This window comes from Varanus komodoensis, unplaced genomic scaffold (assembly GCF_004798865.1).
Source record: "Varanus komodoensis strain SLA01 unplaced genomic scaffold, ASM479886v1 scaffold24, whole genome shotgun sequence".
NCBI classification, from domain to species: Eukaryota; Metazoa; Chordata; class Lepidosauria; order Squamata; family Varanidae; genus Varanus; species Varanus komodoensis.
Window position 1 is genome coordinate 17,385,097 of NW_025335641.1, and position 71,614 is coordinate 17,456,710.

The window sequence follows — 71,614 nt, forward strand, 5'->3', positions numbered from 1 at the left end:
GGTTGCTCCAACAAGACTTTCCAACCAGGTCATCCACTGCATCTGGCTTGTCATGTGGAAAGAATCACAGAAAGGGGAGGCAGACAGGCAGATAAATAACATCACCCTTAGCCCCTCCCCCAGTTATAAATAAATATGTAAATTTAGCTATTTATTAAATTTCTATCCTGCCTATTTAATTAAACATATATAGTAAAACAATAAAATAACAGCAATAAAGCACATGAAAACCCAACAATGAACCAGAGAATTACCACTATCAATCAATACCAAGGCACAGAAACTATTCTGGAATATTTAAATATAGTTTATTGTGATCTTTATTCAGGGTTGTTGATATTTCTAGACTGCCTTGAAAAGTTTTGTATCATGAAAGTCAGGATACAAAGAATTGCAATAAAAATAATGGTAGATCAAGATGAAATTCTTGTGTGTAGTCTCCACTCACTCACAGAGGAGACTGCCTGTTGGTTCATATGTTACAACAACCTATCATGGCTTCTTTAAGCCAGTGGGTTGCAGCCTGTGAAGGCAGCCATTTTGAATATTTTACCCTCTGAAGAAAAGTTGTCATTGTTTCTTGTATCATCCAAACCTAGGAAGCAGAGAACTGACAATTAAATAATGCTGCAACAGACCATGGGTTATTTGAGGGTTGTTTCCCCCCCAAACAACCTTCATTATCTGGATCTGAACAATCTGGCTTGAACAGACAAATTGGCATTTGTGGGCGCCATCTGGCTCATCGTCAGTTAAAAACTCCTTGATGGACTGTTGTGATCATGCAGTTCAGGTCTGTTTCTCCATATAATTCAGTGTTCCAGCCCCATCTCTTTCCACTTAGTCCATGTTGGGAGCCAGATAAGTCATTCTGCTGCATCTCTGACTTATATCCTTAGTTATACCCAATGCTAATATACAACAGAAGCATCTGCCCTTAAAGGAAACACACCCAAGTTCATGCAAAGGGCAGACCCTTTGAGGGTGGATAGTTCTTAATCTGATGCATGCTAAAAATAAAATGTTGGGGGCATAAGAAATTGTGCTTTCAATTTCAGTTCAGAAATCCAGCTGTCAGCTCTTGGAGAAAACAAGAGCTAATACAATGTTCCACACTGCTGTACAGTATTATGCTTTCTCCTCGGCTTCCTATTCATCTCCGTCTCATTCTCACAGCCTAATCTAGGAAATGAGCATCTCTCTACTGTGAGATCACCAGGACAAAGGGCCGTGACATCTCAGTTGCATCTCACTGTGGCATGCCATTTTGCCACTTCCCAAAAATCAAAACCCCAGGAACAAGGCGGTATTGAGAAGGGCACTGTTTATGTAGTAAGTCATTCTAAACATCACAGCAAGGAGGGGGAAGGGCTTGCCAGAATGAGAACCTTCTTGGTAGCATCCCTGGGGTCACTACAACCTGTGCTCTCGCTCTGTCAGATGGATGTCATGGTTGCAGGAGGAGTTCAGTTTCATGCAAACATTTAACTACATGCATCTCAGCACTTCCTCTATTTCTTATATGTAGGTCTAGGTGTATGTGAAGGCATCTGCCCATGAGGTTTGTTCCCAAGTTCCACACCTGTTCAGAAGCCTGATAACATCTACATGTGATGCTGTCAGGACTAGCTACATGTCTCAAAGCATGTCTCCATACCTGGACCTCTGGAGGAGCAACTCTGCAAGCGGAAGCAGCAACAGAAACAGAGAAACATTTTTATATAGTAAGCCTAAAAGGATTTAGCACTGTCACTCCAGGGCCTTGAAGATTTGAAGTTAGGATAGATCTTTTAAAAAAAGAAAAACAAAATCAGCCATTGAGACACTGCTGTTTTTGCTTTGTTTCCATCAACAAGATGAGAAATGAATTAGATGCTTCACATGACCCAGGGCCGTTGCAACTGCAGTGCAAATGGATCATCTTCCATATATTGGAAATCTCTGGCAAATCCCTGAATATTCTATTAGCATTAGTATTTGAAGATGACAATTTGGGGGAGCAACTTGAGGTTTAGCTCTTAGGAAAAGTATAGAATCATTTTTGCAGTTAAATGTGATCATTTTGGTTATTGAGAAATGGTATTTCACCTGGTTTCAGAGTGATTCTGTGAAGAGCAATGTTTTCAAGTTGCTTATGAAGCTAATGGTTCTTCCAGCCAAATCCATGGCATATCCAATGATTTTTCTTTCTCATTCCTTTTAAAAAGGCGCAAATTGGAGTAGAAGCAAGCAAGCTTAAAATTAGATAAAGCAGATGAGGAATGCTGAAGGTACCGGGTCTGTCTGGTCTACAGAACAGAAGATTAAGAGAAAATAAGTTGACAGTTTTTGGATATTTAATAGGATTACAGTAGAAAGAAAGTAACTGTGCTTTTTCTGTAGCAAGGCTTGTTTTACAAATGGTTTTAAATAACTGAAATGTTAGCTTAGCAATGCATCTTTGTGTCCTGGGAATGCTCAAAATAACAAGCACCAAAGTTTTATACTTAAAGAGGCCCACCCAGACTGGAAAGTTTAATGTCTCCAGCACATTGCGTCCATACAGCCAAACTGCTCCGTAATTCTTCATGGAATGGATCCATCCTAAACTTAGTTTAAATGCATATCCAGCCGAATGGTCCTCTCTCTGCTGTGGATGGATGTAAGGCTAGGATCAGTGCCTGGCATCTGGGCAGGGTCTACTGTGAATTCCTGCCCTGGTGGAGTCCTTTACAGACAGAAAAATGAATCGCCTGGAACTCTGATCCATTCTAGCAGCTGGGTCTAGGTGTCTTTTTAGTTTCCACAAAACCCCCAACATAGCAGAATGGGTCAGTTCACACAATCAAAAGAAGCTCCTACAGCTTATTTAAATCACAGTGCATTCCAGGAGCAATTTCCATAATCCCCACCTGGATGTAGTTTATTGTCTTGTCTGAACCCAGGCAGTGTGGTTTGCTTGAGTGGTAAACAACCCTCCAATAACCCATGAAGGGGTTGTTTGCCCTCCAACACACCATGCCACTCAGGTTCATATGACGTGGTAAGTCTTGTGGGCTGGTGATTCTTGTGTGCATTGTACTTTCAATAAGTTTGGAAACTTTAGTGTTGCTCTCGTTTTCATACTGTACTTAGGTTCTTGAGTAGCTGGTCACTCAATGGAGGATAGAGTTGGAAATGAATTACTATTTTTAATTGGCAGGCGCTACTGCAAGCCCCTTGGTTTTGTGTGACACCCCATCTGCTCATGTGGATGCCAAAGAAATAGCTTTTGCTGTGTGTAAGTGGCAGAAAAGATTAAAATAGCATTGAGTGGGGAGCACTTTGGGAAGTTAATGAGGTTTCTGGCTGTGCTAGAGTCAGCCTCTGGGAAGGGAGGACTGCATTGTTCCTTCTGGGGGACTGATCCTGGCTTGTGCTGGCCCTTCTTCCTTTCATGTACTTGAGTTAGTCCTTCTCTGCTCATGGGGCATATTTTTAAGGCACTCCAGGCCTCTGTTATTCTCCCATCAGAAGGAGAATGAACCCTTACGGCTTCCTGTGACAAAATGCAAACTTTTGAGAAAGCTCCAGCCTAAGAAGACAACGTCCTTCACTACTGCAATAATGGGAAATGGCTTTAGTTAAATAAGTGCATACAGTCCTTGCGGTAGGGGCCGCAGCTTCTGCAATGGGTGCTCTGGGCCACATACAAAAGGGATTTATCATTTGTTGGTGGTGCTCTAACAGTGTCTACTAATTGGAGATTGCAAGACCAGGGCTTGCAATTCCAACTAGCACCAAGTCTCCTGTTAACTACTAATCACTCACAGGATGAAAGACGGAATGATGAGTGAAGAGGGGATAATTTGTCACACTGCAGGGTTCCTCAGGTAGGGTGTTTCTTGTTTTTCCTGGCATATTTTTTTACACCAGGCTTACACCAGGCTTGCAACCTGGAATATAGCCCACTCCCCATAAAGTTATTCCTATGCCACTAAACATTTAAAATCCTTAAACAGTTTCCATGTAAATATTGAAATCATAAAAACATTAAAAACACAAATTTTAAAAGAACGTAATGCGACACAATTGTAATAATAATATGGAGCGTTATGGGAATCCATAGTCAATTTAATTATATGCCAGGGAACACCTGAGTGAACAGGTGCATTTTCAGGAGACATTTGAAAGGAATCAAAATTTCTCACTCTTTTCTGAGTGCACTTTTTTCCCACAGGATGGGTGCTACCACCAAGGAGCCTCTGCTCCCCAATCAGCATATTACATGGTGACATAATTTTGGAAAGCCTTTTTCAATTATCTTAATAGTTGATTAGTGTGTCTATAAGGAAAGGAAGTCTGCTAGGAATCCTGGTCCTAAGTTTAGGGCTTTGTATGACAATGCCATAACTCTGAATATGGCTCAGTAACTAATATGCAGCCAGTGCAGGTATTTTGGCACAGGTCTTGTATGGAAGTAGCTGGTTGTCCCAGTGAGACCCAAGTTGCTGCATTCTACATTAGCTGCAGCTTCTGTCCATCTCCCAACAGCAAGTCCTCAAAATCTGCTGGGAACCCTCCAAAGCAGATTTTCAGGTGCCTTGGAGAAAGGAAGAGAAGGGAGAAAGTCTTGCTCTGCTGGGACCATCTACTCCTCAACTCATTATAAATAAATGAACAAATAAAGTCATTATGTGAGATCAACCCATTTTTCCAGAATAGCAGATATTTTCATTATCAAAATACATGCTTTTTTCTCCCCCTCCTTTGGAATGGGATAAAGGAAGCAACTAGGCCACCAGCACTGGTGTTTGGAATGTGTGTCTTTCTTAAACTTTTTGTGGGCTCCTGCCTCCCCCTGCACTGCTCAGTAGCCAGCTTTACCCAACCTGACATCTCTTCCCACAGAAACATGAGTGGGAATGGCAGCTAGCAGGAGACCAGTTAGATCTCCTGCTTTACTTCTGATGTTGCTGGCAGGAGAAAGACGGAAGCGTCATTCATGGCCCCAAACACTGCCCCAGATAATGAGCCCACAAACTACTCACAGCATCAAAAAGTTTCCTTTTACAGAAAAATAACATGGAAACTATCGACATGTTAAGAAGTTGGTAAGATGTTTGTTCCCATTCCAAAAGTCATTTATGGTGTCATCTTGGAGAACAATGTAGACAGCCCTGAAATGAATGACGCACTGCAGAATGGCCAGCCTTCAAAATAAATTATTTGTTTTTAACAATTGTGCATGTCACATAGCACTAACATCTCACCAGAAGCTAAGAAATGTCTAAGAAATCAGAGAAGCCAGCGGAGAAAACAGAAGCTCAAAGACAGCGAAAAAGAGAGAGAAAGACAGGCAAAGCACGTCAACAGCAGAGATTCAATTCTATCAAATTTATTACATTTTGACACACAAACTGCCCACATGAAACTAGTCATGAAGATTGTGCCTTTGTCCTACAGGTTATGGCTATTCTTTTAATAGCATTCTTTCAAGTACAACATCTCCCCATGCCTGGACAAATGTCCAATTCATATTAACGCACACCACGGCTTTATGAAGTGTCCTTCAGGGGTGCTGAATGGGGGCCTCATAAATCCTTCTCAAGTGGGGTTGCAAGCTGGCCTGTCAGGTTTCTGTAGGCCCCCTGCCATAGCCCCATAACCCCTCCCACTACTGCTGACCATTCAGTTATTCCCCCAGTCTCTGCACAGTATTCCCCTCCCCACCGCCCATTCTAAAATGCTGACATCCCTCTTCCAAGACTTAGGAATGGCCATAAAACTTGTAAGCTAAAATATGGTTTGTTCTTTGGCACCAACTGCTTTGCCTTCAGCCCCATCAAGGACTGGGACGTATGCTGAAAGCTGCTCCGAAATTCATTTGGCCCTCGACTGCAACTTCAATATCTCTCTGTTAGCATGTCAAATTAGAGGAGATCTACACCATTTTATTTTATTTTTATTTTATTTTATTAAAAGCTTTTCTATCCTGTCCCCTACAGAATGCCTTGGGATGGCTTACAACAAATAAATAGAATAAAATGACCCCCACAGCATCCAACCATTAATATACTAAAATCCTAGTTAAAATCAATTAAACATTAAAATAACGGGGAAATAAAAAGGGTTTTGCCTGACGCTGAACAGAATATAACTACAGCTCCTTCTGTTCACTGGGGAGTGGAATTGGGTCAAAATGCATTTACCATTTTGAGCTGAGGCTCTGTTTCCACCATGCTGAAAACATGATCTTGTATATCACACGAATGCAATTGTAGGAGTTGAGAAGGGGGTGCATGCAGGGACATGATCCTTTTAAAAAAGTTCCCCACTCCCTTTTAGCATTTGAAAACAACCACCTACATAAAATACCCAGTGCAGGCCATAGCAGCAAAGACGGTTGCTGGCGTGCCTCATCCTGGCCATAGGAGCCTTATGAGCATCAGCTATAAGATGCATAGGATTGCATCCTGAAAGCCATGGAATTACTGTATATCACTATAGTTAGTGCAGCGCAGGGCCACAAGGTTGGTGGCCAGATTGCAGGGAAAGCCGTATGAGGCAAGTCTGAGGGAACTGGGTCTCTTCAGCCTGGAGAAGAGGAGACTCAGAGGGGATCTGTTGGCGGCATATACGTAGGTATGTGAGGGAGTGTTACATGGAGGTGGATAGAGACCTGTTCTCCCCTGCAGAGGAGGGCAGGACACGTTCCAATGGAGCAAAGTTCAGGGAACCAAGGTTCAATTTGGATGCCAGGAGGTACTTCCTGACCCCGAAGGTATGGAATGGGCTTCCACGGGAGCTGGTTGAAGCCTTATCTGTGAAGGTGTTCAAGGATAGTCTGGACATGCACATGGTATGTCGTGAGTGGAGCCAGCTGGAGCCGGGAGTCAGACTAGAAGGTCTGGGAGGCCCCGCCTGACTCACTCTGTTTCTAATGTGGAGGGGAAGGACTCGTAACATCCTCACTCCCACGGCAGGTAATATCCAATCAACAACACTATATGTTGTGGACACACACCAGTTTCTGGGATTTCAGCAGGTAATCTCCCAACATTTTAAGACATCTTTCCAGACCCATGAGCTAGAAACTTGTTAATATCAGAAAGCTGAATTTGGCACCCAAGATCCTGTTCTGCATATCCATGGAATTTCACCAGATATGCTATGCTATAAAGAGGTGCTTTGATACTTATGCAGCCACATTTCATGAGGCACCTGCAAAGATGATCAATGCAGAACTGGAAAGGGCTGGATAGTAAGGCTCTTCACTCCAGGAATGTGACACTTCTAGAAATGAGATCTTGCTGGCAACTATTTGTATCGTGTGCAATGCATGAATCCCAGCTGCATGCATGCATGGGGAGAAGAATCATAGAAAGTCCCTTGAAGTAGGCAAGGAAATAGAATGATGTTACTAAGACATGAGCACTTGGTGAGCAGGGTCAGGGGTGGGCATCTGTTGTGATCATATGGGGAAATGTGACAAAATGCTAATGGGATCTGAAAAGATAAGGTTTCTATAAACACAGCTATTACAGAGTTTGGTTTGGTTTGGTTTTTAACTGCTCCCCCAGGATCCACTGCCTGATTAGCTGGAGACAGAACAGTAGCCATTTCTCTGACATGTGTCAGCACTGAAGTTGAACTGGAAGGCAGTGATGCGGCTTACTAGCATGTGTACCAACTGAGGCATTATTCTAACCACATTTTATATCTGCAGTCAATTGACAGTCACCACACAATAGGTAATTTACACCCTGGACTGGTGCTAACCTGCTGAGGTGGTGTGTATAAAAACTGGGATTGTTTGTTCTGAAAAATGCTACTGTCATTCATTCATTCATTCCTGGGAGTAGATTGTGTCGTGTTGCTTCTCAAGATAGACACTGCTGGTCTCTTCATCTGTAGAAACGGCAGATTTTTACATCCCCACCCACTCACCACCCACATGGACAGATGGATCTAGACTTAAATATTATCTTCACAAAGTTCTCACACACACTCACTCTCACACACACCCATCTGTAGCAATGATGAGCTATTAGCAAAGATGCTTGCCAAGTAGCCATTACTGTAATCCAGGGTTGGGCAAGTTGTAGACCAAAACTCCCAGAATCTCTCACCATTGGCTGTGTTGTCTAGGACTGATAGGACCTCTAGGCCACCCCATGTGGAGGGTCAAAGTCACCCACCCGTGCTTTACCCAGTCTGACTAATAAAACTGCACCCTGATTGGTAAGCAAAGGAGTAAATAGTGTTTGAAGTCCACCCAGCGCAGCTTTTATTATTGCTGTTAACTCAAATGCGACATCCAACAGACTGCGTCCACGAACCAACAGAGCCTGCCAGCCTTTGCTCACAACTTCCACTCTGGTTCTACTCCTGAAGTATGAAGCTCCATCCACATTTCACCCTTCACAAACGTGGTGTCATCCCTCACAAATCCCTACCTTAGGGATGGACCAAAGATTGATGCTGTTTATATGGACCAGGAAAGTTCACATTGCCCCTCACTGCCCCCCCCCCCCACAATTTCAAGGAACAACCACAACAGCAGCAGCATCCAGAACTGGTCCCATTTTGACCCCATTTTTACCTTTCTAGACTTCCATAGCTAAATCAGGCACTTCCCTAAAAAAAAAAAAAAATGGGTACAATGAAGGCGTGGGGAGCAAAAATGGCCGTGGACATCCTACAGGAATGTAGGTCACAGATGCCATTCCTGAAATCTTGCATTTCCTACCTGATTGGGAATCAAATAGTAGGCAATGGGAAAGACCCCTGTATGCCTGACACATACAGAGATGTTGCCAGTCAGAGTACGCAATACTTGGTTTATTGGAAAAACAGTCTGACCTGGTTCTATCTAGAAAGACAATAGGAGCCCTGTCGGCAAATCATGTTGATCCAGGCCTGAGACCATTACAAATTCAATGTAAACAATGTTTATGTGCATTAGAAAGCAAGACTGGGAGACCATCTCTTTCATTGCATTTCCGATCCTAATAAATTATTTCATTAGGATGTATAATAGCGGCATTGTTTTAGAATGTAATATAACATCTCCTTAACAGTGTAGTCCTATACATATCTACTAAGAGGTCCCATTGAGTTCAATGAGGCTAACTCTCAGGTGAGTAGGTACAAAATCATATTATTGTAGCTGAAATGGTTTTTAAATTACTGCAGGAAAAAGAGGCAAAAGCCCATTTGGGATTTCTTTCTATTCTTATGGAAAAGATATTCCCTTTTAAGGTTGTTTCCTGTGTTGTTTTCCCATATAAATGGACAATCCAGAAGTTTTGTTCCTATATACAGTTTACCAGGGTTTATTAACAGCAAATGACACCACAAAGCAAAAAATATAAAAATACCCATGTAATAAACACAAATCAAGAATATTATTGTTTCAATGATTTGAGAAATCCGTCTCCAATGACAAGTTGTAAATCTTAATGTGTTAAGCATATCTTACTTCAGTGGTTTAAATCAACAGTAAGCCTGAATGGAAGAGATTTCTATGAAAGAATCTAGATTAATGACCCATAAGCTATTGCCCTGGTGTTTCTTCCAACTGGATACCCTCCTATGGTTGTCTACAATAGAAAGGAAAATTTGTCCAAATTGGACCAAACAGCCTTCTCCAAACTAGTGTCCTCCAGATGTTCTGGACTACACTCCCATCATCTCCAGCTAGCATAGTCATTTTCTTCTGGAAGTCTAACTCCCAGGGATTTCCCTGGGATAGGCAAGGCAATACTCCAACCACAGAACAATCTCAGCAGCTGAACTTCCAGAAATTCCCCATGGATCAAACTAATAGGAACTTCTCAGTGACAGCTGTTGTCTGCCCCAAGTAATGGAAGTGCATTATCTAGTGCTTAACAAGAGCAATGTAATATTTTCATGGACTTTCCAACATTGGCCTTTGGAAAATAACTGACATTTGGTCTCAAGGATAAAGCAAATTGTCGCCAAGATGGCAGACAATTTATTTCTCAGAAGCCGGTACTGTTATGATGTAATTTCTGATTCCTACCACACAATGTTATAGCTGACTCATGATTACCTGGAGATACCTGGAGTTCTAGTAACAGGATTTCTCTTCTTTCTGTCAATTCTGAGGATGGTCCCTTAAACAAAACTCCATAAAGGGGAAAAACTAGCTCTCCACCACATTCCTTTTATCCATTACAATGCAAGCCCAAACTGTACCATTTCTTTTTAAATGCTTCTTACATATTCTGAGTCTCAGCTATCTTATGGCTGGCTTGACATTTAGAAAACAACATGTCATTCGTCTTTGAGGGAAAACACACTTTGAGCAGCCAACAAAGAAAATGTTAGCATAGCAAAGAATGCTATAAGCAACAAAACACATCAAAGTCCTTTCTGAATGGGGTTGGGTGTGTGGGGTGGGGAGAGAAATAAATTATTCTGGGAAGAGTGAAGCACTTTGGTAACTTTTAAGACAGAACTAAAGCTAGCTATATATGGAACACACCTTCGTGTGATCTTCTTCTTCAGCCTGATGGTTAGAAAGTTTCACTAAGCTCCAGGAGAAGTCTTCAGGCTAGTGTGTTTGATATGGTGATTATACACATTAAGGAAAAAACTTCCTGTGCCAAGGTTGGACTTTTGGCAGGTTAATTTCTTCATGCTGAGAGCACAATCTTGATTTAATTTACTCATGTATTATGATCAGTTATATATGTTGACACTCACAAAGAGCATTCCCAACCTCTTTAGCCACTGAGGTTGAAGAAAAGAGACCATCCACTCCATCTTCCCTCGTGATTAACGTTCTAAGTAATACATCCTAAGTAATCACACATCACACAGCAACAAACCTGTGTGGCTACTGGCTACCCTTGAAAGGAGGGAACAGCCAATTCCAGTTCTTAGATATGATATACATGTTTTAAAACACCTTGTTGTCACACTTTATCTTTGGGCCTGTATGCTTTGAAAATGATAGGTGTATCTTCAAAAATATGATGTCTGAAAAGGCCCTTTGGGCAAGCAGTGATACTCTGGTCTGTCCTTCAGTTTGTACATCGATGGATATTGAGGTCAGATAGTGCTATGAAAGTAATGCGTAATAGTTGGATCCAGACTTAGCTGTACTGAATTCAGACCCATCAAAAACAATAGGACAGATGCAGTCATGGAAAAATTTAAGTCCTTAAATGTTTAATGGATGAGAAGTGCTCTCCTTAAACAATTCTCAACAAATCTTCAAATCCAGCTTCAGAGATCATGGGCTAGCAGACAGAAATTAAGCTTTAGATTTCTCAGGGGCCCAGATACATCCTTGATCCCATATCCAAATAATGTAACACATGATACAAAAGAAAACCATGAACGTACCCCACCAGCTGTGGTAGTGGAACACTTTCAAAATGGTTAAAGTTCATAATTTGACAAGAAAGAGGGAGAGCGGGACTGCATGCACCCTCCCACATCAGCCTTTTCATCCAAATTTCAACTTGTTTGAAAGTGCTTCCTGTTCATAGTCGTCACTCAAAGTCCCACCCTCAAATATGCTTGCCATGGTGTGCAAAAGCATCAGAATGGCAGACAACTGTGTGATATAGAGATACCAAAGCAGAGGCATAGAAATGATACATGTGATTTAGAAAGACCATCTCCTGAAAACATGCTAGTTCTTCGTTCTAGGAGTGCATCTATATAATCTGAGAGCTAAATGACATGCTAGGTTAACTTGATAGCATGTAACGGGTGATGCGGACTTTTTCTTTTGCATAATCTGCTGCCATCAAAGCTCTGATCCTGACAACCACCCCAGATAGGAGACTTGAATCTTTCCACTCCCTTTGCCTTACCTTCTCCATCCCATCCCAAACCCCTAACACAGGGTCTTGGCTGAGGGCGGGGGGAGGGGGGAGTCTATTGATTCTAGACTTTGTGAATGACATGCAGCATTACAAGAGAACATCCGGTTGTGCAATGTGGATTTCTTTCCCCTTCTTCCTCCAGATCTGTGCCAAAGGAACCCTAACCCTCCTGAGCTGCTTTGGGTAGCCTACAGGGGCTGCAGGGAAAATATGTTCTGCTACTGATTTCCATCCCATTGGTGGAAAGACACTGTCGAACAGAACCTACCACCAGCCCACAGTATAGTTGGTCATGGTTATTCTGACATGTATTTCAAGATGCAACAATTTCATTCTGCTGAGTAGGATCCTGGATTCCTGCCCCAAAGTCCTGCCCTGGTAGGACCACTGCCATCTTCCAAGGAGCTTAGTGGTAACATTAACTCATACACCCTTGAAGTTCAAATGACTGCAGTAGGTGTGGTGTGTGAGACATGAAAAAGAGCAGCAGACAAATATTCACAGTGTGAATGCGTTCCATTTTGTTGTCAGGGAAAATGTTAGAATAACTCCTTTACAAATGCAAGTGGTTTGTTGAAAACATCTAAGCTTTTTAGCTGTGAAGCATTGTAAAGCAAAAAGGAAATGTCTAACATTAAAATTACAGCTTCTACGACGTTGCATATGGAGGTTTTATTTTGGTTTGAATGACTTCAATTAGAATGAGTGTGTTCTGAGTATCTGAAGGTAAGGCTGGGAAATATGTATATAAGGTGGTACATTTGGAGAAGTCTGTGTCAGATAAAAAAACCCCATAATTGCTCATCAACGCTCCATAGCCTAGTTGGGTCTCTGGCACGGAAGCTGAGCTGGGAAAGTGCAGCTGTATAACTTCTGCTTTGTATTTGGGAAGGGAGCTTTCTGAAGTCTGCTCCAGGGCTCATGAAATATGCTAGCGCTGTGGTTCTCTGAAGGAGGCCCTCTTGCTCACAGCTTGCCTTTTGCCATGTTCAATGTTCCAGTATGTCCTCCTTTCAGAATCAGGCTGAGGCAGTGGGTAGCTGGATGCATTCATATCCAGCATCGGAATAGGATCTCTTAAATTTGGCTGGTAGGGTATGGGAAAGGAGAAGAGTCCAGGGCTGGATGGTGATCAATACAGAAGATATTGATCATGCAAGGACAAAAGGTGTGTGTGTGTGTGTGTGTGTGTGAGAGAGAGAGAGAGAGAGAGAGCACACATGCTAGCCAATCATAAAGCATCACGCTGCCAACCAATCAAAAGAGTTGATTTTGTACAAGCTTGTTCCCACTTGTGCCCGAAGAAGGTGCTAAGACCGACATTTACGCCATTGGCCCCGTGGCCAGTGACTTGGAATGCAAAGAGTTCTGGCCCAAAACACCAAGACCACAAGAGTGGGGAAGGCTGCCCTGGAAAATTGGACTAATTTAAGCAGTGTTGCTTGTCCTTAAGGGATTGGCCTTGGACTATTTGTTCAGAAGGAATGTTTAGGGGTGTTTAGCAAGCTAGGTTTGTCTAGCCAGACATTCTATCTGACCTTCCTCCCCACTACGGTTCTTTGCAGAATGCCATAACAGTTAAACTGCTACAAAACCAATGACGGGAAAGTACATGGCTCTTTTTCTAAGTGGAAACTGCACTTTTCATTATTCACAGGGTGTAGTCCGATAATCTATTGACTGTTTGATAATTTTGATAGGGTTGTTTTCCCCCCTCTGAACATGCTCCAACTGCATGTATAGAAAATAAGAAAATCCCATCCAAAATAATTTGCAGTATATCACATATACACCAAAAATCAAAATAGATAATTCCAAAATAGATCTATAGATACACTACTGGACATATCATTTGAAAACAAAGAGCTCATGACAGAACTGTCATGACAGCTTAAAATGCTAATGTTTTTTAACACTATAATTTCATTTTTTTAGGAGCTTCAAATTTTCTAGGAGCTTCAAAGACCCTTCTTAGTGTCTCAGAAGTTGTGAACAGCATTCTGGGAACACATCTTTTGGTAATTCAAGAAATAAAATGCATGTCCTCAGGCAACAAACCATCTGCTGGTTATGTCTCTATACCTTAAATACATAAGCATTTAAATGCAATACTGACCACCTAGATTAGCAGCTGGAGTTACCAACAACCTAATCCCTACATAGCTACTCCAAAGTAAGTGCATAGCATTCATTGTAGTTTACTTCCAGGCAAATAGAGCCATGACTGTTGCCTTATTGGACTTGATTCCCAATTGTCACCATGGCTTAACAACTATTTATATCTTATGAATAGGCTTATGGAGAGAATAAGAGTCTATTTTGCTTTGTACTTTTCTGCTCCTGTCATATCTGAAATGCAAAATTTTACACCACCTTTTCCTCTTATTTATCATCCTGCCAGGAATAGCTTCACCTGTTGCATTTCTGTATGTAAGACTACTTTTAAAGAAAGCCAGGGTGAAGGGTAGTTAAAGGGACTCAGGTGATCTGGGTTCTAGTCCCTGCTTGGCCAAGGACCCACCTGGGGACTCTGCACCAGCCTCAGACTCTCAGCCCAACCCACCTCAAGGGGCTGTTGTGAGGATAAGATTGAGAGGAGGAGAATGATGTAAGCTGCCAAGAGGTCCTTGAAAGCAGAAAAGGTGGGATAGCAATAGAACAAAGGGCAGCCATGGCCGGGGAGTAAGGGAGCTAGCCTTCCTAATTGCAATAGAATTACAGTGCTGGTTTCCTTGGCCAGCCCTTTGGTATTGATGGACATACCCACATCAAGTGCAATCCTAAAGTTGGACATGGACACACACACACTGCACTGAGGGATGTGTTTCACAGCTGACTGACCATGCCCAGACATATCAGCAAATTGTCCTAAGACAACACAACTAACAGAACATTTATATCAACTATGCACTGTACTTTTTGATGGAATGAGGAACGGCATCATCCTGGGGGATGACTTATTCTGTGATGCACAACCTTGCATGGACAGGTCCCCAGAGAAACATCAGAATGGAGAAACGGGAAGCAGGAGTTACACTGGACCTGTTCACCCTTGGTCCCCTCACCTCAGTGCAATCTTGCGAGAGCAAGAACAAGACCCTGTTCCCTACGGCTCCTCTCCAACGCATCCCATTCATGCATGGGCTTCCCATGTGACAGGCATCATTTTATGCCTCCAGCAGCTGCATCTTTTCCTCCTTTCTTCATCTGTATTTTGCAGCAGGGTAAAATAGTAAAAGTATTCTGCAGTAGAAGCCCCAGAGCAGGGTCCTGATCTGGATCAAGCATTACACACCTACCCTAGAGCAAACATGAAAAAAAGACATAGTGGCTGGCCACCAAGCCACATGCGTGTCTATTCTGGCACTTTCGAACCCTGAACATGCAGCTTTCCACATCACGCTGGGGCCATCATGTATACATCAGACACCCCTCCTCCATCTCCACCCACCCCACCACAATGATGCGTGATGTGAGCAATGGGAGGCTGGAGAGATGGATTAAGAGGGCAGTTGGAGCCAGGAAGCAGAAGCCCACCATCCCCCACTCACCTGTGATCAAGCTGATGGTGGGGACCCCACAAAAGGGCCCATTTGTGTTTCCTAGTTTTGTCTGTCTGTCTGTCTGTCCACCCACATGAGTTGTTACTTCAACCCTGTCCCATTTTGTCTCTTAAACGAAGGTGTGAAAGTAGCCATCGCATACTTACACTTCCTGTTTCCTCTGCTGATTGAACACCCCATGCTGTTGCTAGAGACCTCTGAAAAGGGACACGGCTGGTCCTACCGTTAGGCAAGGCGGGGCAGCTGCCTTGGCTAACTAGTTGGATTTCTTCCTACTCTATTTATATCACTAGAAAAAGAGAGCTGTACATGGGGAGTGGGTTGCCTCAGGGGCCAAAGTAATTAGCTTTAGGTATGTACCTTAACAAGAGGTGGGAAGGGGATCAGCTGTTCTGTCTCAAGAACCAAAATGTTTTAGTCCCGCTCTGCAGAGAAACACATGTCTACCAATTATCTAGACTGTAACTTACCTGGACAGCTCCTGCCCAAATGTTCTTCTTTTGAACAATTGGAACACATTCACTGATCACGATAAGGTGCTGTGTGTTATTTTAAGGCATTATTTCAAACTCTAGGACCTGGTAAACTGTCAGTCTCTTTTTTCTTCCATTTTGCAAATTGCTATTATGTCACTTCCATCTTTCTGTCATGTTGCACAATCCGATTATCTTTTTTCAGAACTTGCCTTTTCTATATCTCGCTGATGCTAATAGGAGTACTGCCATGTACTTGGCCAGTATTTTCATCCCAAGGATTCAAGTCTTTTTCCACTCCGTATATTAACACATCTTCTTCTTTGCCTGTTGCAAAAGGTGTCCCCATAGCAGCGGTTTTCAAACATGGTGTCCCCTGCAATGTCTTTTTTGAAACATTGAAGCAAACGTGATATTTAGATATCTAGATTACAATTGTAAAAAGTAAAAAGTTGCTTCTTACTGCTGGAAAGAAGGACCAGTTTTGACTGTTTCCATCAGACTAACACACAGGTTGGCAGCCTTCACACACATCCCACCAGTTAGAATCAGCACTGTTTTTATTAAAGTTAGCTGTCTTAGTAATCAACTGCAGCTTGTTGTTTATTAGTCTACCAACAGCGACCATTAATGCCTGCAGTTCAAACATGAAGTCCATCATCATTCACTAAGGCAGGCACAATCTGGTGAAGTCAGGCAATAGCTGAAGAAACCATTTTCAAACCAGAAAGACCACATTCAACTTTACATTGGCAGAAGAGGAATTGCTGGGTACGTGTGTGGATCATTCCTGTTATGCTCTGGACACATCAGAGGATCAAAAGCACATCACAAAAGACCTTCACAAATCAGTGGAAGGGAGGTTTGTCAAGACTAATGGCTGCAAATGCTAACTGGGAGAGGTGAACTGGTGTAGGATTACTTCAACTTAACCCAGGGCCTTGAAGAGCTTTAGCAGTTGCCATGGCATAGAGAACCCTAAGAAAAGGCCATGCTGCATCAGGCTGAGGGTCCACCCAGTCCAGCAGTCCTTTCATGTGATGGCCTACCAGCTGCCCACAGATCACTCAACCACGATGGGTACAAGACTTCCACTAGCCCGGGTTCCTCAGCAACTGTCATGAGCCACCTTTGCTGTGTCACCTTAGCACACAGACAGCAAGGCTAGTATCATTGATAGCCTTCTTCTTCTGCCTGAATTTGTCCAATCCTCTTTTAATGCTATCCAAATTGTCGCCCATTGCTACTTCCTGTGGCTGTGAGTTCCATGGTATAACTATGTAGGCTTGTCAAAGAAGTCCTTGTCATAACATTTGGGTCAGTGAATTAGAGGCTAAAGTTTAAGAAATTCTTGATGAGTCTAACATGCACCAAAGTGAATAACCTCTGAATTTTATTTTGTTTTTTTTCTCATTGCTACACCTTTCAGCCTGCACCACTGACAAAACAATTCTTTGTACATCAATCCCAGAGAATTCCTGATTGTGTGAAGTGGGATATAAGTGTAATAAGACAAAATGCCTTTTCCTGGTTATGTTTTTTAACTGAAGAGAACTATTTATGAAGCATGTTTCCATGGTCTCTGTACATGACTACAAACATTCAACATGTCCTTATTGTGTTTGCCTGATATGCAAAAGTATTGCCCCAGAATGGCTTGTAATGTCCAGCATCACTTCTGAGGAATGGCCAGCAGTGCCTGTAGGGATATAGGCCACGTTATCTGTACATGCAATATTAGACCACCCTTGTTCTTCACCACCTTCAAGTGGAATCCACTGGTAACGAACTCCCGCCTTCCCTTTGCCACCAGCAGTGACTGAGGAGCACATGGCTGACTAATAGCCATGACTGCATGGTTAATGCTTCTAGGAGTGGAGGCCTCTTTCCTCAAAACAGACCCTCTGTGGCAGAGTTGCTACGTTTTATCAGCCATCAAGAGGAGGCATTTGAGTGTAACCCGTCCCTTCCCTAGAACTGCCATAAAGAGTATTGGGCAGAATGGTATGCATTGGGAGTGTATCTGTCTGGGGGACCCATATAGGACAGTCAGATGGTTTGTGCTGTGTCCGATGTCTATACCCTCTTGTTAGTTTTCTTCATAGAAGGGGCTTTTAAACACTTCTAATGTCAATCCCTTTCTGTTGCAGGATATGCTGAGCCATATTCTACAAGACACACTTGAGTTTATAAGGAGAACTGGCCAGCCCAGTGATAGCATCAGTAACTGCCATAGAAACAGAGTGAGTCAGAAGGGGTCTCCTGGGCCATCTAGTCTGACCCCCAGCTCCAGTCAGCTCCGTTCATGACATCACCGTTGGGACTTCAACCACCTCCTGTGGAAGCCCATTCCATACCCTAGGAGTCCTAACTGTCAGGAAGTACTTCCTGGCATCCACTCTAAATCTTGGTTCCCTGAGCTTTGCTCCAGCCATCCAAACTTCTGTTCCCAACAAGATCCATTGTTAACACCTGGCTCCAAAAACACATTTTAAAAAAAATCTAGCTCAGCACTCAGAACAGTGCAAGATGGTTAGGTCTAGCTGCCATACTAATTTCCCACAATCCCCCTGAAATAGCATCCTTGTGGGACATTGCAGTGAATCAAAATGGCAGCCATTTAGTGGCTGGTAGTTTTTTTTTTTTATTTCTGTCCTGCCCATTAGCCAAAGCTCTCTGAGCTGTAGTTGTCCTGCTAAAACTGCTGCTACCACTGGGGAAAGGGGGCTACCAGAGTTAGTTTTGTTTGGCTGCCTCCCACCCCTGCAAATGCATCTGGAACTGGTCCTGGCCCAGCCTATTAGATCTTAGGGTTCTTTACTGTGTGGTGTAAACAGAGAGTACATACTTTAAATCAAACTGGTAATGATTTTTTGTTCCAGGGAGTTTCTGAGACAAAAATAATTGATGTACAGGAAATCATGGGAGCATTTGTGCTGCTTTTTAGGAAAACAAGCAAACAAACAAAATCATGATGAACCCAAGCAAGACTTCCCCTCCCATTGTAGCACTAACTTCCATGTTGCTTTACCCCTCCCCTCATCAGTGTAAATTGAAAAGGATTATACTTCTATTCCAGCACATTAGATTCAAGTAGAAAACAGGAAAGCAACTAGTCTTCTCTTCCCCATGATGTGGAGATGAGATGTGCAATTGGTGCTGGATTCCTTATTATCTGTATGGGGAAAGAAGTACAACCACCAGAGAATAAACAGTATAGTAGCAGAAATATATATGGTGTTTTGCAGAAGAAAATAAGCATGAAGCAATGTTCCCTGCCCCAAGGAGCTTACAAGCTACACATCCAGATAACATCCAGAATTTTATAATTACCCCACTGTACCTCAACTACCTAAACATTGTGTAATCTGTACTTAAGCATTCCCAGTTACTGGTCTGGATTAAGCTCACTGTAGTCATTTTTTCAGCAGGACTTTTAAAACACATTAAAACGTTCTTTAAACAGTTTGTCCTTCGTGACCAGCAGTAACTGAGACATTTTATTGCAAACAGCTTCTATGTCATTTCTGGTGTCCTTAACATTAATGAAGCAATCAATGTATTAATTTGGTGCTATGTTGTTAAGAACAATACAGTTTCCTTTTTTAATTTTTTCCACTACTCAGAAAACTGAAGAAGTTTAAGAAAACATTCAAATGCTCGGCATACACACATAAGAGAAATATTTTAATGTCAGTTCGTATTCATAAAAGTTACATTGTTTACATAGGGTTCATTTGTATATAATAAAATTTCATTTTAAATGAAAAGGGATTTTTCCTTTTTCCTTTTTTCTTTTCTTTTTTTCTTTTTTTGGCAAGCCTGTTAAACAACTTAACATATGCTTTGGATGTACAGCTCAGGAGGAATATCGTTCTTCAAATTTTCTGCAAGAAAGATTGCCTTTTATGCATTACAAGGCCTTCATTTCTGAAGAAGTAATACTATTTAAACCTTGATAGCTGAAATTCAGCTGTGAATTGGATGGTGCACAGATCAGGTCTTATAAGAGATTGTTTTAAAAAAATTGTTAATTGATTTTCCTCATTGCATAGTGAACATGTAAACTTATTAAAGATCATTAAGCTAATACCATTAATGGTATTACATACTGTACTGCTTATGAGTTCCTAAATGAATGGATAAAATATTTTAGCAGGAGTGCAAAAACCAGTAGCCATTGGCACCTAAAAACAATGACAGCTTGTTTGTTTGCTTGTCCTCTCTGCTCCTAAAAGTAAGACACATTCCTAAATTGGGGATGGGGCTTACACCCATGTATTTTAATTTTTAAGCCATCAGGATAATATTCAGCCAAATTAATGATTCTGAAGTCCCAGCTAATGAAAAAACCCCAAAAATGGTCAGCTGAAAATTGAATAGTGCCCTTAATTATTGATGGACCATAATTTTCTATAGCTATTGTGCACGGCAGCACATAAGAAGAGGACAGGAGAAGCAGAAAGAACATTAAAGAAGTAATTTTACACTGTGCAACAGCCTCTTTTCATTTGCTTTATAAAACACTGGGGGAGGAGGGGAATTCATTTGTTCATCATTTTTGTAAAAAAAGTTAAATTAATTTCAACAGTTATGCCTGTGTTAACTAGGTTTGCATCAAGTAAAATGTTTATTAATGAAACTACTATACAAGAAACATCAAAGCGAAATGCATCATACAGAAAAAGTACACTCTAGGTGACAGATGAAAAAGTGCATGCAGATTGCTTTAATTTTTTTAAAGTCAGAAACAAATAATACTAATCTTGATCCCTATCTTGAATGAGTGAGAATTTTCTTCTCTGAATTTACAAAAATGCCATTGAACATATATGACTAATACACAGTTGGCAAGCAGGATGAAGGAATTCAGTTTTTGGATCTTATTTTACAGGTATTTTTGCTTGACAAATGTGAGTTTAAATAAAATAATAAAAAGGAAGAATCTTCTCAAATTGGACTGGGTTGTACTGCCAGGTTGCTCTGATGTCATACACAGCCTTCAGGTTTTTAGTTAGACACCGTCAAATAACATATGTTGTGTTAACATTCAGGAAATGACATTGAGTCTATTTTTTAAAAATTATTTTTGGCTCAATAAATTTTAAATGTATGGTTTATCATAACCTAATATTGTCTTTGTCTTCACTGCAGTGGATTTCCGATCAAACTTTCCCCTTCTTTTAATACTTTAGGGAATTTTCAAACGTCGGGATGTTTGGCTGTAATGCCCCAAGATTTGTTCTCCCTGAAAGAAATCATAGTGACAATTTATTAAACTACAGAGCAACCTGGCTTTTAGGGGTCTGCACTTTTAGATTGTGTTCAATATACCTAGCAACTAAATTGTGATGCATTTCACCATAATTATTTGTTATATTTTTCCATGCAATTACTTCCATTCCTACATCTTCTGGGATTTGGGGTTGGTTATTGCTTTTAAAAGAAACCTGTTCCCTAAACACAAGAGGGCACAATCCAGGAAGAGTTAATTGTGACTACTTTCCACTAAGTGCAATGGACTGAAATGAGGTCATTGATTTCCAACGATACTTAGTTTTGACTAACATTTTGGATTGCACCCCATTTAACTTGGAAGTAGGTCCCACATGTTTTCAGTGAAACACAAACTTCCAGGTAAGTGGCTCCAATCCAACTGTTAGTTGCACTTGCTTTCAATAGGACTTGGCTTAAGTTAGTCACAACTAACTTGTCCATTTCCTGCCCAAGGGACTTAAGTGCAACTAAGGATTAGGACACTGCAATCTAAGGGTGATAATATCAAATTAGTGGGGCATTACTTTTCATCTTTTAAAAACAGAAACCTTAACTTGCATCATGTATATGTACTAGAAAGCAAAATCTAGAAATAAATCCTATTTCATAATTGTGATAAGACTCCCATTACTGTGTCCATCATACACACACACATGCACACGCACACACATGGACACATGAGCAGACACACAGCAAAAGCAACACTGACGTGGATAAGATTCCAATTTTTAAAAAAAGAAAAATTGATGGTAAATAAAACTCCTTCAATTCAAAATTGTTTATTCACACAAATTTAATAGGATATATCACAATTGTTTGGTCCATAAATATTTAGGGGAAATAGTTTCTATACAATGCATTTCTCAATAAAACAAAGAAACATGGACAAGTTTGCTAGACCACTTAACTGTACTAGAAACACGAAGCTCAATATATAAGATTATTGAATTCATCAACTATATCTGAAAGAGTGCACAGCTGCTTTCTATGACATGTTTGCCCCCTCTACCAGGATACACCATAAAAAGTTTCAGAAATAAGAGGTAAAACAGTACAAAACTAGTGAGGTGTCAAAAGGGCTTAAAACAGTTAATTTAACAAACAACACATATATATCCTGATTTTTTTCCACAAGCTTACTCCCAAGTTATAGCATAAGGCACATTGTAGAACTGAGTTATAATTAGTCTACTTAATAAAGTAGATCTATAGTACCATATAGTTGTTCTGTCAAAGAACAATTTTTTAAAAGTATCAATATTTTTGTACCTGTAAAAGTGTATTAATAAAGATCTCAGCCTTTCCAAGGTTGTTTGGTCTGGTTAGTGGTAAATGCCCATAAGGTAATAGAAACAGGAAAAGTCCAAGGTTGGCACCTCAATCCTAAATGTATCAACTTGGAAATAAATTCCACTCATGTCAATCGAACTTACTTCCATCTAATGTAATTCAGGTCAGCAGCCTTAAGCATTCTAGAAGATGATGGCCACACTTGCTAAATATATAACAACAAAGACACGCTTTCCTCTGTTACAGTGTTAACATCTCTTCCATTTTTTTATTTTAAAAATAAGCTACTTTTCTGTGCTAATTTTCTAAAAACCCTGAGCAAAAGTTACAATAATGCACTTTAATGTGGGCAGTGAACTGTCAGTACGTGACTACACATTAGTAGAGACGCCCCGAAAAATCCTTTGGAATACCAAAAATAAAATTTAAAATAAAGAGAGAGCGGGACGTGCTTGAAGGGAAATGAGGCGGAGGGTCTAATATGCAAAATATCTGTGCAAAAGTTATTCTTAACAATCCACCCAAACCAAGACCTTGACGGATTTTTGTTTGTTTGAGAATCTCCCGTATCTAATTAGAATGTTACCAGAATAAAAGATACAAATGAACATTCACCACTGCCCAGACCATTCAGACTTTTAGCTTAAATAATAATTTAAAAAAATTAAACACCTACAAATGTAAACTAGGAAAGGTATATCCAATCAGCAGTGCATCCACAAGGCATCTGAGTTTGGCAACTTCAAAGATTCCCAAGTTTAAACTCCCAGTTTCATACTTTTTTCCTAATCGATTTTAATAGAAGTTAAAATTAGAAAAAGCGGGGGGGGGGATGCATTCAAACATGGAGGCAAAAGCGCTTTTAATGCATTATCATACTCATCTATCGAGACGTAAGTCCCAGTAAGTACAATGGGGCTTACTCACAGATACGGGTATAGGCCTGCAGTCTTATGTTTGATTACGTCAGTTGTGGCCGAGACATCTGTGCGTGTGTTAGTGTGTGTACTATAACTGCACACTCACAAACACAAAATTCACCAAACATTTGTTATAATTCTGATCCCATTAAAAACAATGGAATAGAATTGAAGTCACAACCGGCTGAGGTTCTAGGGCTTTTAAGGGAACTTACAACTTAGTCTGATGATGTGTGTTTACTTGAAAGTAAGTCCCACTGACTTAAATTGGACTGACTTATAGATAAGCACTGGACTGCAGCTTAGCCAGAACTTATATTTGCTGAATTGTGCCTTGTGCAGTTAAATGCATTAAAAAGGCTGACACCACGTTGCGGAGTGCGGTGGGTGGAAGTAGGCTCAAAACAGCAAAAAATAAAAGGACTGGAATCAGCTTTTAAACGTCTTAAGAAATTATATTTTGCTTATTTCCATCTCCCGCTGTAAATGATTTAAAATTCCAAAAGTTACCTTGATAGTGGACATTCATCTTTTAAAGCCAGAATTGTGTTGGTGATTTGTAAAATATTTCTTTTTTATTATTCTGTTCAATCTCACTAAAAAAAAAAAAACATTTCACACATACTGGATTGTGCTGTTAATGGGAGGGGAATGCCCCCCCCCCGCAAAAAATGGTTCCCTTTATCTGCAATTCCGAGGCCTCTTGAGCCATTCTAGAAAGGACCATGGCTAGTGTAATAGGGTGGAGAGGTGGGGCTTGATGGATAGCAATAGTGTCCTCAAACTCCTGAGCCTAGGCAAGTACTGTCCACTGGCACCTGGATTCGGAACCCGTGAAGCATGAGCCTGATGAAATTAAGACTTTAGAGACCCTTTATTTCCATTGAAAGAGTGCATTTAACTCTTCCACTGAAATCAATGGGACGTAAGTGCTTGATTTTATTTAGATCATACCCACTATTTGTTTCACATTCCACAGACAATTGGTGAAGGTTGAATCCTATACTTGTTTACTCAGAAGCAGTTGAATGGTAATTAGTCTGAAGTGAATGTACTAGGATCAGTGTGTTTGGATCTAAATTGGATGTGCTAGAGCAGGGATGGTCAACTTTCATACTCTCTGAGGCTGATCTGTTTCCCAGACAGAAGTCTGCAGGCCACAGGCTGATGCTTTCAAAAGCAGTCAAGCTCAGAAGCAAAGTTTGTATTGTCTAACAATAGGTCTTGCACAATTCTGAAGCTTGAGCACTTTGGCATAGCTGGGATATAACAGATGTAAACAGATATAATTGAAGTATGTCTCTCCTCATACCTCATCCATCTCGCTCGCTCGCTCGCTTGCTCGTTCTCTCTCTCTCTCTCTCTCTCTCTCTCTCTCTCTCTCTCTCTCTCTCTCACACACACACACACACACACACACACAACCAATTCTGAGGGAAGCCATGAGCAAACTTTCTACTGGTTCTTGACTAAAATTGGGTGTAACTATCAAGAGTAGATAATGATCCTTAGGCTGCCAACTAGTCATCCCTGCCCTGGAGCAACGATCCATCTGCTGAAGTCAGTAGGACTTCACACAGAAGACTGCTAATCTGCAAACAATCCTTGGATCTCAAGCCCACCATTTCCAGGGCATGCATCCTCAGTTTGCCCTCTGGCTTCCTATCATAGGACTCATACTAAGTGCAAACCTCTACTCCAATGACAGCAATGTTATATGAACAAAAACCTTCGCAATTTATTGCATGCATAGAAAATAAAAATAAAATTAAAATGTTTAGAGGCTGAAGTAAGGATTTGGGTCTAGTCATTCTTATGTATTCATTCAGCTCTGAAACAATGGTAGTGTCTAAAAATATCCATAGCACATCATCCTAAAAAAACCCAGAACCCTGACTCGGGACTGGCTTCAGGAGACAGCTGAAGCCAGAATCAAGGCATATGACATCAGGGTATTATCCACAGCTTTGGACGTCAACTCCCATCAGCCCCAGTCAGCATGACTAATGGTCCAGAATGATGCAAGTTGTAGTCCAAAACATCTGAAAGGCCCATGATTAGGGAAGGCTAACCTATATGAAAGGTAAAGCTCTACTTCCAAGATTCTTGGTGTTCCATACCTGGATAAAGACAAGTCTTACTGCCCATCTGCACCTGATGTTTAGTAAAAATCATTCTTCCAAGTAGTAAGGGGATGACTTTGGGGTTAGTGTATTCTCCCTGGTTACTCTGGTAATCTGCGTACACTGCATTTCACATTAGATCTGAATTTATGATGGCTGCTATTCTCTTCAGCTTGTGGATTCATCATTCATGTAGCTTGTTCCCGAAAGAGCCACTTGTCAGTTTGCCATGCAAGTTCAAGCTACCATTGGTAGGATTCAAAGCTGGTAGATTCTGTAACTGTCAAATGCATCACAAAAGCTACTTTCCAAGAACAGGGAACCACCATGAGCTAGAAGGAGGAGAAACATTCACACAAGCTCAGCAATCACCCTGACTCGCATGCAGATGTCATTGATATATCCCTAACATCTCCATTGTCTTAGAAGGAGTAACCTGAGGGCACTTCTGTAAATGAAAAGAGTAGAAATTAGGGGCAACTTTTAAGGCAGCATCTCTCACTTAATTTACACTGAAGCACATTCCATGGAACTCAGTGGCAAGGAGAACCCTGCTACGTGGTAGAGGAATTCAAATGCCTCAAATAGCCGATCTTGGGGTGGTAAATATTTATGTACTATTGCCAGCATGGCAACATTTGGATTTTCTGTCTCAGGCACTAAAATGCCTTGACCAGCTCTGCTCAGTGAGACTTGCTTATACGGAAATGTGCTTTAAAGTTAAGGTGCCAATGGTTTGAGGATAACAATTTGTGGCTTTATCTGGAAACACAATTCTCTGACTTCCATGGTAACCATTCCCCACCCTCCACGAACTCTGGAAATAAGAAACATACAATTTTAAGAGGCACTTAATAGAATGATTCAGAACCTTTCCTTTAATTAGGCAGCAATTAAAAAAAGAATCTGGAGACAATTTATAGATAAGAATACGTAGCTTTATAATAGATTTCTGTTACTGCAAACTCATTTGCCAAGTGGTTGCGGATGCTACACACCAAGCGGTTTTTTCCAAAATATTCTGTGGGTTTGTTTAAAAAAAATAGTCTTGCAAATAATATTAATAATAATTATAATAATTATAATATAATGGAGAAAGAAGAAGAGGAAGAAGAGAAGAGGAAGAAGAGTTTGTTTAAGTCAAATGTTAGAAAAGGTTTGTTAAGGTAGTTTGTGAGGGGCTCCCGGAATCGTGGCTGTCCAAGTTAGAGGTCACAGATGACACTACAGTGATTGTGGGATTGGTCAGGTCTGTTAAAGTGGTCGCAGTGCCGGGTGGAGTGAGAGCGCCGCTGTCTGCTGAGGGCGGTGCCGGAAGCGACGTGCCATCAGCTTTATCAACGCCCCCATTCTCCTGCCGCAAAAGATTCCTTCTGAATTTGGCTCTTGCGTTTTGGAACCAAACCTGTAAACCAATCCCAATGGATTTCTTTACCAATGTTTGTCTTTCTGCTTGACTATTTTCTTGCTGCTTCTGTTTGAAAGTATGTTAGGGCTGTTTGTTTATTTGTGATATGGTATGGAGGCGGGAGGCTATAAGCCAAACGAGGGGTTTTCAGGCTTTCTGCCATTAGGGGACTCAACTCTAACAAGGAGCATTTGCGGGCCTGCTGACCCCCTTGCAAGGTACAGCATATCCTAAGGCACAATCGATTCACACGGGACACTGGCTGTGCATTTGGACCCTCCTTGTCTCCTGGTTGAAACTACCAATCAGAGCTAGAATTAAGCAGAATATAAAGGAGACCACAAGCCCCACCCACTCACTCCCCAATTTTGGCCACCATTTATTTGTTTGATTGTTTAGAGTTTTGAATGCCGCCCACTGTGCCACAGCACAATCATTTCTTCATGAACCCTTCCAAAAGCTACAGGGAAGAGAGCTGGGCTCCTTCTGCCCCGCTGTAATTAATGCACTATGATGTTGTCCCTTTGATCAAACCAACCCAACATACTGCTATAACTTGTATCGTAGGGGTATCTTGACTGTGGTAGGAAAGAAGGATTTTAGGAAGGCTTGTCTGCTTTCACTGATCTTTTTATTGAGGAACTTCCAATAAACATCTAAGGGAACCCCAGGTACTCTGTAACAGAGCTTGAAAACGACTGATCTACACTAATTTTGAATCATTTCTTTATTGTTTTTCTTTATTTTGTTCATGTACTAGACAAAACGCTAGCAGTGCTGACCAAGGTATTACTCCCAGAAACAGACTTCAGATATTCTGTTTCAATTTTAGCAGATAATTGTTTTAATGGACAAGCAATTCACTTTTCATGTTCTTTCATTGTAGGCACAGCTTGGTCAAGAGTGGGTAGACAGAGATTTATGTCTGGGGTAATAAACTTAGGGCCAAACTAAGCATTCTTGTAATCATGCCTTAGTTATGCATGACTGGCTTGTTTATTCCAGAATAAACTTTTTTCTTTTTTAACCTCCCCCCTCCTGAGGGGATTTCAGGACAAAAAAAATGTCTGGTTGGAGAATTTTAATCTCTCCCTTCCCAGAGTGTGATGGCCCCAGTTTGAATTGGGCTGTCACGCATTTATCCTGGAATGAAAAAGCAATTACCAGAACATTGAGTTTGGCCTTCATGTGGCCACTTTAAAAACATGGAGAGTAAACATAGGAGGAAAGATCTCCCAGTAAATGTATTACTTTTCTTACATGGTTTGTATATATTCTATTTCAACACTACACCACTTACAGCTTTGGTGGGATCATTGTTCTACCTTTACACCTAGGTCATTTAATTCACTTAATCTTCTAATAATTTTTCTTTGCTTCTACAGAGTGGGCACATGAGAAACAATGGGCAATTTAAAGTGTGGTATCTGAGGCCACAGTCTTCTATTCATTAATACAAAAACAAAAACAGGGAGAAGTCACCATGAGGTAACTCTATATCATTTTTTTCCTCAACACGGTATGTTACTCAATGGTCAAATCACATGCCACAGAAAGCTCCAAAGTTGATTAACATCACTTCAGAATTCAGGTGAAGGGAATCAAATGCTTGAATGCTCCCTGTGTAAAAAACAAAAAAACCAAAGACAAAAACCCTCACTGTATCCTGCAAACAAACAGGTCCCGGAGAAGACTAGCCTAGACCCTTCTGCCTCACCTGTTAACTTTGTATGTGCGGACAAGGGTTTGAGTGGGACAAGGGTGGGACAACTTTGTATATGAGGACAAGGGTGTGGGAACAATGGGATTGTTTCTTTCCACCTGTAGTATAGCCCAGCAACAGATGTAGTTGCTGATTATGTCTAGCAGCCCTCAGTTCAGTTTAATACAGAGGCTCCTTGCAGTTACCTTTGGCTGATAGAAATGGGACAATCAGGAACTAAAAATTAGTTATGAAAACCTCTATTTCATATATCAGCAAAAACAAAAACAAAAACAAAAGCTTGCTCCTGACAGCTTCCCTGAGTGCTCAAGGGGTATAGCTCATTTGCCTGAAATTAAGCCTACCAGTTGCTATTTTAATTTAGAAGGACATTACATGGCGATTACAAATTTCACACCCTGATCAGAGCAGAATATTGCTCCTGTGAGGGTTGGATGCTCTCTCAGTTCTGGGAGCTGTAGCCTCTTGAAGGACATTGCCTTGGTGCATTTGGATCATACATTCTGAAAGATAAATTACCCCTCAACCTTCTACATATCTATGGAGGAAGTCAACTGTATTAAAGTATCACAAGGGAAATGGAGGACCTTGAAGGAAAGAGTGCACTAGTTTTAAGTGGGAAGAGGGGTTGAGAGGATTGTAGAGGAGGCGTCTTACCTGTAGAACTCTCTTAGTTAGACCTGTCTTCTGGGCAAGCTGCTTGAGGTCCTTGGCATCTGGGTTGTGGTTAATGGCAAAGTAGGACTTCATGGTACGGAGCTGGTGGTGTTTAAAAGAAGTGCGCATGCGCTTAGTCTTCTGAGATGGAGGATAAGGCTGCTGGTCTCTGTCCAGATGGTCTGCCTCATTTTCATTGCAACCTGTTTAGAAGAAGAATCATGACAGAGCTGTTTGGAGATGCCAGATGAAAATATCAGGTAAGCCAGTGTGGTCCAGTGGCCAAAATTGCTGGACTGGCTGGGACACAGAAGATCCAGGTTCTAGACCTCACTTGGCCACTGGGATAAATCACAGCCAATGACTGACTCAACCGAACCCACTTTACAGATGAAACAGATCAGAGGCTTATGTAGGGCACCTTGGATTCCATGGAGGCAAGGCAGGATATATAACAAACAAACCTCTTTGAGGTTGGAAGGGAATACAGGGCGAACATATTCCTTTCCATAGCAGGTTAACAAGTGTAAGCAGAACTACCTGGGTGCAACAGTATTATTACTCCCTGTAAAAACAGAGTAATAATACTCTATTGGCTTTTAAATACTAGATATACTTCACACAGAATGAAGTAACAGAATCCTAGATAGAACTACTTTAGACAGAAGGTGCCAAGTCTGCATTTTTAAAGCTTCTCAATCAAGACCGGCCTCCCATGAATGTGATATACATGTACATCAGACAGAAAAAAATTCTCTATTCCTGATGCAGTACTTTTAACTGTAGGAAGCGGTCATTCTAATACAGGGGACAGTCATCCCACCTGAACTGGCACAGTCTCAAATTTTTCCACTCAGTTTACCACTTCATTTAGTGAATGAGTGGTAACCTAAATAACTGGGCAGGGAATGGGAAAGAGAAGTTTGAGGTGAAGTGCACAAGTGTTCATAACAGCCATTTCCTGTTTAACCATGGCCATTTCCTGCATTATGTTCTCTGATTCCACATCTGCTGAGGGAACTAGTATTTGGAGAGAAAGCTTGCCAGGTTTCACTCTTTGTGGGTGTTGTAAGACAAACCTTTTCCCTGGAGGGTAAGGGCGATCTTTGCGGAGCATTCCCAAGAAACCTCTTAAAAATCTTACTCATCCTAGTTTTAAAACTTCATTCCTGGAAATCAGCCAACTATGGTTGGAGTTACATCACATGCAGTCAACAATTAGGAGAGGTGGCTTGCAGAAGAAAAGGAGCAAGCAGGGACAGAGAGGATTAAATTCCCCCCTTTTGCCTGCCGCTTTCCTCCAACAACTGCTACCCATCTAGGGTCCCCTACACCGCCAAGGGGATTCCAAACCCACATACATCCTTTAGCTACCTAACTACAACCTTGGTCTGGGAATAAAAATTAGCAGTGGCATTGTCCTCCTAAAATTCTCCAGTCTTCCCTAAATTCTCCCCATGATAAAGAATCCTTAATACTGTCATATCCTTCAGCTAGTCCAACTGCAGCTGGGAAGCTTAGAAATGGCCACTGTGGGTATTTGATGGTTAAGCAACCCCAGCATAAGCTACCAGAAGTCAAGTTATGTTAGGATTGATGAATCCTCAGATAATTCATGGTGGCCAGGTTCACACAATCCAGCAGTCCCCAATCGCCATGGTTAGGTGATGCATATTCAAAATGGTGCCCAGCATGCACTGGGGCTCATCGGATGAGTCAGTCTTTCATGCAAACTCTCACTGCCTCAGTCCTGGTTGCTCTTCAGCTCTCCTGGATTCACCTTCCCTTCGCCTCAGAAATGGAAGAGATGGGGCTTGAGAAGCATCCAGTTCTTGCTCAGCCTCATCTCTTAGCAACGGAGCAAAAGTTGGAGGGCTCTCTCCCCTCCCATTGCAGAGGGTATTGCTCATACACGTATTGCTTCTTGGGAGACTTCCTGTAGGTGGAGTTGTCTCTCCATTGCCATGGCAACAAGGTTGCAGGGTTGCACCTTACTCTCACTTGTCAACCCTGGTCAGGAGAATCACAGAGCTCCCAAGCAGCCTCTGGACCACCAGGAACAGAAGCATTATGAATAGTTATATTTCTATACCACCCAATAGCTGAAGCTCTCTGGACCATTCACTACAGTGGATATGATACCATCAAAATGCAATGCAAAGTACAGAGCAACCATTAAATCATTAAAAGACAGACTTTTAAAGCTAACTTTAAACCCAGTTTTTAAAAAGCTACACTTCCTTACACAAATTACTCACAAGACCTGTGAAGCATTTGAAATAATTGAGAGAACCAGCATGGTGTGGGGGTTTCAGTGTGAGACCGGGGATTCAGGAGATCGCCTCTAGCCCATGAAGTTCACTGATGACCTCGGGGCAGTTGCTCACTCTTGGGCTAATCTACCTCACAGGGTTGTTGTGATGAGGATAAAATGGAGCTATGTAAGCCAAACTGTGTTCCTCAGATGAGGAGGAATAGGTGGGATATGAGGGAAATTTTTATGTATTTATTTATTTATTTGCATGTATTTACAGGCCACCTATAATTGCCAAGGCCTTCCTACAATGCAATGTCATAGTAGCAATAATAATGCTCCAATATAATATAAATTAGTTAAATGCAGTCTTAACTTGGCACAGGGAGGCCTCAGTGGGGAGCTTGTTTCATAACTGAGGAGAATGAACCTCACATGAATGCCTCACATTGGAGTCAGTAGAGGCCACCCCAATTTTGCTGACTGTGATGGGGAAAGGGTGGGCAGGGAGTATCAGGCTGATGGGTGTAACTCTCTCATGTAACATGAGATGCTCCACATGAAGCAAGGAGCAAGATTAAGTCTGAGGCTTCCATCACTGCCTCACGGAATGCAAGCTCTGTACACCACGGCTGTGACCTTTTCTACTCTAGCCTGTTCGTTGCTGTGTCTACTTTTGTTTTCCTCAGAGTTGAGATCCAGGCTCTGCACCAAGAGGGAAATAACTCAAATACAGAAGAAGAAATAGCACCATTTTTTAGATCACAAGCTGAATATGAGTCAACAATATGATGTGCCTGCAAAAAAGGCAGTTGCTATTTTGGGTTGCATTAATAGAAGTATCACTTTCAAGTCATGTGAAGCACTAGTTTCCTTCTTCTCCGTACTGGCCTCATCTTCTGTACTGAAGACAGTTCTAGGCACCTCGGTTTAAGAAAGATGCAGGCAAACTAGAAGGACCCAGGGAGGGCAAAGGCCAAAAATTCACAGGGGAATGGAAGCAAAGCTCTATGAGGAAAGATCGGAAGAACTGCCATGACTGACCTTGAGAACAGAAGATTGAGGGGAGACTTGATAGCACTCTTCAAGTACTTGAAAGGTTGTCACATAGAGGAAGGCCAGGATCTCTTCTTTATTATTCCAGAGGGCACGACATGGAGTAACAGGCTCAAGTTACATGAAGCCAGACTCCAGCTGAACAACAGGAAAAAATTCCTGGCCATCAGAGAAAGACAACAATGGATCCAGTGCCCTAAGGTGGTTGTGGGTTCTCCCACACTGGAGACACTGCAAATGAATCATCTACTTGGAGTCCTGCATTGAGCAGAAGGATGGACCTGCTGGCCTTATTGGCCCTTCCAATTCTAGTATCCTATGAGTTCCCTCATTTTAAAAAAACCCAGAAGCAAAACCGGGTTGTCTAAAACTGCTGGTAAACCTCTGCAAATAAGGAATCGTAAGTGCTAAATTAATGCCTCCAGTTGAAAAGCTCTTGGCACACGAACCAGGCTGTAGTGCAGAGGTAGGCAACTTGTGGCCCTCCAGATGTCTGGGCCAACAACTCCCGCCAGTCTTTACCAGCACAGCTCAAGTTCCCCTCATTGCCCTGCTGTGGAGGCAATGGGTTGGAACCCACCACAGATTTACATTCTATACAAACCTAGCCACTGCATCACAGCACTTTACAGACGATCCTCAATAGGATTAGGTCTTTGGGAAAAGTAATATATTGCAGACAATTGCCTCATGGGCTTAGCGAACACTAGCACTGCAGCTGTACTTGCACAGCTAAAAATGAGCCAGACAGTTACCTAGAGAAATAACAAGTCTTCTAACACCCTGATCCTATTATGTGGAAAGAATCCCTGTAGAGATCAACAGGACTCAATGCTATCAGTGCATTTAGGACTGCAGGTAAATGTAGGTTTGTTTTCACTATTAAGCATAAAAAATTATATCACTTTTCAGGATCTGTTTAACACAGCCTACTCAATCATATGGGAATAGGAAGAGAAACTCCTCTTATCCTCCCCTTTTGCAAAGCAAACAGTGCAAATTAAATTTAATTGAAATGATCAATTCTAAAGGAATTTAATTAGTCCATATTTAAGTCATGTGTGAGTGTATGCATATCATCTGATTTCCACACACAAAGACACCTTGGACTACGTCCCAACAGTTGGCTGGATTTATTCGCAAAACTTAGCCGTTCCCCACTCCTGAGAAAATGATGGAAAAGCATACATTATACTCTGTACATTACATCAGTCCATGGAGACAGAGATTTTACAGTTTATATTTTTTAAAAAAGGTAAAGCTTCTCACATCTGCATTTGCCCTTTCCTTCCAAAAAGAAAAAGACCACAGCTCTTAAAGGCTGCTTTTGCAACTGCACTGTGAAAGACAACTCAGCAATGCTGGGGCAGAGTTTCCCTAAATCTGGCCCCTCCTGCACTTCAAGTGGTCCCTGAGACTACAGCAATAAAAATCATTAAAGACAATTCAGAAGAGCCAACATCTCCTACAAAGATGTCACAGTAGGATTATCAAGCCATTTCTCAGTGCCAGGACTTAAACTGGAATGGTTTTTCTGTCCAGCAGTGCAACAGGAAAGTAATAAATAAATAGACTGAGGGGGGTAGAATCAAAAACAAGAATTGGGAAAGGGAAACTTTGATGCATTTTTCAACGTGATGGCCAGAGGTCAGCCCCCTAAGAGAAAAGAAATCAAAATAATGGTCCATACGACAAAGTTTAAGAACAATTGCACTAGATGAGAGATGCTTTCCTGGAGTCACATGATATTGGTGGGTTAGGTGAATATTCAACTGTGCAATCAAAGGTGGGTCAAATATCCAAAAGCATCTGTGGCTAGGAACTGGTCCTCTTATATTAAGTATTCTTGTACATATGGCATTGTTTGTTTGAAATTTGGATGGACTGGGGGGAATCAAAATCTGTTCAGGGTAAAGCATGGACTGTTCGGGGATGAACTTCTTGAGTGACTCATTGATTTAGTGATTCAAATCAGACAATGGCGCCTTTTTGCTTTCAATATGTGGCTCTCATTATGATTAATATGCATTGCCATTTCAGTGCATTATGTCCTTTGTCTTTCTTCTTACAGTCACCATGCATGGTAGGGTATTCCCAATTTTATATAGGGAATATGTTGAACAGAAATTTCTGAACTAATATGCTGGCATTATTCCATGTAGATTGATCATATGGTTTCCCATGTGCTTGGTAATGGCAGGTAACCCCTTCCTCGTCCTTCTCCATTAGTGTTTTGTTCTTTCCTTTGCTTTCTTGTCCTTAGAGATAAACCTTTAAGATGTTCCTCTGCAGTTTCAGGCAGAGCAGTGGGATGCGTTATTTTAAGTTCAGTTAACAATTCAGCTGTTTCTAAGTGCTGATTCTTTTAAAGGTGTGTGAATGCAGCCTGAGAACCACGCGGCTAAATGTGGCAATTCTAGGTGCGCTAAGTGAGCAAAGCGCACTCTGAAGTGCTTCACATCAGCCCCTGCCAGCCTTCACCGCATGCCCGAATTATAAAAATAATAATTAAATGGTACTTAGAGCATTCATTTTTATTCATTCTGATGCTTTTAGTGCTCCTTGGCCACTTTGGAAATAATTTTAAGGATGAAGATATGAAGATGAGGATGATGCTACAGGGGAGAAGCTGCAGCCTGTGAGAGGGTCAGAAGGCAAAAATGCCCCCAGACCACCAACAGTTCCCAGCCCTGATAAATATTAATGGCAAGTGCATTCTCTGAATTGCAGATCCTTACGCAGTCAGCATAGCCCTACCCACACCCAGGAGGGAGGTACCAGCAAGCTTAGGTTTACAAAATACAAACAAACCCCTAGCAGGGGTGAAACCTCTCCAAACCGTCCAGCAAGGACTGAGCATGCTTGGTATCTATGGAATGCCAACTGATTGTTGAAAGGGAAATTGGAAAACTGGGCCGAAGTGAGAATGGAATATAGTATGGTGGAGTTATAGATTTGTCAATCATGCCTCTTCAAAACTACTAGTGCCAAAATTTCTTCCCCCTTTTTTAAGCTGTTCTCATTCTATTTAAAATAAAAGGAAACAACTACTTTGAAAAAGAAATATGAAGGAGAAGAAACATTGCAGAGCAATTCTCATAGGTTGGGATCCGGGTTCTTGTGCTTACTTTTATCTGGGTGCAGAGTGCGTGTGGCTGTCCTGTCTATCATTGCAGAACCATCTATCTAGCAGCCTGTAGCTTCCGCAGCTCCTTGTACTTCAATTAAAGCCCAAGGGAAGCCATCATGAGGTAATTCCTCCCATAGGGCTTTTCAGATCAAGAAGCACGGGCAGCCTGGAAGACTGCAGCGCAACAGACAGATGTGTAATGGGGAAAAAAGACCCACAAACACGGCACCCTCAGCCACCTTGCAGTAATTAGATAAACTCAAAGACACCACCAAAGGAATTCAAAATAAATTATAAATGCCCCATGGATGAGACCGAAAAACAAAAGCCTCTTTCATGAGGGAGAGAATGACCAGGAAACTGGAGGGGGGGATTGGTATAGGAAATAATAATAGCAGCAATATCTCTTCCCTGGATCAGGACAGAAATGGACCCCTCTCATACAGTACCTGCTACAGGGCTTTCGGGGAAGTATGGATATTAAAAGCACCTGCATGAGACATGATGTATCCACAGTCACCTCTCTGAAACAAAAGGTTTGGGAGACCCTGGGGAAGGTGCTAAATAGCTACTAGAGCTAAGCCAAAATGTATCCAAAGCCATTTTTCTCCAAAATGTATAGAGATTTTCTTTTATGATTCCCACCACCCCCATCCAGAAAGAAAAGGCCACTTTACAGAATGTTCTCCAAATTTTCAGTATTTTTTGTAGTAATAGCTGCCTTCCTTTTCCCTACCTGTGATGCCACAAAAATGCTAGATTTGTTACATGGTGGAAAATGCAAAATGAAGATCAGATTACTAACATGGTCACTGTTATTAACACTTTCACTAGAAAGAGCAAGAAAACCTACAAGCCCTTGGAGAAAAAGAAAGAATCTGTGCTGTCACCCTTGCCAACGTTATGCCCACACAAATTTGGTGAAACCCCCACATACTTCCAAAAGATTTCTCTGACCACAAATACAGTGCAAAATTCTGAAGGCCACAACTCTGAAATACTCCAGTGCTGGTGTGTACACACCGTTCTTGGTGGAAAGAAGCAAAAGCGTTCGCTTCCACAAAGCAACAGCAACAATGATGTAGGAGAAGAAAGGGGTAGGCAGACAATTCCCCCATCCTCAGCAGTGGTAGGCATGGAATTCTAGTGGCTTTGGCTTGTCTAGAACAGTAGCAACAGCAACTGTGTTGGCAATAAATGCTCCTTATAGGTTATGGAGTAGTCAGTCATATTTCCACTAGCAGCAACAGCATGACAAAGCACCCTAATGAAAACAAGCCATAACTTTTTTTTAGGGTACCTAAGCATTTGGAAGAAGCTGATCCCTTAACACGGCTGGGAAGGGACATGGCTGCTTTAGTTCAAAGCATGCCTTGCATTCAAAAGCTCCTAGCTTCAGTCATTAGCATTTTCAGGTAGAGTATACTGTCTAAAGCTCCTGGAGAGCTACAGCCAGTCTGTGTCAAAACTGCTGGACTAGATGGATTAATGGTCTGGCTTGGTATGCAGCAGCTTCCTGCATCACTGTGAGGGGAAAACTTATGTCATTATGCAGCAGTCAACATAGTACTTCCAAGCTAGTCTAATCTGCAGTCTGGTACAGCTGGAACTCACACGTTGGTCACCAGGAGCTAGTATAGCTGAAAGGGTTTACACCCAGACTTCTAGCACTCAAGGACTATGCTGATCAGCCTCCAGAATGATGTTAGGCCTCAGGCATTGTCTTTCAGCAGTGCTCACATGTGGCTTCCTCATCATTTTAATCCACTGGATAAGAAAGTTTGGTATAGGAACATGGGTTGAGATTCAGAGCTGGAGAACAACCATAGACCTTTCCAGTTGCCATCACACAGCCCTGTGGCATCTTTTCCTGCCCCATCCCCTTGCCAGGTCTGCTGTCCAGTTCCTCCTTTCGTTCGCCAGGTGGCATATGCTATCCCTTCATGCAAGCAAATGGGTCAGATGGCAAGGCCAAAACTGGACTGGGCAAAAGAAACAGCAGCTGCCTGGCTCCCTGCCACACTGGCAACCTGAAAGGCTTTCCAGCTTCCCTTGGGTGCTCCTAGTTCAAATCCAGTCCATCTAGATTCGGCTGTAGGCTTATACAGCATGCAGACCACGAAGTGGAATATTGCTCCACCAGCCACTTGTGGCAGTCCACAAGCCACTTGTCTTGATGTCTGGGACCGTAATAACAAGGGAAATGCCTGGCACCCTCCAAGATCAGCAAGGCAGCATCAGCCTTGTCTGTATCCATAATTTATAAAGCATTAAACAAGAACAACTGAACTCTCGGAATGCTTACGTCAACCGACCTATATTATTAATAGCCAATTATTAATAGCCATGCATTGATCATGCATGAAAATTTCATGGGACGCTGCAGGGCTTAAAGAACAGGAAACGACCTCATCATTCCCTGAAGACAACAAAAGGAAATATCCTTTTCAATAGGAAAGGAAGAAATTGGTCAATTGCCAACAGTGTGTTGCCATATTTGGCTGCCTTGAATTGGGATTAGGAACACGGGATGGCCCACCTGCCTGCACTGAGCAAGCATGTCAGGTCACCTTGGCCAAGCAGGCCTGCAGCTGGATGTGTGAACACATGGGGAAGCAGAGCAGGGGTTGGACTTGATGACCCCTTCCAACACTTCCTCTGTTCTATTTTATTTTTATTCAATTATCTCAATATTGTCTTTTCTGGCAGCTTTTTTCTAGGAAGGGGTGAGCAGAAAGTAAATCTTTAGATATTTGTGATTTCAACTCCCAGCATTCCTATTGGCCATGCTTCCAGGAACTGAAAACCCAAATATTTGAGAATCTACTTCTGCCCATCCAAGGTATCAGGCAGATATTGCTACCCAGTCCTTCTAATGCAAGCAGGAGCTTCACCAGTTAGTTATCTTCCTTATCCCTGACCCCTGATTATTTTTGGATTGTTTATCACCCCACCACACCTTGTTGATACTTCCATGATCTTCTCAGGTTCCAGCTAGAAATTACTGAACTTACCATTCAAGATTGACTTCTGAAGCAAAGCTTACATAGCACTTTGCCAGGAAGAGAGATTGCATGGACTTTGGAGCAATTCTTACAGGTATATGCTTTTATGATGCTTCTCAGCCCTGGGCAATATCTTGTCACTAATATTCTCAAAGTACATAAAGCACACAGAATGTAACAATATGCCGGAAGCCGTACATTTAAGCTTACAGTTCCCCCACCCACCATACTAGTCCTTGATATACCACAGATGTCACACTACCTTCACAATTGTTTAGTAAAACATGACTATGGGGAAAGCCTACAACCCAGTACAGGGTTAATCTTATTTAGCACATGGATTTTGGGCGCAGAACTTAATCAAGAATATTAAATGACATTCCCATTGCCCCCATAAATCTTTATCCTACTATCAAAGCTGCCAATTGCCCCCCCCCATTTTTTTATTTTTATTTTTTTGGCCTGGCCTGTACTTGTCCCTTTGGCAGCAAGAATCAGCAGCTGTGTGGCATGGAGAGAAACATTATTTACTCTGCGAAGAAACTGTTAATGCCAGAGCTAGAAGAGCTGGCTGAAAAGCCAGCAACATTCTGTTCAGTAGACTCAGCCACAAGCCTACAGATTTTAAACCTTCTCCTGCACAACAGACTCTGAAGTGAGAGGGGGCAAGTTGAAAACACCTTCATGAGATTGATTTTTCGTTCATTACTGACATTACTCTTAATCACAATAAGTTGAGATTCTAATCCTAAATATATCCACTAGGAAAATCAGCAAAATTTTCCTTCATATTTAGAATCGGACCTCACAAGATCTATTTATCACTGAATCAACACATCACATTTCTTAAAAAACCATCCCAAAAAATCTAGGCAGTTTCTATATTCAACAGATAACAGTAGTCCAAGGTTCTTAAATTCATGTGAGCTTCTTAAACACAAGAGTGTTGTTGATTAGCTTTCCATGTCTGTCTGCTATCCCCCTTCATCAATTTAAACTACTTTGACTGCAGTCCTATGTATTTTTAGATAGACAACAGCCAGAAGGTACCAGTAAGCTGTACTAGGAGACAAAACAAAAACGGAAAATAGAGACATGCCTAATCTAATGCACATCTGCATCTGCAGCCTTTGCTGTACAATCCTGTGTATCTTTGCTTGGAATTGATTCACACAACTCAAAATGGCAACAACATGTTGCAGCGTGTAGCCTGAAGCGCTTTCTCCTGCCTAATCTGGGAAGCTAAGCAAGGCCAGGCCTGGTGGAAATCCTGCATCGAGCCTGCAGTTGGACTTACTGGCCTGCTAGGGCCCCTTGCAACTGTATGATTCAATGTGGAATGTTCCTATAGAGGGTTCTAGCCAGCAAAGCTTGGGGGTTCCTGAAGCCTGTGAATATATTCTTCTCATGCATGAATAATCCTTTTCTGTACGAAAGGATCTACACTCAGAGAAGTAACTTACTTTGGTAATCAAGGCTGAGCTCAGGAAAACGAGTACCCAGTGAAAGGAAGAAATGAGAGGCTGGAACAGGCTCTTTAGACCTTCTTTGCATGAACCAGCCCAAATCATAATGCACCTAGGGTACAGCAACGCACGGTACCCTATTACTCAAGCCTACCTGCACAAACTGCCAACCGATTCTTTGGCCTAAAGGACAAAACAACCCCCCCCCCCCCGCTCCAGTTCTTCTCCCTATCCTTGGTGGTAAAAATACAGCATCTAACAAAATAACTAACAAAATGCCATTTCACAACACCAAAATGTGCCGCCTGAGGCAGGTAGCCTCAGTCTGCCTCATGGCAGGACTGGCCTCACAGGGCAATGTTAGGCCTTTCCCATTCTGGCACTGGAACCCACCCTCTGGAGTCTTGCTACTTCCTCACTTGATTTCTGCTACCAGATGAAAACATTCGTACAGAAATTAGATTCTCCCAGCTTCTAAATCATCAACAGTACTGCTATCAATTTAAGTTGTCATATTAGTGAGAATGTAAACCATCCAGACAGCTTGGATGTAAACCATCTGTGAACCATCCAGAGAACTTGGGGTGGCATAGACATGACATCAATAACAACAACAACACTCCTATCCACCTGCTGGGGGTGTGAACCCCAATGCACGCAATAGGACTTACTTCTGAGTCAATATGTACAATTGCCCTGTAATAGGTTTTTTTTAACAAGGTAACTATCTGTACCTATTATATATGTTGTTTTGGATGTGAACTTCATTTAGTTCAATGATATTTAGTCCCAAATAGGCATGCATAACATTTGTAACTTTCAGCTGCAATCCTATACTCACCTGAGAGTGAGTCCCATTGAATTCAGTGAACTTACATCTGAGACACATAACTCACAGGGAGGAGGTTTTCATATATAAACTGTGGTACATGTATAAATGTTGCTACTAGTGCCAAAAGCAGAAAAGAAGGCATTTAAAAATCCAAATGCATACCCCTGCCACTTTAGCTTTTACATAGACATTATTAATGAGTGCACAGCAAAAATCTATTTGAATATCTTATCGGTATGCCAGCTTATGCTTCAGATCCCCACCCCTTCATAAAATGAAAGTTGGATTTTCAGCAAGGAGCAGATGATGATATATCTCCATAATTTGAAAAACAGCTGCTGATGATTCAGACAGATCAAACTGCTGTTAAAGGCACAGAAGCAGGCAGCAGGGAAAGGGGGAATTGGCAACCCTAAGGGCATTTGTAAAAACACTCTTAGAACCTGAACTATTTCTCTGGGTGATGTATATGATTTGTGTTCCTTGCCCAGATGGATCCCTGGTGGTAACCACCTAACCTAGACTGGGGACGAAGCAGATGCAATGGGAATGCTGACCAGAGCAACATACGACCTTCCCAAGATTGGAGGGAAGTGTGCCATCATCATAGACAGACTTTTAAAGCTCTTTACTCTGCTCCCAATCCTTCAGGGACAGCATTGCTTTCTTGATCTGCTTCTCCTAGAACCAGAGCAAGCACATCTGCCATGCTGGTGGACCCGAACGCTTGACCTAGGCTGGGTCTTCATGCAGGTAGATACTTAAATGGAATCTCAAGCAACCCGAGGGCACTAGAAAAGGAAGAATGGCCAACAGCCCAACTAAGGGTGTTTTGTCCATTATTATTGTTCTGCTACGTGGACCTAACAGAGCTGCTTTGCCAGAGCACTCTGATTGTGCAAGGCACACTGGCAAAATGGTTTCCTTATAAATGACCTTTGTGAAAACACAGGAGTGCGGTGCAATCTTCATACAGCAATTCCAAATCTTGCAAGGGAACCAATACAGTTTATTTCTGTCTTTGATCTAAACAGAAGGGAGCTCAGCAAATGGAGAACATTGTCCTGTTCGCATATGTCAGCTTGACTTCCTCGTCTCTCACATTTCAGGCCAACACAGCAGTGGAAGCTGCAGAAACAGCAGCAGCAAACTCCAAATGTAAACACCCCCATCTAGGAGAAGGGCTTCTTCCATTAAAAGCCACCAGAGGTCACTGCTCCATTTGTTTGACAAGTCTAACACACTGGTGGGAGATTTTTGGAAGAGGCAGCGATTTTTTTATTGGTGGAAAATGTTATGGCTCCTCTTTTAGCTACAATACCCAAAAGAAGGATGGGTGGGGACAGCTGAGGTCAAGTGCCACATAAATTCTGTTCAGGGAGTCCTTAATAAACCACACAGCCCCCCCCCCCCACCAATCCCCTTCACTTTTTGGTGACTTGAAAGACAAATTCAATGAATTATCAACAGACATTCATAATATTGCAGGCCTTAAAGGCACTGAATCCCTGATTTAATACCATAACATCCAGCACTGAGCAATTTTCACACCTGCATATATCACCCCAAAATGCTTGGGAAAGTGGGACTAGGAAAAAGGAAGACTCAAAAGCAAGCAAGATTAGATTCCAGTTGGGCCGCTGGAAGAAAAAGGGTCCTTTGCCTTAAGCAGTCAAAAGCATATTTGCAAGTGATAGGAAACCTGAACCCTGAGCTAAGATTACGTGCAACTGACCTGAGCTGAACTTGTCACACACACATGGGTTCCGGCTGTATTACCTGAGCACCTTCATTTGCTTAGGAGAAAGTCCCACTGAGCTCAGTCAAGGTATTTCTTTATAAATATATAAAGAGAGACTAGGCTGCAAGAATGCTTTTTGGTTTACAATGTGCCATTTGTCAACATTACTGATGAAAGGGCAGGGGGTGGAACAGAAAGCCAGTTCAGAATCAAATATATATACTAGTGATTTCACTTGAAAACTGCAGGTGCAAGAAAAGCAAATATGCATTTGCAGTGTGCATTGCAAATGGTCCGAAGTAGCACAACGCATTTGTGTTCAAGTTCTCTTCTGCCTGACATATTAACTTTGCTCATGCATGGGAGCATTTCATTCTCACCCTCGACTCCAGGGCATTGTAAAACGATATTGCCACATGGAGAACTGGACTACACGTCCCCCGAATGCTGCCGTCCTCTTTTCCACCCAAGTAACAACACACATTTACACCGAAGGCAGTGCCACTTTCCTCAACGGGACTTCCAGCTGAATAATCATACTCAGAATTCCAGCCTAAGGCTGCGATTTAACCAAGAAGGCTGCATCGGGAGGAAGCCAGACTCCGACTGCATGTGTGTTTGGAAAAGATGAAAATCTAAGGTCGAGCACAGGGTGTTCCAAGACAAACGAGAGACAATGGTCCCTCCACATACACACACGCAGGCCACTAGCAGCACTGTGGAACTTCATTGCCCCACAGAATGAACACTGGAGAATTTTGCTAATGGGGCATCATAAATATAGTGCCCGCCTTGGCCAATGTCGCTTTCTGCCAGTGCATTGCAAGTGTGCAGAAATGAGCGAGAGGGTCTCAGGGGCACTGTGTGAGGATGACCTCATGCAGCCACCCCCAGCTTGGGGCACTCCAGATGTGCTGAAACGCATCACCCATCCTCTGCAGCCAGCTTAGCCATTCAGTGCGATGGCTGGGATCCCATTATCCCCAACAGGACTGGTGAGAAATGTGTAGGACCTTTTTCTGGCTAAACATGCATAGCATCGTTCCCTCACCAGGTTGCTTGGCCTGAGATTTCCTGTTCTGCTGCAATTTCTCTTTTCAGAAGCTGCAGCATAGCAGTGGATGCAGGATCACAGCCTTGCTTGCCTTTTGGCCATTCTGATCAGCAACAGGACAGCAGGATCAGAGTGGGAAGATAATCTGATTTGCCCGTTCGTTTCTGCATGAGTGGAAAGTTGCCCTCTCTCTACACCCTCGAGTAACAGGTACCCCAGATTTATGTTGGCTGTAATCTGGACAGTGTTAAGCATCTCTTAGTCTTATTAATTTCTTATTAATAATTGTCTTATGGGACCTTCTGGCTGAAATTCTGCCTGTATTAACAGGAAATCACATTGAATTTCAGTACAGCAGCGTAAGCATGCATAAGAGTAAGGTTTAATTCCCTGAAACGAACTCAGCAATTTTAAAGAAACTTTTTAATTTCGTTTGTATATAATTAACTCGTCCCCTCATTAGCCATCACACTGCGATTCACGGATCTCCTCACATTGTATTGGCCATGTTGCAATCCTAGTCTCACTTTCCTGGAAGTAACTCCCAGTGTATTCAGTGGGACCTGCTTGTGAGCAGAGATGCCTAGGATTGTGCTGCCAGTAATTAGAGCGACGGCCGTTGCCTAAAACTGGGGAAACTACACAGCTTAGTGTGCCGGTGTGCTTTTGTTGCTTTTTCAACAAAATTGAGCACGACGGATACCAAATTGTGTTACACACACACACATCTTTCACGAATTCTGAGCAGGAGCCTTCGTGAAATTGTACGACAGTAAACCACCTTCCCCCGCCGGGGAAATAAATATAATCGGAGGGGGCGGCTGATGGAAAAGCTTAGACCCTCTTGAAGAATCCTCAAGACATCTTCTTTTCACCTTTTCCGCCCAAACTAGCTCGATTTTCCGAAAAACAGCGAGCGCCTTTTTGTTCCTTATTTCTCCAAAGGGGGCTGCGGGGGGGGGGGGGGGGTTGTGGCGCTCTTTTCACCGCTTTGTTCCTAAAACCTGAGCTGCTCCAGAGCGAAAAGAAACGATTGTAACGAAATCGGCGCCACCATGCCGAGAATTAGGGTGCTGAGGAATTAAAAAGAGCGCATTAAAGAGGGAGGGGGGAGGGCGGCGGGGAGAAGCGGTAGAAGCAAAACGGGAGGAAGAGAGGTGCGGATTCTGGGCTACCCCGAAGCTAAACCCATAACGTGGCAGGAACCCCACTGAAATCCCCTGGTTTCTAACTACAGGGTGAAGCCGGAGCCGTACCTCTGCATTTTGCTTCCTCGGGGGCTTCGAAGCTCACAGTCCTCTGCACTTGGACTAGGAACTAAAGCCCATGGAACGCAATGGCTCAAGCTTACGCCTTCCACCGGGCTCTTCCCACCCCCGGGGCGCACGCAGAGCGCCTCCCTCAGCCGGGGGCGCTTAGGAGGGGTCGTCAGCTTGGGAAGGGTCGCGTCCACGTCGCGCTTCAGCCCTTAAAGAACTCGCTGCCGCCTCGGGAACGGGATCGGGGTCCCGGAGGGCAGGGCAGGGCTCGGCGGGTCTCCTGGGGGCAAGCCCTTCCGCGGCGAACGAGCACCTGGAGGGCCCCCGGTGCAGCGCGCACGTACCGCATGCCTTGCCCGGTCCTCCGAGGGGCCGCATCTCGCTCGGCCTCCAAGCGGCTGCGCTGCCGCAGATGCCGATGTCAGCGCCAATTAACAGCGAACAATTAAAGCGCGGCTCTCTCCCTTCTCCCGCGCCCGGAGACCCGGAAAGGCCGCGCGGCGAGGCGCCCAAGGGCTGGCCCGCGGGTCGCGAGGGGCTGCGTGCCTTGAGCAAGAGCAGCAATGGCATCCGCGGCGCGAAACTTCCGACGCAGGCCGGAGACACGCGCGCACCCTTCCCTGGCGGCCTGGGCCACGATGGAGAGTTCAGCGAGGGGGTCAATTATTCCGGAGGAATGAATCCGGATGAGAACACGGCGCCCTTGTTTCGATGCTGCGTGTGCGTGTGTGTGTGTGGGGGGGGGGGGGTCAGATCCAGCAGGACAGGACCAACGGCCCCCCCGCCGCGAATTCCCCTGCCAGACCTTCCAGACGGCTCAAGTTCCTAGGAGGGGAGCGCGCGTAAAATCCCTCCATCTAGCCGAATGAAATAAAACGAACCACCAGAGCGCCGGCATGCTGGAGCAGAGCGGCCAGCGCCCCTGCTTTTTGGAGGGCCCTGCTTTTCGGAGGCGATCTCACGGGTGGCGCGCGGCTCGGGTGCGTTTCCCTCTCGCTTTCCCTTTGCGCGTGGGACGGGCAGCGTATCTGTCGTCCGCTCGGGGTCAGCTTCAAACCTAAACGCGATTTCTCCTTATGCAAAAAGAGCCTCTTTTAGTTTTGCTCCTGGCCCTTGTCTCTGTCTTGCGGGAAAAGCAAGCAGCAAAGCAGCTGCAGTCGCGCTCACTGGGTGTGAGTCCCATCCTACTCAATGGGTCTTACTTATGGGGCTCGACTGCGCTCCCACTGAAATAGTGGGAAATAACTGTGGCTGGATCGCGAAGAGAAACTTCCTGGGATGTTTCCACTTCTCTATCTCATTCGTGTCATCGTGGCGTCAGACATGTTACGAGGACCCCCATCACCCCCCACACACTGCTCTTAATATTAAGTTACTGATTGATCATAAAAAGCCAGCCGTCTAGTTCCAGGTCATTAATAGCCTCTGGCTGGTGATGGAGAAGGAAGGCAGGAGAGAAGTTGATGCAGACACGTGTCTTGTCCTGAACACGGGGAGTAATTTATGCACAATCCTACTGTATCACAGAATACACTTGGGAGTAATTCCCACTTAATATAGTGAGACTTACATCTGAGTAGACATGCACTGTAAGAGATGGATTGGAAAGTTTTACCACTCCCACAAAGTATGTTGCTCCAGAAGAGAAATAAAAACAATCCGTTCTTTCAGTTTATCATCCCTAAAAAGGGACTAAGACTGCCCTACTTTACAGGATCATCTTGAGGGTTACAAGAATAGATAGTACAAATGTTTTGAAAATTTGAATCTGGAAACCACTGTGTGTGGGGAGGGTGGGGGGAAAGACGTTTTCTGATTCAAGTTAAAGTTTTTCCATACAGATCAAGTCGTTTAAAATAAGAATTGGAAAACACGGGAATAGGCCCCTGGCTGAGGGAAAGAAATAAATTAGCACAAAGTATAAACCTGACATCCGCTCTGCTCTAGATGTTATCTTTTTGTTGCTTGTGTGACCCTGAAATCTGAAAATGAAAACAAACAAACGCGGGAGGGGAGACCAAAGGCAGGGCCAATATTTGCCCTCAAATAAATCCCATGGAGTTCAACGAGATTTAGGACGCAAAAATCCCCACTTCCTATGGAATAAGTCCCGTTGGGGTCAAGGGGCTTACTTCTGAGGACAGTTGCCCAGGACTGTGTTGTCACTTCCCCGGTTTGGGGTGGCAGTCTCGGAGGCGGCTCTTGATGTGCCCATCCGACCCACTGCGCAACGGGCCAAGCGGGTTCAGCCCACCCAAATGGGCCCTCGCCTTTGAGGCGGCCTGCTCCCGGCCGGTGCTCTCCAGCTGCTCGGAACCTCAGCAGTCGCGCATGCTGGCAGCTGCGCTCCTAAACCTCTGGAGAGCGCCAGGTTGGGAAAGGATGCGCTGCCAGCAAAACAGGGGGGGGGGCGAACGGAGCGCTCCGCCTGCGATTCCCTGCGAAGAGCGCGACGCGTGCGTGGCCTCCTTCGACAGCACCGCGCGAGTTTTGCGTCCTAACCCTGCAGAGCCACGCGGACGTGTGAAGAGGCGTCGGGCGGCCTCCGGGCGCAGGCACCGAGCGCGCACCCCGGGGCGGACGGCGCGTCCCCCGGGAGGGCTCCCCGGGCGCGGCCGGCACCCACCTGAACTGTAACTGACGAGATCGACGCCCAGGGCCGGGCTCTTCCTCTTCCTGGGCCGGCCCTTCTGGACCGTGCCGGTGCCGTTGAAGTAGGGCAGCGCCAGGCCGCCGCCCTTGGCCGCCAGCTCGGTGTAGCTCAGCTGCGGGGGCGCGTACGAGGCGGCCTCGGCGCCCTGCAGCAGGCTCTCGAAGTGCGCGCGGCAGTAGACCACGTTGTCCTTCATGCCGAAGTGGTCGCCCGTCGTCAGCGTCTTGTTGCACGTGGTGCAGGTGAAGCAGTTCAGGTGGTAGACCGAGTCCCGCGCCCGCATCACCATCTCCGAGGCCGAGATGCCCAGGTGGCAGCGGGCACAGCGCTGCACGGAGAACCTTCTGGAGGGGAGAGCGCACCGAGTTAGCGGCGGCGGGCCCGCGCAGCCCGTCCGCACCACCGCCCCAGCCACCGGCCTCAGCCCCGGGCCCGCTTCGGCCCGCCGGTACCCCGCCAGAGGGGAAAGCCTGTGCTCGCCCGGATGCGCTCAGCGGCAGGCTTCGGAGCCGCCAGGCTGTGGCGCAGGGGGAATGAGGCACCGGTTGCAAGAACCAGAGGACGGAAACGGAGACATTGGTAGGCGAGGGTTTTTTGTTTGCTCTCCTTTTGTCTTGTTCAAGGAAAGTACCCAATCCTACGCCCAGAGTAAAAGTAGACTTGAAAGTAAGCCCCAGATTTGCTCCCAAGGAAGTGTGCATAGGATTGTCCCCTAAAACTTTTACATTCGGTGGAGACAGCTCCCAAAACCAAGGATTGGGTTTCAGTTCAACACAGGCACTGGGGACACGGAGCAGAGAGTTGGATTTGATGGCCTTAAAGACCCCTTGCAACTCTACAATTTAATGATTCGATGCTCTGGCAAGAAAGAGACTTTGGCAGCCCATTTCAGGAAGGAAAGGAGAGCTTCATCCAAGAAAATAGCCTGACCTAAGTGAGAAAAAGCAGTGGACACCATTTCCCCCGGGGTGGGGTAGGGGTGGGGGATGCTTACCTGGCCAGGCATAAGTTCCACTGCACTCAGCCAGGCTATATATATATGACCCAGTGAATACAGCAGGACTTATACAAGGTGCCTAAGATTCCTCGCTATGCCGCATTAAGTTTCATGCCAAAAAAAAAAAAAATCTCTTTTTGAGCTCATTGGACTCTTCGTAGGTGGTGACCTTTTGGTGGATCATGCCCCCAAAGCACTACAGTATTCTCTTTGGGTTGCAGTTCTGCTATACACAATTGCCTGTGTATAAACTCTCTTGCAAACCATGACTTACTGCTCAGTAGGCATGCCTAGGACTGGGCTCTCAATCCAGTGTCCCCTTTTCCCCTGTAGCTGTACATTTCTATACTGGTTCTGTTTCCTCACAACCATAGCAATACCATCAAAATGCTGCCCCAACACTTCACTTTTTTTAACAAAGCAAACGGATTTTATATCCTTTGACACCGGCTCTTTTCCAGTTAGTTGCACAAGGTGATTTCACAGCTTTTAATCAATTATATATTGGTTATTGCATTTGAAACAAATAAACAGTTCTTCAAAGAGGGCAGTGGGGGAAATGCCCTTGAATTTGAGAGTCTGCGTAGTGCTGGTGTGATTCCAGGTCCCCATCTGAGGACGACACATGCAGGAAAGTGGAGGATGACTAAACTTTGAGGATGCTTGTAGTAAAGTTAAATAATATCTTCAAAACTGTTCTAACTAGGAAATGGACTAAAGGTGCAATCCTGTACAAGTTTAGACAGAAGAAAAGGCCTGCAGGTTCCAGCATGCCCCAGCTGAGTGGAGCATTCTGGGAGTTATAGATTCTTTTTCTGTCTGCACTTGCATGGGATCCTAAACCTAGCAAAATGGACATCTATTTTCTTGTTTGTATACACTGCCTCCCCGCCCCTCAAGAAAGTCTCCAGGGCCTGAGAATTATTACTCTTTCAGGACAACAGCAAACGCACTCTGTATACACTTGGTTGTCCTCTTGGACTGACTTTATTAAGTTATTGCTTCTTTTAGGGGGTTCCTATGTTGTGGGAAACTTCCTGAACTAAGCCCCAAATCTAGATAATGAGAGCTTTGGGAGAAATTTCTGCCCACAACACAAATACAGCAGATCCTGTACATTTCACTAGAGAGCTAAGCTGTTGGTTGGATCCATATTTCCCTTCTTCCTTTGGCTAAAGGAGGAAACAAGGGAATCAAGACATTTATCCTGTGGTCCAAAGTAAAAAAAAACAAGGCAAGAAACCCAGGATCAGTCCTACTGACCCTCAATTTAGGCTCCAATTCTCCCTACCCACTTGCTTAGGAGAAAGTCCTATTGGACTCTGAGTAGACAGAGATGAGTTTTCAGGGTTATTTGATTTCTGGTACTGATCATTTTCTCCAAGGAAGAGAAAACTGTGAAATTGGAAAACTAGTTTTGTTCAAAGCACACAGGATGTGGTCCAGTCAAAAACAACATTGTGGTTAATCTTTGGTGTCTTTTAACACTTGTTTGTTCCTTTGGTAAAACCATGGATATAATGATTAACATTGCTTTATTATTGGGGAGCTTTCTTAGAATCTCAGCCACAGTCCAAGTGAGTGAGTGAGTGAGTGAGTGAGTGTGTAGGGAAACTGAGCAAGCAAGAAAGAGGAAATCATAAGAGCCAGTGTCATGCAAAGGTTAAAGCACTCCATCAAGACTCAGAAAATTGAACTCTAGTCCCCTCTCAGCCATGAAGCTCACTGGGTATGCTTTGGACCAAAAGCTGACTCTCAGTCTAACCTACCTCACAGGGTTGTTGTGAGGATAGAATGAAACAGAAAGAGGTCTATGTATGCCTCCTTGGAAAAAAGGCAGCATAGAAATGTAATAGAATAATAATTATAAAAGTAAAAGAAGAAATAAAGAAAGGCCTTTCTGGAGTTCTGGTTGAAGAGATGACAACTCTTTGCTTAATTGCATGGAAGGAAGAACAAGTTTCCCTGATCCCTCTAGCTCTTACTTTGGAGGAAGCTCCAAAGGGATGATTCTAAGCATTTTTGTCTTTGAAGGAAAATAAAATAATGCAAATCAATAAGAAATTGTTCCAAGGAAGCATCAGGCTACTTTGCAAAAATGAGTATTAACTGCCTCAGAAAGGTTGAAAGGGATGTGGGCAAAAACCTGATCTTACCAGGAAGATAAGGTTGGGTTTCTCTGATGACTGTTTAACCCAGCCAAGTGAGAGGCCAGCCTACCATACTGAGAAGGTCTGATCTGATTGCCCAGAATGGCTCTAGGACGGAGGGGTTGGATTGGTCTCACTGCTGTCCTAAGAGAGTCTCTCTAATGCAGAAGTGGCACCAATGTTTCCAGAGCGACTTAGCTAATCATCAGTGAGTGATTGTCCGCTCTTACTTGGAAGAAGAGTCTGGGGCTTCCTTCCAAGCAAACCTGTACAGGATCAGGCTGCAAGTGAAGACGGCCAGGGTGCCATCAGAATTGCATTTTGTTATTCCATGGGGACATTGAAGGATTCTGCGGTCCAGGTAGTAGGTTAGGCACCCACCTTTTGTGAGAATTATGTTCCAAGGGCCCCTTCCAGGGCTTTGAATTTTGCCCCATGCCTGCTGTAAGAGGGCAGCCCTGCAACAGGCGAATGCTAGGTGACAAAACCTTCCTTATTTAGGAAACCAGATCTGGATTCGCTTCTATGCAGCCCACCTCCAGGGCTTCTTTTCACAAGTGCACTAAGCGTCCTACGTGAAAGATCCCTCAATCTGGATGCTTCTAGAGTCCCCCGTGCTTTTTAATGAAGTCAGTTCGTACATTTAGCTGCAAGTCATCAAGCGTGGCTCACGCATGGCCAGGAAGTGGGATTCGATCATCACAGCTCCCAGATCCGGGGCAGGATGTTTATATCACGCATTCCCCTCTCCGAACAGGGCTGATTCACACTCAGTGCAGAGGCATCAAGACAGATTTATGCATATAAGTTCATCAGCTGCTTGTTCCGTGCTGGATAACTGGCACCTGAAGAGGTAAGCTGAACTTCCCCGAAAAGCACGGCATCCGAGATGTGGCAAAAGTTTTCACTGGGGTCTGTGAAGGGTGTCCCTTCCCGTGCCTCCCTTTCCTTCCCTTCCCTTCCCAGTGGGTGAGTCCTCCGCATACAGAAAGCAGCACCAGGTGGCCAACGATCCGGTGTAACCCGATAAACTGGCACACGTACCTGCGCGAACCAGCCTCTTGTAATCAAATCAGGAGCAGGCAGGTGTCCTAACTCGAGGTGCATGCCTCCAGGAGTTCAGGTATTGCGGGGCTACCTTTCCAGCTGTTGCTTTTGTCACTGAGCCTTTGCGAAGCTGGGCCCTTTCCCTCCCCTGCCTGCTCTCCCCACCCCGCAAGCCCCGGGGCTTACCTGTAATAATCCTCCTTGCAGTAAATGCTGCCGTCCTTGGCAAAGCAGGTGAGTTCTGACTCCAACGCCAGTTTACATTCACAGCACTTAAGACAACGGAGGTGCCACTGCTTGTCCACAGCTAGCAGGTAATATCTGTCGGAGATCTTGCCTCCGCATCCTGCGCACAGGGCAGGCTTCTCGGGGCTCGGGGGGGGGCATGTTCTGCAAAATAAATGAATCAATGGGCAAGTAAATCATGAATAGGCATGGAGATACCTGATCAAAGAGGCAGGGAGTGAGGGCGGACCACGTGCGTCGAGCGGCTTGCGGGCTCCAGGGTCAGGCGCGCCCCTTGCCAGAGACTTTGAAGTTCCCGCGCAATCCTCCGCCCTCTGCTCGGCTCTCGTTGATTTCAGCGGCGCTTACTCCCAGGTAAACGTGCATAGCCTTCCACCCTGAGATGGGCGGATTGCCCAATTCAGTGAACTCATGACAAACTTTGTCCCGTTGTTTGGAACGGGGACGTAGTTCAGCAAACTTGGACTGCGCTCAGAGCGTCCTCTTAGCAGCCTGCCCGGGAAGAGAGCTGGTTGAACTCAGTCTTACTTCTGAGTAGACGCGTGCAGGATTGGACAGTTACCTGCAGTGCAATCCACTTCGTCTCGGACTGAGTTCCCCTTCCACAGGTTTTGCCAGGAGAAGCTCTCCAATCTTCGTTTCCCCCCCTCCACCTCTCAAAATAACCAACTTCTTATTTCTTTGCAGTGGCCTCAGTTCCCAGCAGCAGAGTCATCCCTGCAAACATATCAGCTCGGGAGCATTTCTTTTAGTAAAATCCAACGTAAGACCCTCTGCGAGTAAACCTATTGCAATGCATGCATCTCCCCAAGCAGGATTTTTACCCTTTGTTTTTGGCCACTGCGTCGATTCCAAAGGCGCTTAACTTAGGACTTTCGCGGGGGGGGGGGGGGGGGGACCTCTGCAGAGACAGAGCCGGATCCGAGCTTTGGGCACAGGGATTTCGCAGGATGCGGGAACAATCGGAGTAAGCTGGCTTGGCCAAAGCTGGGTTTTCACGTGCATTGTCGCATCGTTCCAGAAGAGACGATGTAACTCGCGTGGTTGCCCCAGTCCCAGAAATTCCCTCTCCTAAGTCGTGCGGCGAAAACGAGGGAGCTTCTTTCAAAACGAGACGGAGGCGGAAAAAAACGAAGGACAAGCCGCAGCTACGACTGCTGCCGATAAGGGGGCCGACCCTACAACCATCTGCCAATACTTGGGCGGGGAGTGGGGGGCTCGGACTGCAATCCTAAATTATCCTCGCTGAGAGAGGGAGCCAGAAAATTGATCACAGCCCCGGCCTAAAAGCCAATATTTGGGCCGAGCTGCTGGAGTCTGGAACTGGAGGGGGGTCAGGCTGTTAAAAGGGCGGAAAGCAAAACAGAGGCGAAAGTTGTTGCGCATTATCTGAAGGTCCTTTCCTTCCCTCGTCCCCCTCCCTCCCCACTTTATAAAAATTCCTTTGGCTTGCTCTTCCCTCCTGCGAAACACCATTTGAAAAAGAAGACGCGCGTGTCCTCAAGGGCCTATTAAAATTTGAACGGATGCTTCTGTGATTGTTGTTTGGGTGGCAATTTCGTTCACTCCGGCCGATTTTATCTGTTGAAGTTTAGAAAGGGCGGTGGAGAGACTTTTGGGGAACACGTGTAAACATTCGCCGGAGTAAAAGAAAATGCGATCGGCGTGCAAAGTTTTTGTCCTCTACTTCGGATTTCTCCCCCGCCCAGACAAGCCGCTCGGGGGGAGGCAGGGCGCTCGAAATGCCGAGAAAGCCCCTCTTCCTCCTCAATGAACTTGGTCCCTGTTGCGGCTGGGGGAGGGGAGGCGCGGCAGGCCCGCACGTCGGTTCATTGTGAGTGGCCAACGGAAGCTCTGAGATTTGGGAGCAAAGGAAAACTTCCTTATTCACACCCCTCCCCTCACCGCTTCTCCCTGCTCAGCTCCTGGGGAATTTAAATATCAGAAAGGAAACGACTCAATCTGCCGTTCTGTATCTAGTTGACACTGAACAATACCCATACTGAGAAATTATTAACTAGAACGCACACACATGGTGTTATTACATATGTATAGATGCACAAACATTGGAGGAAGCAGAAAAAAATATTCCTTCCCTATATTTTCTTCCATTCTCTCTGTTTCCTAAAGTCTTCATTAATGCTATTTTTACAAGCTCAGATCTTTTGCGACTGGGGTCACCAAGCGAAAATAATGCCTTTTCTTCCCCTTTCCATCTTTTCTTTTCTTTTCTTTTCTAAATTAATAAAGGAGCCAGAATGAATTTCTAGCTTCCAAATAATCAAAAGGGTATTTCAAAAAGGATATTGAAAAATACTGAGGCTCTTCATTCTCAGTGTAGCATTTCTATTTTTTCTAATAATTAATAGGAAAGTGGACTGCTAAAGCTGTGGGAATCTTTGCAAATACCTTTGCACTTCCTTGGAATTAAATCTGAAGGAATTCCCAATTCCTGAAACAAGTTCTTTGTTGAGGCTCCTGCTTCTCAGACTCTTCTTGTCCCTGTTGGGGTTTGGGTGCCGTTGGATGGCAGGTAGTAAACTACACCAAAGTGTAAAATTAAGCCAAGTAGTCCCCCTAATCTTCCCACCAGGAAAACGGTTCCCAAGGTCTTTTGTGTTAGTTCGCGGCTTTGCTATCCCGGTTCCGTTCAGGTTTACTCGGGAATGAGTCTCAGAGGGTGCAAGGGGACTTACTTCCTGGTAATTTGGTTTTAGGATTGCAACCCTCTTGAAGAGTTATTCTTCGAGTCCACAAGACCTCCTTTCCCATTCAGAAGCCAGTCCTTAACATAAGCAGAGCGTAAACAACTTTGATCGCACGATCTGCAAGGGAATAACGGACCAAGGGCCAACTCGAATTAAAAGTAAAGAAATAGGGACATGATCCACCTAACCTTAATCAGCCAGGGAGAGGCTGAAGTCTGTGCAGGCAAGCTCTGGAGGGCGGGAAAGGTGCAGCCAAAGACTAAGCCGTTTCCTCGGGAGTAAGTCCTACTGAATTCAAGAGAGGACTCCCTAGTAAGTTCTTATCATACGTTCCGTGCTTGCCCTGACTCCTGCCATCTCCTGCTCCCCTTTAATCTTTAAACCCCTTTCCCAAAGAGGCACACGGATAAGACCGCTCGGACCTATGAATGCTGGAAGACTGCCTTCTGAGCAAATGTTCCCAGTCCCTCACGAGTTGAAAACGAATTCAGGAAGAAGCACGCTTCCGAATTCGGAGTGGATCGCGACGATTTTAACCTGCTGCGGAGCTTTGCCTTGCGCGCAGTTTCCCGGGAGTTTCCCGGGAAGAGGCTTCCAGCGGACTCCGCAGCCTGGCTCTGGGGCTGTTTTGTTCGACATTTGGAGGCGAAGCCGCAGAGCCTCGCTCCGGTCGTGGCCATTTACTGCTTCCCTCGCGAGGAGGGGGGCCCGCCGCGCTTCCCCTTCTCTCGCTGACCCGAGGGGTCCTGTCCCCCCTCTCCCGCTTCCCCCTCCCTCCCTCCGGCGAAATATGCCTCCTCCTCGCTGTCCCCGAAGCCCCAGCCTTTCCCGCCGCTGCTTACCGCTTCCCGGCCGTTCATTTGTCCCGCTTTGGCCAGGCGAGACTCGCTCTTGGACCTCCGCTCCATCTCCTCCATGATCCCCTGGATGTGGCCCCCGGAGATGCCGTGGAAAAGCATGGCTGGGGGACGGAAGGGGCACGCGTTTCCTTCGGCTCGGCACCCCACTATTTCCATATACAGGCCCAGGAGGCTTGGCTTGGCTTAGAGCATCCGAATCGCCGGGCGCCGGGGAGAGCCCGCGCGGAGGACGCTTCCCGGCTCCGGGGCGGCAGGCTGGCGCTTCTGGACGGGGCCAGCGGGCGGCGAGGTCGTGGGGGGCTCCCCCCCCGCCGGGCGGCGCAAGGGCTCGTCTCCTTCCTGAAGAGGATGGGCAGAAAAACGAGACGGGACCGGGGAGGGGGAGAGGAGGGGGTGGCGGGGGAGACAACGCGGACCAGCGAAGCGGCGATCGGCTCCTGCTTCCCGGGCTGGAGAGAGAGAACAGGAGAGGCTGAGCCCCGCCGAACGGAGCAGCAGAGACGATTAGGGCCGAAGAGGCGGGAATTCAACGCCTTTTCGATTTCAAAACACAAAGACAAGCCCAAGGAGAGAGACGGGTGGGTTTGTGTTTGACTTGGGGAGAAGGAGGGGTGTCGTTTCGGTTAAAAAAAAAAAGGCAGCGATCCCCGGTTGCTTGAAAAGTTCCCAGTTGCCTCTAGGTTGGATATGGGACTGCTGTTTGCCGAAGCTCTGTCCAATTTGTTGGAGACGAGAGCCAACCCATTTTGGATAATTCAGTAGGAGGAGTTCTCGCCCATGAGCTGCCACCGACCCCCCCCCCCGCTCTTCTTAGACAACAAAGAGCTGTCAAACTCCTCCACCCCCCAGTGATGGGCAGGCAGTCACAAATATTCCGGAGGAGGGGGCATCTAGACCCCTCCCCCCCCCCGATAGCGGGGAAAGTGAGGGGGCAGGCGAGTTAAGCCACCCTGGATCTCCTGGTTGCGAGGACCAGCCTGCATTCCTGATCCCCTCCCCGCCCATCCGCCGGCCCCGGGAGCAATTCCCACACCGCACAGCCCCGTCCCCGGCCCGGCTCGCAGCCTTCAAGTTCAAACCGCATTTTAACAATAGGAAAGGTCTTGGGTGGAATGGGCATGAGATGGGCTTCCTGATGGGACCAGCCAACTCGGGCGGAAGGGCGGGAGAGAGGGAGAAGGGGCTTGAGTTACTCGGAGTTCAAGCACGTTCAGTCCCCGTTGAGTTCCGCACGTGGCTACGTAGGGCTAAAATCCTCTGAGAGTTGCAGGGGGTGTGGGTTTTGGGGAGGGGAAGCGACGACTTTTCAGTCAAAGATGGGCAAGATGCGGCTGCGCATCTTTCACATGCATCCACAGCATTATTACAAGAGCCCAGGTTTAGCTGGATCGTGGCCCAAGAGTCTCAGGCCGGCTCCGGGGCCTCGGAAGTGCAGCCCATTCAGTTCAATGGCATGGAGTGAATTCCGTGGAAAAGGCCGAGGGCTTCAGGGCTGAACAAGTCCGCAAAGGACAGAACGCTGGCGAAGGATCCGTCAACTTATGTCGGGGAAAGAGTGCGCGACACGGGGGCAGGGGGCGTGCGTGCAGACCAGAGGTTTTAGGCAGGCGATCGCTGCCGTTTCCTCCTCCCTTGCGAAGGAACAAGCCGCCCCCCCCCCGGAAAAGCGCCCCCTTCATTTCATACGATTTCAATATTTAAGAAGGGGGCTGATGTAGCCCCAGGACTCTTAAGATTTAACAGGGCAGGGAAAGATCCCCTGCAGCTAGGCAGAATAATAGAAGAGAGAATGGAAAATGTGCTTTCGAAAGGAAAGGGATGGATGTTAGCTTCACTGGTGGAAGAAATCTCTTTCGGGAGACAGAATTATACCGGCATTTTGGGAAGTCCTGCAAAAGCTGGCAGGGTGCGTGAGTGGGCGGCGGACTCGCTGAGGATCTCCGCATTTTTCGCTTCCACGTGATCGCCCGGGCTGGAGACGGTCTCTTTCACCGAAGCAGAGGGATTCGTGAGACTGGGCGGCTCACGAAGTTTCAGGGCCGCTCAGCTTTCCTTTCCTCCGCAGGCGGACAGCGTCTTGCGCGGCTCGGAAGCGCGCCGCTCTGCCCTCCCGTTCCGCCTGCTCCATCCAAGGTATTGGGACCTCCGCTCGGTCTGGGCCCAATCCGGACGACCTCCCCCTGCCCTGCCCTGCCCTGCCCTGCCCTGCTCGGCCACGCCCGTTTCCAGCCCTGGTGCCTGTCCCTGGACCCGGCAGCCCCCTTTCCTTCCGGACGCCTTGCAGAACCCCCCACCCCGGAGCCCAATGTGACTCGGAAAATCGCTCCATTGGCCGCCAGCATCTCAACAGCAAACTCGCTTTTCCAAAGCACGGATTTCTCCGGGCTGGAAGAGGCAAGCCGCCTGGTTATGCAAGAATGCTTCCTTCGTTCGATGTTTTTTCCTCTCCACAGATTTAAAAAGCTACCGCGGGGGTGGAGTGGGGTGGGGAGGCAGAAGGATGCCTCTTGCGTCAGGATGGGCTTGTCTTGGTCCACCGGGAGCCAAAAAGCGACGTCGAAAACGCACTTTTCACCGAGAAGATAACGCCAAAGAAGCGAAATAATCTTGCGTTGCATTTGTGCGGCCGCAGTCTCTTCGAAGAGAAAGAATTTCTCCCTTTCTGTTTGCGCAGGAGAAGCCCAAACAGCAGAGCTGTCTGTTCATGGAAAATAACGCAATTAGGAGAGAAATCTCGGGTTGAAAGGAAATCTAAAACAGGCGCAGAAACCGAAGGGAAAAGAGCAGGGACAGGGTCCTACCCCTTCCATTCAATTATTCGAGCTGGTTGGAGGAAAAAACACAACCACCCCTCTTCCGCCCTCAATCCCAAAAAGCATTGGAAGCCCGGCTAGAACTGAGGGAGTAAGAAAGAGAAAGGTGCAGGGAGAAGGGGAGTCCTGCTCTTCCTCCCTCCTCGGGAAGAGCTCTCCTTGAGCTGAATCGGGCAGAAACTGCCTCCTAGCTGCCGTGTAAACTGCCGTGTAAACGTCTATTCAGAAGTAAGCGCACCGAGTTAAATGCGGCTTTCCTCTAACTCCAGGTAAATGTGTACCGTGCAGCAGCCTTAGGCCGGGGCCAAGGGCGCCCTTCCCTGCCATTCAGCCCGTTGAATCAGGGGGAACAACTTCTGAGTCGATGCACCAGATTGTGCCGTTAATTGTCTTGCGGGCCTGCCCTCCCTTCTTACACCTCCATCCCTTTGAGAGCCATGCGCATTATTATACTCACTTCAAAATGTGGAACGATCTATACTGGGACAAAGCTGGGTGCCAAAAAGATCCCGGGCTCGGATCTACATGAAAAGCACCCCTTGGCATATGCTACTTAACACAGGTGCTAAAATGCGCGTGTGTTTAAAATAGCCCTGTCTCCCGAGGGCACCCCCTTTGTGAAGGAAGGAGGAGTGGAGGGCCTTCAAGTTTAGCGGGAAACACCCTTAGGCGGAAAGTTTGGGAAGGTCGCAGGAGGTGAGACCGTCCGGGCAAAAGGACAACCCATGGCGAGGAGGGTGGTGCGCATCCGGGGCGACGGAGAGCGCCCGGGCTGGAACCCTCATTGCAGCCAGTGCCCGGCAGCAGGCTTCCAGAGGCTGTGGAGCCAAACGAAAGAGGTGAGGGGGGGGGGGCAGGCCTGCTGGGCTCGCTCGCCACGCTGCCTGTGCTGCTGGGACGGGGGACCCGGGCTGCGTCCCGCAGTCCTGCCCCCAAGACCCCGCGGAGCGATTCCGCAGTCGCGCTGCATTCAAGTCCCAAGCCCGGTTGCCGCCTAACTGGAGCGCCACGGTCACTCCTCCTCGCACGGAGATGCTCCTTGCTACGTGTGCCTGCGCTGCGTCTCTCCCCCCTGTGTCCTATGGGGCTTTCTCTCTGGCCAATGTGTTCATCCCCGAGTCCAGTCAGCCCTGAGAAGCAAGTTGCGGAAAGTTCAGCGGGTTCTTCTTCATGGAGGGCCTACGTAGGAGAAAGTACTGTTGAACTCGGCGTGGCTTGCTTCTGATTTACCAGAGGAGTCAGCAGAAATAGGGTGGGTGGGTGGGGGCTGAAGGGGCCGAGAGAAGAAGGAAAAGAAAGAAGGATGGAGGGAGGGATGGAGGGAGGGAGGGCGGGCTCCAGTGGATTAATTTTTAATGTTAGTTTTGATAAGATGGTATGATATTTGTATTGTATTGTGGTATAGAAATGAAATCGATGAATAATGGTAGGGATTGGATTTGGAAGGACAAGAGGTCGCTGACCAAAGAAATCTAGGAGATGGAAACATCACGCCTGTTGTTTTGTTGTTATTGTTGTTCTAGATCACTTTTCGAGTGGAAAGAGCGGGTGTTTCAGCAGACCCGATTGCAGGGCTGCAAGGAAATTCCCTGGGGAGGGAGGCTTGGTAGGGTTCATGAACCGTTATCGGTAAGCCACCTTGGGCACCGTCGCTGCGTTTCTAAACACGGCAAGTTGATAAGCACTTCCGAAAGGAACGAAGACCTCCCTGCGAAGCTGGCGCGGACCGGCAAGGGGGCGGGAGAAGCCGGGGACTGGAACCCGGGTGACCCTCACCGGGCGGCATACCCGGCGCCAGAGAAACTTATTAGGGCGGCTGGGAGAATGAACTTCTCACAATAAATTGATACTTTCAGGGATAATTGCAGCAGGGGTCTGGTGGAGACCAACTGCCAGAAAGAAGACGCTGTACTAGGGATGGGACCAGCGCGGTGATTCTTGGCTTCTCAGCTGCGGTCAGTGCCCGGCCCCGATGCAAATCCAGGCAGTCGAGTCTCTTCCTGCGGCCTTCCCGCTGCAGAGAATCAAAATCATGCTCTTTTTCCTTTCTTTTGCTTTTCTGGGGATGAGACTGGGCGACTAGGAGACTTTCTGAAATCAGCCAGCCTGTGGGAACAGCAGGCACTGGTCGGAGACGCCTGTTATGAATGTTCGTATGACGTGAAGGAAGGGGTGGGTTAAAATAGAATAAATGAGCCAAACTGGGAACCTGTGACTTGAATAGTCAACCTGCAGCTGCTCATCTTCTACCGATATAACAAAGTGAGCTGCACCAGCTCGGTTGTTCTGCTTATCTAGAGTTGTTTTCTTCTTCTTTGGGAGAGGCTGGTTCCAAAGAAAGCTCTCTCGGTGGGCGCCCCAACCTTCATTCCGCAATTCATCCTCCTCGCGCTGCTGGAAAGGATTTGGGGTGAAGCATGTAAGCATGCCGAGAACCTAAGCAGAGATCCCTGAAGGATCCAACGCAAGATTCCGCTTGCTCCCTGGCGGGCCAGGTGCCCGATGGGAAGCCCGGACGCAGGACTCGCGGCTGGCGCTGCTCCGTAGCCATCAAGAGGAGCAGAGAAACTTACTCCGCGAGGTCTCCGTGTCCCGCCTTTCCCCGCCTTGGCTGGCAGAGATCTTCTCTCCTGGCCACCAGTCCGAGCCACAGAGAAGCCATTTCCTTGCCCCGCCAGGCTGAACGTGCCTCTTCGTTTCCTTCCTGCGCATGGGAATCAAACCGCAATGGGAAGCGAGGAGGCAACAGGTTCTCGGAAAGTTAGAAGGCTTTTTTTTGTCTCGGTCTTTTTTTCCTCTTCTGTCTCCGCTTCTCTGGCTTAGTTCAAGAGGAGGAGAAAAGGGGGAAGAGAACAAGAGCAGAACAAATTCAACAATAAACAAGGCTCAATTCGTTAAGTTGCAGTCTTCGGTTTTGACCGAAGGGGATGGTCCCTGGCTGCGAGGAGCTTCCAGTTTAGGCCCAAAGGCGAGCGCTTAAAGGTCTTACTGATATTTCACGGAGCGGCGGGAGAGTCAGGCCTAAAACTCTCCCTTTGCAAGAGGTGGAACTCGAAGGCGCTTAAACTTGACTGGAAAATTCAATCCTTTCCCAGCACCGTAGAGGGTGAAAAGGGAGGAAATTATAACATACCCCCCCAGGTGATCCATAAAACTAAACGAAACTGGAGTGCTAAAGTCCAAGGATTCCATTGTTGGGTATTTTAGTCCAGCTCACTCCCTGGGGATGATGGGATGTGCCATCCAACACGTCCAGAGGTCAACAGGTTGGGGAAGGCTACTTAATCATTCTCTAGAAGTGAGGTCAGTTCTTCAGGGGGCCTCATCCTTCGGACAGCCTTCCTCGTCGGGTTGCTGTGAGGATGAGATGTGGAAGTTCCCACCGGCCCCGATCGGGGAAGGAAGGGGGGCAGCAGCGACGCCCGGCTTCCTCTGCGCCTTCCGCTTGCGTCCCCCGTGCAGGCGGACTCTCCTTGCGCGCAGCCCGATCCTAGGCTCCTTCCCTGGGAAGCGGGCCCTTCGCGGGGTGAAGTGAAGTGCGCGGTTCTGCGGCGTGTTCCGTTCCTCCCCTAGAAAGGACCGGGTGGCGAGGGGCTGTGGCCGGGCAAAAGGCCCTTTGGACAGACCGCCCCTTGCTCTCCCCAGAAGCGAGACCTGCCGGCGCTCGCGGGAGAGCTGCAGGGGCCGCGGGCCAAGGGCCTACCGCCTCTGGCAACATCTCCCCGGGGTGTCCGGCTGGGCCGCGCTGGGCGGGAGCTGCTGCGCGTGGCGGGAAGGAATCACCCCGGGAGGATTCTCCAGGAGGGAACCCAGTGGCTTACCTTGGGTGCTTTGCCTGCCGGCAGGCAGGGCGCCACCCGGGCCCGGGCCCAGTCGGGAAAGGCAGTCCTTCCCTGCGCCGGCTAGCCGAGAGCACGGTTTGGTTTGCGTGGTCGCGGATCGCTCTGCAGCCGGGCTGTGGGAAGCCCTCATCCTAAAGCGCTGGACACCTCCTGCGTTGAAGGTGAGGGTTATTCTGCGCAATTCCTGCTCGTTTTTATCATCACCTCTCCATCGTCACTATTGCGGGTAGTAGTGTTCGTACGAGTACTAGTACTTCGACTGTTATTGCTATATTATATAGTACGGTATATACAGTATACGATACTTCACCTATGCAACTAGTTGGAGAACTGTGGGTGAAATATACTCCTAGGAGGAGTGGTGGGGTAGACGAGAGGCAGGACGGGGCTTGCAAGGGTGGGTCGTTGGAGCCGCACTCAAGGGCAGGCAGCGCGGGCGCGACAACCGCCGCCTTCCCACGACCGAGCTGGACGCTTGTAGCAGGGAGCGTGAGCGAAACGCGCAAGGGCTGAGCTTCAAGGCGAGCTGGGCTCGTTAACTGGCTAATGCCAGCGAAGCGGCTTCCCGGCGGGTCTGGAGACCGAGACTGGGAACAAAACCAGGGGCTGTGAGCCCGCGAGGCAGCTGAGCTTTGGCAGAGAACTTTCCTCCTGGCGATGAGCGAGCGCGCAGGGGCGAGGGAGCGGGGCAGACCCTCTGGTCCCCCCGTGAAGCCACAGGCGACGGCCTCAAGCCTATTACAGCGGGAAGGGGCTTGTCTTTGGCTCCAGGACAAAGTATCCACGTGCGGATTAAGAGCTGACAAAAAATAATTAGGCAGAGGAAGGATGAGGGGAGGGAGGGGGCCGCGGAGGAAATCGGGAAACAGAGAAAGCTAATCTCTTCGCTAGCCTCTCTCGGCCTGCCTGTCTCTTAATTGAAAGCCGCCCTGCTCCGGTTTAATAGCCCGGCGCGGACGCGGAAAGCTGGGCGGGTGGGGGGGGGGGCGAGGCCCCGGAAGGTAAGATGGCCTTTATGCACCTTCCTGCAGGGGAACCGGGTCACCTCTTCCCCTTTTTCTTTTAGGACTATTATTATTAACTCTTCGCACCATCTTGTCCCCATGCGCCTCTTTGCCAAAGATGCCAGCTTCCAGCTCTGCCTCTTTTCGACGGAGCATCTTTGAACGCTGTCTGAGGCCTCCAGAGCCGGAGGGGCAGCACCCCGCGCCCCTGCGCAAGCCCGATCCGACCCGTCCGAGCTCCAAGGCGGCCCGCCCTGCAAGGCGGGCAGGGCCCAGCCCCGTGCTACAGTGGCGGGGACGGTCCCGGGATGTGCCGTCGAGTTTGTCCCGAGGAAGCGGGCGTGCGCTCGCCCTTCTCTTGCCTGTGCCGCCTGCCTTCTAAGTGGCCTTGCAGGACGTCGGTGGAGGCGCAGCGCCTTCAGCCAGCCCCTCGGAGCCCACGACGCACGTGTCCAGCTCTCTTCCTCTGGGGTGCATCAGTTTGGCTGGACCAGACCGCTTCTGCTTCAGCCCACCTTGCCCGCGTAGTTTAAGCCAGAAATAAAGTCGCCAAGGAATCGCATCTGCTCGAGAGCAAGTATGCCGAGTCTCATCCCCGTCTTTGCCTCTTCCCGCACCCACACACGACTGGACCACCCCCGAAAGTCCCATCTTCGATCAAACCCCCACCCGCACCCAGGGACAGCCCGCGCGTGGTTTGAGTAAGGCGCGCTGGTCCGTTCCCGTTCCTCGTCGCCCAAGCCTACCGCTCGCTCGCCTACATGTCAGGGCCAGCCGCTTGTCTCCGAGCTTGGGCGAGAAGTGGGGAGGGGGACGGAAGAGCCGCTTCCGAAGGAGACCTCACCCACCCTGGAAGACCCACTCGCGGCAAGAAGACACCAAGCTGTCGCGCATCCGAGTCTTGCTCTCGCCCCGCGCTCGGGGAGCGATCCCCGGCGCACGACCCGGGTTCGCGTCTCCATCGCGCGGCCAGAGAAGAGAGAAGGCAAGAAAAGGGCTCGGCTTGGCGCCGCGGGGTACTCCGGAGGCCAGCCGCCCTGCCCGCAAACTGAGAGAGAGTGTTGCGCTGCGTCCACACGACCGGGCCTCAACGTGAGGAAAGGCCCCCATGAGGTTGCCGGCAAGAAGGAAGTGACCCGACGCAGGGTGCAGAAGGGCAGAGAGGAGAAAGTCCTCGGACCTGCGAGTGCAACTCCGGATTGCAAAGCGAAAGAAGTGGGTGGCTGCATGATTAGTTACGCTATTATTATTATTATTACTATTATTATTATTATTATTATTATTATTATTATTATTATTATTATTATTTTGCAAACCCGGTGCACTATGCAAAAAGAGCCTTCCTTTTGGAGATGAACCAACCTACCCTTCAGGTTCCTTTGACACTCCACAGAGACTCTGTCTTGTCCCCATAAGGAGAAGAGAAAAGGAAGCGGGCAGGAGAACCACCCACGTATCCACGCATCAAATGGGGATATACCTGAGAAAACTATTATCATCATCATAACTGTCGTCATCCTGAGATTTAAACAGCTGTGGCAAAGACCCAGACAGCATTACCGTAAAAGAATAGAAAGGGGTGTTTATTTTGCGCCAACCCCCCCTCCAAAAAACCCCTGGATCCTCCTTAATGAGTAACGATAGGGCTGGATTTGGGATGGTGGGGGTGAGGGGAGGTGGCCGTGATGCAACCGGGAGATGGAGGCTGGTTCTTGTTGTTTCTAGCAAAGGATTCCTGTGTTAATTAAAATAAACAAGCTAGTGGCTGGGGGGAGGGGCAGGGAGAGATCCCCCTCCTTTCTCCCTCTCCCTCAGTTTCTGCCACACCTCCAAACGCGCCTGACGCGAATTTCTAACCTCTGACCTCTTACCCATTTCTTCTTTCCTTTTTTATTTTTTCGCTTCGGCTTTGCGATCCCATTTTTTAAAAAGCGGGGATAACCCCGATGCCCTGGGCGAATGAGAAACGAAAAGCGAAGGAGAAGTTAGAAAGCGGAGTGCCTACCTGCCGGTATGCGCAAAGCGGCCGGACCTTCTCGCTTGGCAACGCGTCAGTGATCAGGTGAGGTTTTACGGGGGACCGTGCGGCGAAGGAAGGTGGTGGAGCCGAGAGCGCGATCGGCCGGGGAGGATGAATGAAGCTGACAGGCGCGCTCCCCCGCCCCGCCCCGCCCCCCGCCCCCCTCTCCCTCCCCCTCCCTCCCTCCCTCCCAATGATCGACGGATCGAGGGGAGACGCTGCCTTCCCGCAGCCTTCCTTCGGTTTGCCAGAACTGATGAGATCTGGGTGGGTTTATTTACGGGAGTTTCAGCCCCGCGCCCGGCGTGTTCCCGACTGGGAGCGAACGCGTGTCTGCAGAAAGCAAAAGCCCATTCTATGGGATGGCTGAAGTCTTCCCACCGAAGCAAAGAGTTTCCTCCCGCCTTCTTCCGTCAATCTGATCTGATGTGTTTTGATCCACGGACGCGTGGAAGAGATCTCGCCTGGCCAACGCGAAGGCCACTTACAACCGTAGCAGAATTATTCCCCTGGCAAGGGAAAGCCAGGTCCGTCCTGGAGTCATATTCCAGGGCGAGTCCATCTTAACTCCGCTAACGGAGGATCAGGTGCCTGGATCAACCGGCTTCGCTCTTTTTCCGCCCTTGGCAGACCCATCCATTAATAGGAGAAAAAACTGGAAAGACATATGTATGAGACCTGGGGAATCACTTCCCTTTGGCAGAACTGCTCAGTATTAAGTTACACAGACAGAAATCGAAGGCTTTCTGTCCAGCCTTTCAAAAACGCGCGCACCACCCACGGGGAAGATCTCCTGCGCAATCCCCCACTGCAGTGACTGGGATACTGGTTTTGAGCAGCTGGCGCTGGTTACACTCAGGCTGCTTCCTCGAGTGAACTCTCCAGTCGATGGTCGATTAGCAGATTATCTCGCTTTTTCCTTCGTTGCTTTGCCCGCATCCCGATCCTCAACCCGCAATCCTATACTTACTTACCTGGAATTAAGTTCACTTGAGAGCGGAGGGACTTACTTCCAAGTCGATATGCCTGACACTAATTTGGAATTTCAATTCCATTCCCCTACTAGGACTGACTTTGAAATAGATGCTCTGACCTGACCGTGTTCATTCAGGAAAAGACTGCTGTGGGTACGGAGGAAAAGCTGCTGGGCACATGATCATTGGTCAATATAGATGGGAGCAGGTGGGGAGCGTCTTTCGCCTGTCTTGATCTTTAGTTGAACAAATTTCCTTTCACACTCATACACCCAGATAAATTCTGCGTAGTCGGCTCCATTTCTTACAGATGACCTAACAGAGAATTGGGTTAGATATGGGAGACGTCCCAGAGAATTACTATAGAATCACAGAATCATAGAAAGGACCTTTTATTTTATTCTTTCTTAAGGTGGTTTTATCTTTTAGGCTTAAAATAAATACCTGTTCTGACCATCACCATTTCCCCGTTTTGTTTTGGAAACCCTGGACAAGTGTGAACTTGGGCTGGATTGTGTCCACTAAGCCGCTGCCTACAGAAGGGGTATTGCGCTCAGGGACTTTGGGGAAGGGCCATCTTTCTTAACAAACAGACCCGAATCAGAGTATACGTTCAAAGAGATACATTTTATTTTGGCAGGATTTGCGCGTGTAGGGAGAAAAAACAGAAGCACCGATCCCGGAAAACCAGAAGAAGATGCTCAAGGATGGTGTTTTGGTGTGGTTTCTCTGAATAGCACTGGGGCAAGGGCTGTCGCCCTCCAAGCAACTCAGACACGCCGCTGCCTTCTTCTACCTCCTCCGTGGATTTGGAGAGCTAACGCGGCGTCCGTTTACGAAGAACCAGAGCTGCGTTCGTGCTCCGACCAGACGCCCGTAGGCACCCAACTCTTGGCCGCGTCCCGCTGTCCGCTCAGTCCGAGCCGCTAGAGCAGGGTGCCCGTTCCCCCACGTCACATGATAAACGAGGTGGTCGCATTATGGACTGTACCACTCCAGGTGTGTGTGTGTGGGGGGGGGTATCGTTCTCTAACTAGTTCCCGAGGCTGAAACACAAAACAAAGCGCCCAAACGGCTCTCCAGCTTGCGCTCGGGCAGAAAACGCGGAAGGCGCTCCGCGCGCGGAGGGGGTGGTATTCTCATCCTATTGCCACTACCCCTCACCTGCGATCTGAAATGGTACGAGCCCAGATTGCGCCAGCTCGGCTCGACTCCGTTCCGCCGAATGCGCGAGAACCGGGCCGGGGCGGGCTCGGTCACGTGGCCTCCCTAAAATCCGCCCGTCCCGGGGCTTGGCGCAGGAGGCGGCGCCGGGGGAACGCCGGGCTCCTTCCTGGATGTCCTTAGAACCTTGACGGCGCTGGTGGTGGGGCTGGTGCTGGTGGTGGAGGGAGGCGGCTGCCGGTTGGGGGGCTTGCTTTTTGGTTTATTAGAAGCTGGAGTCTTTTCAGCATGAGGGGGCACAACCACCCTTCCTTCCCTCCCTCCTTCCTTCCTTCCTATGAAAATATATCCATACCCCCTTTTTCCTGTTACCAAGTGGCTGACCTATAATTAAAACATTACATCGCATCATCAAGCTCACTCTCCTACACACAGATTATTGGAAGGGGGGCAAAGGCGCGTACAAATTCCTGCCATGGCCTTCTCTGGGTACCCCATCCCCACAAGCAGTATAGCCAGATCGGGATTTGGCTAAAGTTCGGAGCTGGCGGATTGCATCTCTCCCCGCACCACAGTTCCCGCATGGTATAAAACAAAAGAATAATGCAGCGGGGGAGAGAAACCCAGCCCAACTGCAGCAAAGAGAATCCGCGAAAAGGAGAGTTTCTCTAACGACAGTCGACTTTTCCACTGGCGCTCCGGGTTGTTGATTGTCGCTCGGTTCGTGTGTCCGTCTTTAGGACCCTCGCCCACCCTCGCCAAGTCCGCCTCATGCTGGAGGGTGCAGCAAGACCCGGGCGCGCAGCTGAAGGGTTTCCTTCCCTTCCCTCGCAAGGCAAGTTGGCAAGCCGCTGGAAAGGACAGCCGGCGCCGGGTGGTAGTTGTGGCGCGCAGGCGAGCGGGTCTTAGGTTTCCACGCAAGGGCAGCCCTGCTCAGCGCAGACCCTCTGAAACGAATGGGCCTTCATGCAGGATGACATTGCATTAGCCCTTTGTCACTCGCCGGCTCCTCTGCCAATCCCAAGTGTGCACTTCCCATGGATCGGGACTGGGGCTTCCTTGCGAGTAAGGGTGCCTCGGTTTCGGCTGGCCCCGCAGGCCGCCATCTTTGGCTCTTGCTTGCTTGGGACCAAGTTCTTTTGAACTTCTTTGGACCAGCAAAGCTGCAACCTCCAGCCGGAAGGCTGCGAACTTCGTGCGTTTGGCAGGGAGGCAGCACCGCGGCAAACGCGCGCAGGGTTGCTCCTCCTGCCACGCGAATCCCACATCAAGGAGGCTGCAGGAGAAACAGGAGCAAAAACCGGCCTTCCACCGGGGCTCGGGTCTGGTAAAGGCGGCCCTCTGCAGAGCCAAACTCCCCAACCGGAGTGGCGCGCGATTAAGGCACGATGTTTACTTACAGGTAAGTCTTGCTGTGCTCAGTAGGCCTCCCTCCCCAGTAAGTGCGTTGCAGCCGCAGACCGAGCCCCTTCGATTGCTAGAGGAGGACGCGCCGTTTCCTGTTGATTTCTGCAGGCCTGAGATGAAGTGCTGGATCAGGGCGGAATCCAGGCCCGGAGTCGGCGGGCCAGTCCCCTCCCCAAGCGGGCAATTGACAGCTTGTCTTTACAGCTGCCTAGCCCTGTCTTATCCCAGTCAACTAAGCCTCCTTCCCCCAGCGGGGGTTCCTCTGGTCCTGTTCGACCACCTCCCCTAGTCCTGCAGCAGCATGGGAGGGCTCCTGTCTGGGGAAGGCAAGGAACCCCTTCTCCCCACAGAGACTCCTTGCCTGAGCAGCTGGCGAAGGGCACAGTAGTGGCACCAGCATGCAGAGGAGGGAGGCCTGCAGCCTCACGCTCTGCATGGGGTGATCCAGTGCAGAAGAGCTTCCTTCTTGCTCCAGCTAAAACGCGATCCTTTCCCCATGGATACAGTTTGAAGCTCCCTGGGTGACTCTGGGTCAGTCCCTGACTCTCAGCAGGGTTGCTGTGAAGATGGAGAGGAGGAGGGTTCTGTAAGCCGCCTTGAAGGGAAAATGCACATAATGAAAAAAGATGACATTCACAGGGTGAATCAGCTCCCTGCCACATGACAGAATTTAACTACCCATCAGGTGCAGAAGTGTGGTTACAGCCATCTTCCCCTGCCTCCGACCCAAGTCGCAGCTCTTTCAACGGAATTTCTGGCCCCCTCCCCTGCTGGAACTTCACCATGGTGTCTACAGGACTGCTGTGCCAACTCAGTTGGATCTCAGTTTAATCCTAACCATGTTTCCTAGAGTGGATCCCACTGGGTTCGGTGATACCTACACCCCTGAGTCCAACCATCTCTGCAGACTTTCGTTCCAAAATTTGACCTCGATTTTCGAGGCAACCTTGGGTAAGTTCCTCAGTGTTACAGTGTGAAATGGGTATACAGGTGGGTATACAGGTGCCCTCGGGCTGCAGAGAGGAGAGGGGCAGGGAAGAAATGCTATAACAAAAGTGCTGACCAAATTTTTAGTTCCACTGATTTGCAGCCCTTGCTTAAGCTGCTCATTCCAGTAGCTCTGAGTAGGCGCTGCCCAGGACTGCGATCTAAAGAGAAAGTGTCCAAGACTCAGAGGAGATCCGTAGCAGTGGCTGCCCCTGGTTTGGACCCGGACTTGGCCACTCTCAGTACCGGCCCCCGAAATGAGCAGGCCACCGGGCAACCGGTTTATAAGACTGTACCTTGGGGAGGTCTCCTGGTCTAAAGGCAAAGGCAGCACGTCTCCGTGGAAAGTCCTTTCCTCTCTACGAAGGGCGGATACAGACGATCCTAATTCGCCACTGTGTGCACGGGACCGTTTGGCACCCTTCCGGGAGTAAGACCCATTCAGCTCCCAGTGTTAAACCTGAGCAGGCCCAGGATTGCCCTGTATGAGTACGTGACTTTGCTTGGATCGGGCCCAGGCCTCCCCAGTGGCCACCCTGCCCCGCCTGGTCCATAAGCCGACCCCGAGTTTATAGCCTAAATCGCGCTGCCTCTCATTCCCTGCACGAAGAAAGAGAAAACCTTGCCGAGGCCGGGCTTAGCCGCGGGGGCCCTGCGATTCCGCCGCGGCCCCTGGGATAGCCGGAGCCGCCCGCACGATCTCCAGCGAGGATGGGGACTGAGAGGGCGCAGGAGCGCTGCGGAGGTGTTATGGCCACAGTGCTGTTCTCCAGAAATTCAGCGGGGCTAACCTCCAAGTAGGTAGGTCTAGGATCGCGCCGTAAACTGTATGATGAACACGGGCACGGGAGCAGCCCCGCCTCAGTCGGTACCCTCGGAAGGGATCCCCGCTGAGCCGAGCGGGTTTTGCCAGTGCCGCTCCGGCCGCAATCCTAGGAGAGATCCGCTCTTCCACAACGCGCCGAGGAGGGCGCCTATGAGGAGGGCGCATCCTTCGGGATGGATCCGAATGCGCCCGTGCTTGGAGCCGGCGCAGTGCGACTCGTGCGGCCTGAGTCAGGCTACCCGAAGCCCATGGCATCAGTGATCAAGCCTGGGATCCCCGGATTTCTAGGGCACCCGTTCCAAGGCGCACCGCGATCCTGACGGACTCCTCCCCTGCTGGGAAGAACCCTCCAGGAAGAGCTCCCCTGCATGGTTCCCATGGAAGTGCTCGGAGAGGATCGGCGCAGCAGGCGGCCTACTCGGCGAGCTTGGCTCCGAAAAAGCCTTCGGGAGTCCCTTGAGCCCCGTGGCCCCGGGAGAGGCGAGGCACGCCCGCGCAACCAGCATGTCAGGCCCGGATCGCTCCCGCTGTCTTCCGGTGCCAGCCGGGGGGGGGGGTGCCCCCTCCCACACATCCCAGCTAGCGCGGCCGATGGCTGGGGACGATGGGTACTGAAGCGGGAAGCGCAGTCCAAGGAGGGGAGGCTTTTCCGGACTCCGCCTGAGTCCTTCCTTTCCACGCGCGCTCCCCACCGGATCAGCGCACGCGGAGGCTGCAAGGGGGCGAGGCTGGGAGTCAAGTCCCCGCTGGCCGAATGGGCGAGTAACGCCCCTCGCAAGCGCAGCCCCCTTTTACATGGGCTCCAATTGTCTTAGCGCTTACTCCTGCGTAAACCCTCCCAGTGGCCTTGTTCGTCTGTG

The 71,614-nt window shown here is 46.9% G+C and overlaps 1 protein-coding gene across 4 annotated transcripts; it reads right to left on the minus strand.

The window, feature by feature from the left end:
• Nucleotides 1–26,618: 26,618 nt before the first annotated feature.
• On the minus strand, nt 26,619–55,873 carry LHX9 (LIM homeobox 9). 4 transcript variants are annotated; one of them, XM_044432495.1, is made up of 7 exons: nt 55,711–55,816; nt 54,116–54,125; nt 52,090–52,293; nt 47,683–48,053; nt 33,398–33,403; nt 29,260–29,462; nt 26,619–26,876 (listed from the first exon to the last, which is right to left on the minus strand). In XM_044432495.1, the coding sequence occupies exons 1-7, from the start codon at nt 55,814–55,816 to the stop codon at nt 26,619–26,621; spliced, it is 1,158 nt and encodes a 385-aa protein (XP_044288430.1). The 4 variants fall into 4 exon arrangements, with proteins under 4 accessions (XP_044288430.1, XP_044288429.1, XP_044288427.1 ...); XM_044432494.1 differs by lacking the exons at nt 33,398–33,403; nt 54,116–54,125 and adding an exon at nt 54,609–54,613 and having other exon boundaries at nt 55,700–55,873; XM_044432492.1 differs by lacking the exons at nt 33,398–33,403; nt 54,116–54,125 and having other exon boundaries at nt 52,090–52,296; nt 55,704–55,873.
• Between the last annotated feature and the right edge of the window lie 15,741 nt (nt 55,874–71,614).

What these genes read in the sequence shown, in the direction of transcription:
- LHX9 (XM_044432494.1), bottom strand. Translation starts at nt 55,873, where the DNA reads ATGGAAATAGTGGGGTGCCGAGCCGAAGGAAACGCGTGCCCCTTCCGT. An exon ending in TCTCGTCAGTTACAGTTCAG is followed by an intron (nt 29,463 to 47,682) that starts GTGGGTGCCGGC and finishes TCTTCTAAACAG; the next exon opens with GTTGCAATGAAAATGAGGCA. An exon ending in TAACTAAGAGAGTTCTACAG is followed by an intron (nt 26,877 to 29,259) that starts GTAAGACGCCTC and finishes ATTGGTTTACAG; the next exon opens with GTTTGGTTCCAAAACGCAAG.